Source organism: Opisthocomus hoazin, chromosome 25 (assembly GCF_030867145.1).
Source record: "Opisthocomus hoazin isolate bOpiHoa1 chromosome 25, bOpiHoa1.hap1, whole genome shotgun sequence".
Lineage (NCBI taxonomy): Eukaryota > Metazoa > Chordata > Aves > Opisthocomiformes > Opisthocomidae > Opisthocomus > Opisthocomus hoazin.
Window position 1 is genome coordinate 7,784,614 of NC_134438.1, and position 60,948 is coordinate 7,845,561.

General features: G+C 53.7%; 4 protein-coding genes across 8 annotated transcripts; 1 reads left to right on the forward strand and 3 right to left on the reverse strand.

Annotated features, from left to right (window-relative positions):
• Positions 1-1,114: 1,114 nt before the first annotated feature.
• Positions 1,115-26,365, reverse strand: NUDT3 (nudix hydrolase 3). Of its 2 annotated transcripts, XM_075443274.1 has the most exons (6): positions 25,772-26,098; positions 25,543-25,607; positions 13,303-13,413; positions 5,322-5,366; positions 4,510-4,594; positions 1,115-3,572 (listed from the first exon to the last, which is right to left on the reverse strand). In XM_075443274.1, exons 3-6 carry the CDS (start codon positions 13,354-13,356, stop codon positions 3,403-3,405), a joined length of 354 nt encoding a protein of 117 aa, XP_075299389.1. In that variant the 5' UTR covers positions 13,357-13,413; positions 25,543-25,607; positions 25,772-26,098; the 3' UTR covers positions 1,115-3,402. The 2 variants fall into 2 exon arrangements, with proteins under 2 accessions (XP_075299389.1, XP_075299388.1); XM_075443273.1 differs by lacking the exon at positions 25,543-25,607 and having other exon boundaries at positions 25,772-26,365.
• Positions 26,366-28,731: 2,366 nt separating this feature from the next.
• Positions 28,732-36,281, reverse strand: RPS10 (ribosomal protein S10). 2 transcript variants are annotated; one of them, XM_075443268.1, is made up of 6 exons: positions 36,225-36,281; positions 33,919-34,068; positions 33,281-33,452; positions 29,838-29,915; positions 29,391-29,446; positions 28,732-28,820 (listed from the first exon to the last, which is right to left on the reverse strand). In XM_075443268.1, the coding sequence occupies exons 2-6, from the start codon at positions 34,066-34,068 to the stop codon at positions 28,779-28,781; spliced, it is 498 nt and encodes a 165-aa protein (XP_075299383.1). In that variant the 5' UTR covers positions 36,225-36,281; the 3' UTR covers positions 28,732-28,778. The 2 variants fall into 2 exon arrangements, with proteins under 2 accessions (XP_075299383.1, XP_075299381.1); XM_075443266.1 differs by lacking the exon at positions 36,225-36,281 and adding an exon at positions 34,974-35,058.
• Positions 36,282-41,729: 5,448 nt separating this feature from the next.
• PACSIN1 (protein kinase C and casein kinase substrate in neurons 1) lies at positions 41,730-53,452 on the forward strand. Of its 3 annotated transcripts, none has more exons than XM_075443094.1 (10): positions 41,730-41,912; positions 48,330-48,462; positions 48,812-48,968; positions 49,093-49,328; positions 49,490-49,645; positions 49,993-50,168; positions 50,476-50,596; positions 50,680-50,804; positions 51,117-51,310; positions 51,674-53,452. In XM_075443094.1, the coding sequence occupies exons 2-10, from the start codon at positions 48,400-48,402 to the stop codon at positions 51,781-51,783; spliced, it is 1,338 nt and encodes a 445-aa protein (XP_075299209.1). In that variant the 5' UTR covers positions 41,730-41,912; positions 48,330-48,399; the 3' UTR covers positions 51,784-53,452. The 3 variants fall into 3 exon arrangements, with proteins under 3 accessions (XP_075299209.1, XP_075299206.1, XP_075299208.1); XM_075443091.1 differs by lacking the exon at positions 41,730-41,912 and adding an exon at positions 42,205-42,296; XM_075443093.1 differs by lacking the exon at positions 41,730-41,912 and adding an exon at positions 48,007-48,089.
• Positions 53,453-56,396: 2,944 nt separating this feature from the next.
• SPDEF (SAM pointed domain containing ETS transcription factor) lies at positions 56,397-59,656 on the reverse strand. The gene is made up of 5 exons (XM_075443171.1): positions 59,209-59,656; positions 57,409-57,606; positions 57,270-57,317; positions 56,673-56,813; positions 56,397-56,575 (listed from the first exon to the last, which is right to left on the reverse strand). The coding sequence occupies exons 1-5, from the start codon at positions 59,654-59,656 to the stop codon at positions 56,397-56,399; spliced, it is 1,014 nt and encodes a 337-aa protein (XP_075299286.1).
• Between the last annotated feature and the right edge of the window lie 1,292 nt (positions 59,657-60,948).

Sequence of the window (60,948 nt, forward strand, 5' to 3'; positions counted from 1 at the left end):
GCTGAGCAGCGGGTCTCATCTTCCTCTTCCTTCATCACTCCTCTTGCAACCCTGAGGTGACACGTAGGTGCACAGAGAAATCCAGTACTCCAGTGTTCCAAGGGCCAACAATTCTCCTCCTCTCCCTCGCTGCAGGCAGACTTGCTTCTTGATCTATCAGGAGTGAGATGTCCTTGTATATACCGTGAATAGACTTATGAAAAGCAGTAAGGGAAAATGTAATCTTATTACCGAAATTACTCTATCCCTAAGCAGTTGCAGAGGTCTCTGGCAGTTTTTCATGAGGCCCCAGGGTTCAGCAGTGTGCTAAGACATAATTCACAGCAGCCCCTCTGAGTCGGAGGCCGTGCATCATCAACACGCCTGGCATGAAGCCCAAACCAGACTGCAGAGAACCCAGACAACCCTCTGAAACCTGCAACTTGAGGGTGACTTGACAAATTTGCTGCAAACTTGCGGGATGTCTGAATGAAGCATTGGTATTCCTGTTTTACACCAGTGCCAAGCAAGATGAAAGCTATGCTGAAAGTCCAACTAAGTGCATTATTCTTCAACGGGAAGCTGAGACACATCGTAATGGTCGATTTAAGGGGTCAGGCTAGACACTACGTTGTTTGAGGTAAGAATCTCACTATCTCCAACATTATTTCAATATAGCACCAGTTTTAGCAACGCTGGAAGCCTGAGTCTAATCCTACGGGGTTTTTAGCAGCTGGTCACGACAGCAGCCCTACGCAGTTTAATCAAGCAGGCACTAGTCTGCACTGCGAAACCCAGAGCGCGCGCTGTCCTTAGAACAACTCTTTTGTCCCTAATAAAGGCAGTTTGATTGTCGGTCCCAAACCAATTTAACCTCATTTTGGATCAAGTCGCTTAAACTGCTAGGGCAGGCAGCCGTACCAGTTACTGGAGGAGAACCTCAGATGCTGAGGAAGACAGGAATTCATGTGGTGCAGGGAGCGATTCAGGTAGCACAGGACTAAGCCCTGCTTTGAAATCCACAACTGCTGAATAAAGGCTGTTTCTACCGCAGGAGCTATTTCCAGTTAAGAAGGCGTAATATCAGCCACTCGATGTTACTGTGTTAACAGCATCAATTCATGCCACATTAAAACACTTTCTTGGCACAATTTATTTTTCTGACCCAAACAAATAAGCCATTAGCAAGTCATTAACAATATTCTACCCTAAATTGTCAGTTTAACAGCCCTGTAAAAACATTTTTAGTTTAAAAACAAAAAGTGTGCATGCTGTTGATATTAAAACTGCAGTTACTCTTTCAGGAGTACCAGCTGTTTTGTTGCAAAGCATTTTCGACATACTAATCTGTACAGTAAAGACAAAAACTCAGTTGAAGGCAGTAGATGGCTGTGCTAGGTGCCACTCACAGCTCGGGAACAGCCGACTGTCTGAATTCCTTGTCCGCTTCCAGATACAACATTCAAGCCCTTTTGAGAGTTTGGTTCAGGCCGATCAGCACAGAGTAAGAAAGTATTGTACATTCGTCTCTAAGTTGAAGTGAACTGAACTGGTGTAATTTAGGCTCAATTCCAGATGCTCGGTTTCAAGCTACTTCTTGAATAATGCCTCTCAGCTTTTTCTTATGCGTGGTTTTTCATGTTCGCGATCACTGGCACTGCTTTTGGCCTTGCTACTCCACACGGATGAAAGCAAGGAGAACAAGTAAAGGAACAGAACAGGATCTTAAAATGAACAGCTTCTTGCCAAACCAGCAAGGATACCATTCCCCCTTGTCCCAGGCTCCATGGATATTTCTATCAGATTTTCATATTGTAAGCGCTTCTCGGGAAGAGAGAAAACTCTGGAACAGTGAGTATTTATTAGAATCTTTTTTGTTAAATAAAGAGGAGGAAAGAAAAAAAAAAAAAAAAAGAGTACTGCAGATTTAATTTCACATCTTGGCTATGCTCTGACAAAGGAGAAGTTACCGAATTCAGCAACTGCTTCTTGTCCCAAGCCAGGGATTAATTAATGCCCCTCCCAAAACTTGTACCTGTCCCAACCCACCCCCCAGCCCCAACCCTTCCCATTTTATTTCCCAACTAGACAACACTGTTGGCAAATCAAGACAGCATGAAAGTTACATCAATAAAAACAAAAACAAAAAAATAATGTGAATGAAGTGTGCCAACGCAGCAGGGGAACTACCCTAGTGAACGGCGTACTCCTCCGACTCGCAGTTCTGCTCGGGAGTCAGCTGTACCTTTCAGGGAGGGAGAGTTTAAACATTTTGAGCATGCTCCATGGTGCAATTGTGAGTGCTGCAGAACCACAGGACAAGAGACTGAACACCTGAATTTTCCCCCCAGGACTTCTTTTCAAGGACACGCATGGTTATCCAACCGAGGGTTCGTGCAGTTAACACTCAGTAAGTACAATCCGATGCTTTAGCACAAATTACAAGTATCCAGTTCAGCACAGTATAAGGCATGTGGACAAGAAGAGACATCAGCAGAACGCAGCAGGATCAGCAGAACAGCATTGGTGATCGACGCTCCAGTTTGTCAGACTTTGACCCCACTTTGAATCCCTGATTCCTACCACAGACAATGAAATTCAGTTTCTATCGTAGCGTTTCTGAGGCTATTTATTTTTGGCCAAGGGTTAAAAGACCATCTCCTTTTTGTTTCATTTTGATGTAAATGCAGAAACACTGGCGGAAGCTGTAGGAGAAGCAACGGAGCAGCAGGGATGTCTGCACGTGATCAAAACTCTGCCCTCAACTTCAAGTGTCACTGCACTAAATCGGGAGATACCGAAGGGGGAGTAAACTGGCCCAGCCACTAGCACTGTCACAGAATGTGTATTTTTTAAAAAAAAAAATAACAAAAGGCAAACAGATTAATTATGAACCCTTCTTTTCAGAAGCAGACCAGGATTAAAAAAATTCCCGCAAAATTAAAATGTTAGATTCTCCATCTAAAAAGTTTATACATATGCGCTGAAAGTGACCACCACACAGGTCTGAACAGCACCTTACAGTACAGACTAAGACTTGAGCTGATCTCACATTTGAAGTCTTTTAATTTAAAAAAAAAAAAAGTGGCTATGGCTGGGATGACACAAACGGGACAGTTCAGAACACAAGGCAGAGGCAAAGCTGGCAGCCTCGCTCACCAGGCCATGGAAGCGGTGTAACGGGAAAGGGGCACTTCATGCACAAAATGTATTTTACAAAATACATATCCAAAAAAAGCAAAAAAAAGCCAACAAAAAAAAAATCCCACCTTGCACTAAACTGCAGCACTCTTAACACTTGCTCTGCCACAGGCTGCTGCCCATGCCTTGTTTGATAGAGGAGGCATGTGAAAAAGGGGAGGGGGGAGGGAAATCCGTGTTTCAGTCTATTTTTCAAACTTTCTCTCATAGGGACGTCTTCAGTCATCTGATGTCAGACACGGAGCTCTCAGAGTATGTCGTGGTCATGACAGGAGTGCCGTTGTTTGCCAAACAACCTTGCCTCAAGGTTTCAAAATACGAGGCCTGCACTGGTTTATGATACTGCAGAACTTTTATGGCATCTTCTATCTTAAACCATTCCCTTTTCCTTCCTGTGGGTAAAAAGAAACATCAGTGGATGCAACAAAATGACGGTACCCGTTCTATGTTTAAACATTATTGCCGGTTAGCTTTCAACCATTCTCACATGCACTGATGCTGCAAGAATAATTTCACTGTGTAGCAAAGCATCAGTTCAAAAGACACTGGGAAATTTTCTCTCAGGATTCCCTGCTCTCGAGGGCCACCCACTCCCGACACCACACCGATGGCTCCTCTGTCCCCACAACAGACATCTGTTTTGGGCAGTGCATCCGCTGTCCAGACAAACCAGTCTTGCACTTACTAATTAAAAAAAAAAAACACAACCCAACACACATTTTGCTATTTCAGCAATTTCTGTTCAAGTCAGATACTCATTTTAAGACAATCCACAATGACACACACCAGCTATCACCCAATTTCCATCAATCTGCAAGTGAACCTCCATTTTTGGTGGACAGCACTCATTTCTTACTCTTTCTAGAAAACCTCTTCCACACACAGCCTGAGGAAAGCCAAGGTACAGGTGCTGCAGTGCTGTTGACAAACCTCACGCAGAACACCACATTCATTTTCCTTTGGCAATCTGATTTAAACGCTAAGATTTCAAAAGATAATGGGAAATGATTAATCTACACTGCCCACATATACTTTCTTCTAATCTTAAAATGCACAGCTCTTCGGGATCTTTGCTTGGTATCTTCAAGTGCCAGAATTCAATACAAAATTGCTGTAGAGGCAGCTGTACAGCTGAGTTGACTTCTCCTGAGCCACAGAGGTTACAAAAGCATCAATTTGACCACATTTTTTTTTTCCCAAGCAACCAAAGGACACACCACTGCAACTTTTCTCGACCACTCACAAGGATTCCAGCTCCCAGAGCAATGCTACGCTGATGTGTTCTGTGTGCATCAAACCAGTTAACGCTAGCAAGCACAAAGACCTTACCAATATTGACAGAGTCCTCCCAGTCTTCCAACACTTCCGTGACAATAAGTACGTAAACATATGTCCTGTGTTTCCTGTCCCGATTCTAGAAGGCAAAGGGAACAGAGCAACGACCAAGCTACCAAAAGGAGAAGAGGCAGGTAGGCACATGGCAACTACAAGTTGCAAACTGCCTCACTACAATGCTGCGGTGCTTTATGTGCAGCTTCTCTCATTTTATAGCTTGTTCTTGGCTATTAAAAATTGTTGCGACAGGTCTGAAAGCATTAATAGGGATTGCAGCCAAAAAGTCTAGTTCCTAATCTGTACGGCAGTATTTGGTGGATGAATATGCTTATAAACCAGTTTCTCAGCTGGAAACCACAGGAAAGATTTTTATCTGTTTCACACATCTCTGAAATGATGAAGAAAAAACTGTCAAAAGATCTGTGTCTGGTACCTGTTGACTGTCACATCTCACACCGCACACCTCACCACGTTGCAGAGGTCAGGCTGGCAACGGGTGATGGCAGGTGCTAAAAACCAAGGGCGAGCCACTGCTCCCCAGCTGGTGGGTGGCATGATTTGGCACAAGAAAGGTATGAAGGCACTGAGAATATTCACTGTTACATTGGCTTATCACCCCTGCTCTCAACTGAAGTGGAAATTGCAGATGATCAGTATCATTCATCTGCAGTGAGAAGACCAGCAAGCATTTTTATTTAAACAGGGAGTTTTAAGTTTTCCTTCAAACCAGCTATCTAGTTTATTTCACAACAAACTAGGGAGTGATTTTTACTCCAAGACAATTTTTCGCAGTGTCTGAAACTTACCTCAAAAATTCCCACTAATCTTCCTAATGTCCCTTTCACTCCAGCCTATGAAAAATTCAAAGAGAAAAAAAAACATGCTTTAACAACAGGTCAGTACATATTTCCTCATTTGTTGTGCAGGAGCAGTTCCTTTAGAACAGGAAGTAAATGCTGTAAAATTCTATTAATCTGAAAATAACATGTTCACAAGAAAAACAACACAAATGGATCACGAGCTCTAACCGTTCATGCATTCCTAGGATTTTTTCCTTCTTTTTCTACATTCAAACTATTTTAGATTCATTCTGGAGGGAAAAAAAAAATTATTTGGTGAGTTACTAATTGCATACCAAGATATGCTGAATGATCAGAATCTCCTCTAAAGGTTACTATAGTCTAAGCACGGATAAAATCTGCTTTGGGGTTTAGCAGTTTTACCTCTTTAAAGTTATAATTTAAGAAAATAACTTTGAAGTATGTATAAGACATCCACTTACACCATCAAAGCAACATGTCAGCTACCAGGTATTTCAGGGATGTCCTGCATACATTTGCAGCGAGCTAATATAAACATAAAATACTTTCAATGGTGTAATGTGGCCTCCGCAACAGGAACAAGACTATTTTTGACATAACACAAAACACAGATGTGCGTCGAAAGAAGACTTATGAATCAAGCACAGACACGAATCAAGAGAAGATCTAAGCCACAGTTTTGTCTTCTGCTTGAATACTACTGAGGATCTACCTACTTCATCTCACTCGCTGCCACTTTTTACGCATCCACTCACCACTCTGGCTCAGTCACTTTCTCAAAGCGCGACAGCTTCTCGCCTCTGCTCTCTGGGGCTTGCACCACGCACGAATGCAAAATGCCATCCCACTCTCCTGCCCTCAGACCCCCCTTTTTGCCCAATAATTTAAATATCCTTCTTTTTATGACTGTAAACGGTTGGAACTCAAGCGCTGCAGACAAGATGAGATTTTGCTCCATGACTTAGTTGGTCTGAAAAACCACACACAAGCTGGCACACAACCCAGCCACGTCTGGAAGGTAAATTCCGCCGCCGTCTCTGGCAGCTGGAACACATCCTAAACAGTTCAGCAAAACAGTGCCTCTGCTCTTGCAGACACGATACATAGATCTGATCATGTCAGGCTTTTAAAAAAAAAAAAAATGTTAGGGAGAGGGCAACTAAGTATTTAATGATAAGCCAAATTCTCTGTCCTGAGTTGCTGAGATATACCTTTTACCACTTGTTCAGCTACTAACCAGCTGCTGTACAGTCATATACTTTTAGAAAGGAAGAACTTTTATTAATTAAAATATTTTACTGGTTAAGTTCCCAGCCTACTAAACAAACGCACAGAGATACCAAACAATACAGCCAAAGCACACTCCCTGTTGCTTCTACCAACAGCTGATGGTAGAATTGCCCCAAGAGGAAATGATTTGTAGCTGCCCCTACTACAAGCATTCACAGAAATCTATAATTCGTTCTGTAACATGCTCCCTGACCTCTGCTTCTAGGAAGTAGCTTTTCCACTGAATCTTTTATATTGGTTTTGGATGCAAAACTTATTGTCTCATCAGTATTTCTGACATTCTGCTCACCCCATAGGTGGACCACTGACTACTAACCACAAGACTATTTCTGGAGTCAAATAGCAATTCCATGAAGGTCAATGTACGCATGTATGCGCACAGCAGCGTGGCTAAGACAGATAACCAGTTCCGACCTTTGCAGATGAGTGATTTTACCTCATCTGCAAAACTGCTGCTGCTAACCTGGACTAATCTCTCTCAGAAGTGAACTGGAATGCAAATACTTCAAATGCATTTCATTCAAAGACCTCCTTCGGCAGCCTCAAACGGTGAGCTTTACTTTTTTTTAAGAGACACAGCCATACCAATCAGGCAGCAATAACAGAGAGGAACACAAGGCTTCCACCTTCACAACATACATACGTACATAAATATACAACAAGGTGAAGTGTAATCAAATGTTGCAGGTAAATAACTGTCTTAAGCCAATTTTCTTCACTTATTCCTGGAGAAGGCTATTGAATTCCTGCTTTCCTTACTTACCTACAGAGGCACGGAATCAAAAGCCAGGGATGTTGCTGTGATGGTTTAGAGAACTCTCCAGCCCAACTAGAAACAAATTTATCTCCAGGCAGCTAGCCAGCCTGGAAACTAAGCATGAACACTGCACAGCCAGCCTCCCAAGCAGTTCATCCCCAGCTCTAAAACTGTGCTTGAAGTAACACAGGCAGGTGAGGAGCCCTTTCTTCTGTTCTGGTTAAACAGTGAGGCGATGGAAATAACACTCTGCCTGCAAACTAAGGTCATCCTTCTCCATTCTGCCTAGCCTTATTAACTCAAAAAGGCACAAAAAGTGATTCCAAGACAAACATGCACTATAGGAAAATCATGTTGGATTATCATTAGACAACTCAAAATTAAGTGCTAAGGTTTTCCTCATGCATGAATTTACCACATGTAGTACTAAATGATGACATAAATTAATGGTTTTTTTCAAATAAATATTGGGCTGATTTTATCAAGAGTCTTTACCAAAGACTGCAAAGCACATCAGCCATTGCGTCCTGGAGACCAATGGCATTCTCATCCTATCCTACTGGTATTGTGGATTTTAAAGACAACATACAGGACACCTAACACAGACCGACTGGATTATTCTACACCTATTCTTGATAAAGCACTTCATTCACACACAAACAGGAAAGTCATAGTCTCTGTACAATCATGTACTTCATTTAATGGAACAAACAAATGTGAAAGTGGAATTCACAGTCTCACACAAGTTTCCAACATAAAAGTTGCCCAAGACACTCGAGAAAATAATCTATAGCTGTTATCACTAACAAAGCAAGCTAGATAATGAGCAACAAAACTGCCAGGCTTCTCTTTGGGCAAGCTCCACACCTCTTGCTGTCCTATGGTCCAACCCCTCATCACCCTCCGACTCATCTTCACGGCAGGACAACGAGCATTTTCTTGGAAAGTTAAAAGCATAGTCACCGGCTCATCCAGGATTAAAGCTGGTTCTAAATCTTAATTTGCACCAGATGACTCAGGAATTTTCTCCTTGGTAGTAAATGGATTGAGAATCCTCCGCCCCCGTGGGCCACAGCCACAGCAGTCAGTGCCTGGCAGAGACAGCACAATGTATTTGGGCACATGTTCCCCCTCAAGCATCAGAAGTGCTGCACACAGAGCCCGTGCTGCACCCTCAAAATACACGCAGGTCCCAGGAGGACACTATTAAACATATATATTACGGGGTAGGAGAGCACCAGAACCAACTGTTCCATCTGCCAGTGTGAAAATAAAGCAAATCAATCCAACACCGGTATTCCCCAGGAAGAGACACACGCAGGTATAAAAAAGGACAGACAGAGCTTGTAAAGCGAGCTTCTTTTTTACTGCTCTGCAGATCCAAATCAGTTTGCAATGTCTGCGGTAGTCCTCACTGGAGGAAAAGACAGCTCTGGCAAGAGCCCATCAGTGTCACCGCAACAACCAGCTGCCCCAAACCAGCACACGACTTCAAACTGCTGCCGCACACCCAGAGGGGTGGGCTGGGCATTCAGGACAAGGAACAAAAATCTGGAGGAAATGAAGCTTTACTAGTTCTGCTGCTCATGGAACAACTTGTTTTAATAAAGAAAAATTACTGAAGACATCCAAGAACAGCAGGTTCAGGTTTCAAAGCTGAAAATAAGTTCGGGTCAGATGCAAAAAGCAGCCTGCAGCAACACCATCTGTTCCTAGGGACAGCTTTTATTTCCTTCCATCTGAGCTAAGGAAAATGTGGGTTGGAATTTCAGCTATTTTACTTTGCTCTATTAGGCTCAAAGCCTGCATCTACTACAGATTACTGCTAGGCAAGAGGACTGTGGTAAAACACCCAAATCTTTGCTCTAATACTTGCAGTACTGAAGGCAGCAAATCACACCCATGAAGACTGCTAGCTTAGACAAGTTCTAAAGACACCAATTACAGATCTGCTAGGCAAATTTTCTTGCTGTCTCTGTTGTGTCTCAGATACTTCCGTATCTTACTCATACTTCTTAATCTAATTCATCACTGCATTATAACCAACATACGCTTTTACATTTGTGAAATAGAAATGAAATACCATGACAGAGGGAAGAACACTCACCTTTATGAGGTCTGAGTACACAGGGTAACAGACAGTAGTGAACCTGCGCCACTATTTGCACTGAATATTACTACATCTAGGAAGAGTTCAACGCCATCATCTCAGTCATCCATCCATGGTCCTTGCAATAATTTAAAAAAACTCTACCTGTTTTAGTATTGAAAGATATCAATATTCATATTCTAAGGCACTAACAAAACACATGAAACAGAAACGACTATTTATAAAGCATGTTTAAGGGGGGGGAGAAGAAAAAAAAAAAGCGGTCTAGCAACCAGATCAAAGTACTACCATGATGGACACACTGATATTGGCATCAATTGCCTGTTTGATCACAGATCAAGAACAACTTATCTGGCTTTTGATTCCCATGAAGAAAGCACGACTAACACTCCCGTAATTTTATAGAACTTGACATTTACCAAGTATTTAAAGGTCAGGATATGAAAGATGCTATAAGTGCAAAACGAAATGCCTTCGGGTTTAACAGCTGAGTGTGGAGGCTTTTTTTCAAAGTCATTCTATAATAAGTATAATTTAAGACATCTATTTCTAAAACATGCTCTTCACCAGTTGCTCACACCCATAAAAACCCTTATTCCTAACACAAAATTAATTTTGGGGAGAGAATGCAAGAGTAAAACAATCCAAGAATGAAGAATCAAAAAACACACTACATTGACACGAACGACTATTTTAAAAGTGATCATTATTTTTCTAGCAGGGGAACCTTAGAACGTACCTTACACAGCTGTGTAAGGCTGACTACATAATTTTTCAACAATCTATCAGAAGTGGTTTTATTCTGAAAAGGCTGCATGCTTGTTTACTGCCACTTGGCCTAAAAACAACACCCAAGAACTCCAGTCACTTCAAATTTTATGCAGACAACAGCAAGCATGACAAGTGTTGGTACCTGTCTACTTCAATACTTCTGCCAGTAGAGATTAATACAGATAAGGACTATCGCAAATGAGGACAAGGACTTCTAACTCCAACTGGAACAGGGGGATCACAGGTTTCACTCAGAACCAACATTTCATTTTCAAAGTCTCCTAAAATTTTGAAAATCAGAAAAAGTGAAAAATCAGATTTCTTGATATGACAATCCTGCAATCACATGGATAAACTCAAACATCTGGTGAAATTAAAACAGTGAATGCAGAAGTTAAAAATCTTTTAAAAATATGCTTCCCTAAACTAAGCAAATGCATACCATGCAAAAAAGAATGAATTGAGAAAAACCAGCCTATTGTCATGTTTAAAGACCACAAGCAACTGAAAGGGTAATGAGTCCTTCCAGCTCTTCCAACTGTCTCTTATTAAAATGGAAATGGCATACCAAAGACAGTGAAAGAAAGCCCACAAGTTTCTTCCATAACTTTGAGCAGCATCTGAATCACCTTCTTTTAGAATAAAAACTAGTTTGTGTTCGTTGACACGGAGGAAACTGGATTCTCCCCCTTCCAACACCAGCAGCAGACTCTTACCTGCTCAGCTAACCTCATTTCCTTGCGGGTGACAGACACGCCTGTCCCACGAGAGGAGCAAAGACAGCCAACCTACTCAGAAATCAGCAGCAGCTACAACCTGAAAAAGTCTAGATTCACAGGAAAGGATGATCAAGGATTACCAGCTAGCACGCACGCCAGCTGCCCAACAAGCAGCCTCCTAAAATGCCTCCCCTGCCAAATGAACAGCGCAAGCTGGGAAACGGGGTGCACAGAAGTGCTTTACAGTGTTACAGCTGTAACATAACAAACACTCCCCTCCTGCACACACATTCCCCAGCAACATCTTACAGCAAACAGCTCGCTGAGCATAAGACAGTTGATGTATGTTATAATTTTGTGTGTGGATCATAAGCAGCGTACTGGAACACAAACCTATCTGAGGAAGGCCTCGCACACCTAAAAGCTTGCCTGCATTTTCCACCCGTGTCAGCTGGCCTCATCATTAGCTGCAGAAGCGCTCAAGTGCTTTTATACACGACAGGCTGTACTTCCGCAGATGGCTTTCAGGAAAGCCTTTATCGTAACAGCATTTGATATCTCCATTTCAGATTCCCAGCCGGCATTCACATCACACGCTACTAGGCATTGTGGAGGGTTGCTGTTGGGGTAATCCCGACGCTTTTGGAGCTCTGGGTGTTTACTGTTTGTCGAGCGGCATTCAAGCAGATAGGTGCTTCGCTGGGAATGACTCAACCCTGCCAGGCTGCCACAGTTTGAATTACACTCTCATTCGGCACCGGTCCACGTGAGCGAGGGAACACCAGCTGAGCGAGAGGGGATTATCTCAGCCAGCCCAAACCAGTTTCTTCACTGCAGACTGAGCCCATGCCAAGGCTTCCTTTCAGCCACCGAGCTGTCACGGAAAGAGAGCGACTCTTCCAAGGCGCTGCGCTGCCCGAGGAAGGGAGGGTCGATACAGATTTATTTTAAGGATTTGAAAGGCAAAGCCATGCATCTCCTGAATGAACCCTTGACTTCTGCATCAAATAACTTAATTATTAATAACGATGGGGTTGTAAAGCAGGAGTCTGCAGCTAAAAATATTGCTATTGTTCTGGTCAAACTCACTTTGGCTTGTAATGTGCTTGAAAGATCGCCGAGATACTAAAAAAGCAGGAGCTGTATTGCAAGCTGGAAATCAAATTTGCAAGCAGCAATCCTCAGTACTAGAGGGACCTGAAGTCATTACAAAAAAAAAACCAAAAAAACTTTGACAGTATAATCTTTCCTATCTTTCTGATAAACTGCTAGATTATAAAAACACGCAAAGAGAAACACACAACTAGGGAACTGCCACATTAGATTAGTCGAGAGGCCCAAATATTCAGCATTTCGTTAGACAGCAGCGGGTACTTCCGAATACTTCAGAGAAAAACCTCCATACACCAGACAATTAAATAAAGCAACTACTGGAGAAGCTTCCTCCCAAGTCCCATCAATTAGCTCTTGATTTCTGCTCTGCAGCACGAAGATTTATAACCCTCTTGAAAGCTTTTTTAATCCTGCCTTATATAACTGTGAACCTACTTGGTCATCCATATATAATCATTTAATCGTTTCTGAAACCAAGCCTCTCTCCAATTTCATAATATGCAGAAGTGAGTTCTAATGACATGTTCTACACATGACATAGTCAGCTCCCATTTGCTGGCTTTAAATTCCTTAAGAAGAATAAAACTGTTCTTCCAGCTTTTGAGAAAAATATGCCTTCTCCACACAAAGCATCAATCTATTTGATCCCCTTTCTGAAATGGCTTAAAGTAAAAAACAAAAAACGTGAACACATTAGGAATTATTGCTTGTAACTTTCACAACCAATTTCTCTTATTCACATAACACTCACATATCACACCAAAACACACTGAGGTTCCTATATTTGGAGCATCTTTAGTGGCTCGTAAGGTCTTACTTCTACCCTCTACTCAAATATTAGACAGCTTCACAAAAGCACAGCTGTTTTTTGAAGTTTTCTTAAGAAACTGTTCTTCACATGGAGAAAACAGAATGGAGAGTATCATTGTATGTACTGAAATTACTATAGCTTAATATTATTTATTTTCAGTTAAAGGTATCAGGCAAGGAAAAGTTCATTCAAACTGAGAACTTTAATGACATTCCTATGTTGTCTCTATTTAGGACTCTGGTTTTCCTCCCACGCATGATGTGCATATCACAGTGACCCTATATTACTCTTCACCTTAAGGGAAACCAGCAAGAGTGATAAAACCAGGTTCCCAGAGCCTTGGCTAACAACAAGCAATGAAGCTCCACGAGCTCCCGTTCTTGTCAAGCACTCACCTCTTCACAGACTTCTCGCACAGCGGCCACGTTGGGCTCCTCCTCGGGCTCCATGCCACCCCCAGGAACAATCCATCGATCAGGGTGACGACTACTGCTAACCAGCAGCACCTGCGGAGAGTAGAGTACAGCTGAGGGGCAAACTCAAGGCAACACTCCTTTTCAGAGCCCTGCTGAAGAGGAGAAGTTGTCTTAGCATCTCTCACACCTCCAAACATGACCAATCCAGCTCGAGTTCCCAAAAATACTCCACTTTTTCCAAGACGATTTCCTTAGCGCCTTTCAGGCAGCTGTGCAAACTACGTTATCAATGACACCCAGGCACTCCAACTCTACAAATTATTTCAACCATCACCTTCTCAATGCTCCAACATGTCGCAGAATAAATTACGCCCCTCCATACCAAAACAGCAACCTGCTCTTTGATACAGCATCACAATACTCTCAGTGTAAGAGTTCACTGCAGTACCCAAAGTCACTACATAGTCTGGACAGTTGGAGATACACATCATACAGCAACATCAGATGGCACAGAAGCTGCTCAGCACCTTCACCCTTTGCACAAGTAGCTTGATTTAACTTTATTGGTACCTTTGGCCTTGGTTGCCTCTGCAGTTACACCAATGACACATACAAGTCAAAGTCAAGTAACTGTCCGCTAAGATATTTACGTGCAATTGTTCTAAAAAGGATTTTCAGCTTCCCTGTCTGCCTCTTCTTTTGCAGCAGGTACCGAAGAGTTCAGCTCCAGAGCCAGCACTTAGTTACTTTGGGTTTAGACAAGGCTGTTCAATGAAATCTAAGCAAAATATAAACCTAAATTAAACCACTTTAAAACCCTATGAAAAGGTTGCATAGGCAGACTGACTTTTTTGAATCAGGAAGGTGGTTCAACCATGTTCATCCTTTTTCACAGGAGTAATTTTTCACAAGCATGCTTTGTGGCACTTTTTCTTGAAACACGTTTTACTCCAGTCTAATTCTGCTCTGCACAAGTTCAGGTTTTGTTTTGTTCTCTTCTAAAAACAAAAAAGCTAATTAACAACCTCAACTGCCTAAAAATTTTCCCATAGAACATCGAGACACTGTGCTTATTAAATCTACTTGCAATACATTCATAAGCAGAGATGGAAACTAAAACCCAAAATAATACTGTTTTTCAGCTCTCTAAACGAAGCTTTTTCATTAGAGTCATCATGCTATACTTCATCATTTCACTGGCACAAAGCTTAGAGCCAAAGCGACTTGCTCCAGAAACTTTCCAACATACCAGTCCAATTAGGTTATAGGCCAGCTGTAACAATTTTGATCAGACATTTCAAAATTCAACTGTGCAGGACACTAAAATCCCAGGCTTTACTGCATAAATGTTGATTTACCAGTAGGATATGAAGAGATTTGCACTAATTATCAAGAGGAAATCTACCTACAGAATTCAAAATTAAACTCCTGAAACAAAACCAAGCGTAAATATTTCCAGGATTTCCCAGTTCTTTTTATCTTTTGAAAATTCTCATCTGCCAAATGACCACCTTGCAAAGTGATTTGTCATTTTCCAGGGCCACACAGACCACAACAGCTCAGCACAGGGAAAAGAGGGGGGCCAAGAACACCCTTGGGTGAGGAGACAAGGGTCTGCTGTGCGGGTCCAAAGCACAGCTCTCAAACCAGGAGTCGCAAAGCTTAAAGCAGAAACTGAAGAGGGGTCACAACAACCATTTTGGCAACTGCTGGTCTAACCTTTCCTAAGTCTGGAACTAAAGTCAGTGTTCTCAAGTGTCAGCACTCCTCTAACCAGCCATTTTCTGTGGATCCTACCAATAATAATGTCTCAAAGGTTCCTCTTCTTGCTTCAGTCAGAACCCACACCTTAGTCCTGCAAGGCAGGAAGAAACATCAACAACCCCATTCAAATCCCTGAGCGCCCCCCAATCTGTCTATTGAATTAAGGCAATTGCAATGCATACCAGAAAGGAATTAAGCTGAATTACCTTAATTCTGCAGTTTCCTAATGGAGATGCTTACCACCTGAGCCGTCTTCTGGCTTAGGTTGCAGTGCAACACCATTTATTTTATAGTAACCTCCCACGGTGTTTGGCCTTCTTCAAGAAGAAGACAGAATTCCTTTCCCCGAAATATCCAATCCATATCACATGTGATCAGTAAACCAGGCCTAAACAGGGAATGTAAACTTCTTTCATCCTCAGAGCCTCCAAGGCTCGGGACAGTGGCTGGGCACCAGGGGCTGGGGCTGCAAGGCCATCACCAGCAGCCACCACTGGTTTGCCAACATCTGGCTGCTGCAGGCTCAGCACACACCACGCTCCGCCGGCCTGTGCCTCTTACCACCGTATCTTCTCCTGCTACGCTACAGGACTTTTACTTCGTCCTGACTCATTATCAGCACTGTACACAGAGGAGCTTGGACTGAAATTCCTAACTTCAGGTCAGCACGTGATTCTGAGGACAAAGTTAAAAGAAAACTAACGGACATTTCAAGCATATGTTTTCTTGCCAGGTAAGGAATTCTGCATCATCTTTGCCACTTCCGATTTCAATGCAGAGTCCCAGGTCGGGGGGGGGCGTAATTTAAAAAGCTGCAGAAACAGATCTTTGCAACTCAGCACAGCACACTTCATGGCATTGAACTCCTGCCACCTTCCACTTGGGAGAAAAAGTATCTGCTAAGAAAATCCCTGTACAAAGTCTCCTACAGGAAAGCCTGCTGGACTGCTCAGACTAAGACAATGCTTTAGCAGCGCACTAGTAGGAACTTTTAGGTGTAAACAACAGTTTTAGGCAAAGTAAATTAACTTCAGCTGCTCTGGCAGTTGAGAGTTTTCTGAATAGAATTAACATGAACAACCCTCGCTGGGAAGGAAAAACCTGTCATTCTCACACTTTTATGTAATCAGACTATTTCCTGTTTAATAAAAAGGAAATCCCATCAAGGGAGAGCAGGAAACATGCCCTACAAGGTCATTCTTTTAAAACAACTTTAAACAGGATATTGCTACCAATGAGCTCTCCCAAGACAAAGGGGCCTCCTTCAAAACCAGGGTGAGACACAGTCGTGTTTTAAAAAAAACCCACACATCTAAAAAAAGTTCTGTATCCCAATACATGCAACACATTCAAAGGGATCAAGTAAAAAGGTCAGTATAACCCAAATCCATATTTTCACAAGACCACCTCATTCAAACATTTTACAAACTGCCCCAAAGCCAGAAAAAATGAGATCTGCTCAAAAACCACGTCTCTGAAAACCATTAATACTTGGGAGGCACAGCCCGAATGCTGTTTCCAAGATAAGAAATGCATTCCCCAGCACAAACCTTTTGCCCCGGAGGGCTGGATGGCTGAACATAAAATACCCAGGGAAGCGAAGATACCAGCTGAGCAGGTTGCAGAAGAGAGGTGTAACAGTTTGTATTTCTGCTGTAACAAGGTCAGAAGTATTTTCTAAGTTTCAGAACAAACGTGATACAGCATAACATTAACTTACACGAAAAAGCCAAGACAGGGAACAGCAACTATACCTTAATTTTACAACATAACATGACAAAAATGTTATTCAATTGCTCAGTTGTATTGGAAAATACTCAGTCTAACTGAATTCTATAAAATACAGAGTAAAGGTTTGGTTTTTTTTAAAGGACCACTTGGTAGTTTCTATGACCCCAACACCTAAATTTTTTTTAACTTCTTTATCACATAAAACATTCTTTTGAACATATACTAAAGAAGATATTTTAGTCAAAATAGTCCTTACAAATCTACCAAAACCAACTTATTTTATTTTTTTAAATCAGGACAAAACACAAAGGAAGGCTGACATTTCCACTTTATTCTTGCCAGGCAACTGTGTTTAAGATGGCAACTGAGACTCTTGGCCTACTAGAGATTTTGGGGGCAGATTTCGGAGCCAAGTGTTGCAGTCTTTGTGGAAAAGCACTTGCAGGTATCACATCACACAGCCCAGTTCTGTGTTCCAGCATTTGAAAGACAATTATGTCGTTTCAAAGCAGGGAAGTGAGCAATGCAAGCCTCTCTGGCAACGCACAAGGCAGCCCTGAAGTAGCTCTCACACACTATCAATGAAATAAGAGAAAAGTTAGAAAAATAAGCAAAGTTTGAAGTCTACAGCAGGGACTCCTAAACAGTGCTACACTCTAGCCCTGGTGGTAAGCAACCTTCAAAGCAGCATGCAATCAAACTAACAAACAAACCCCAAATAAATCCAGAGCAGTCTACCAACTTTACCCCCCCCGGGAGACAGGAAACATACGGAGACATCTAAGGCTGCCTGGACCTGCCACACGCGGAGCTGGGAGCTCCATGGGAAAAGGGGAAAAGAGCTTGTCACCAGGATAAACCTGGGAGTCCCTGATACACAATGCTGACCTTAAAATAACCTCATTACATATAAATCTGTTGTGTTCACATCAGTTTTTTCTTCTCCCCCCCAAAATAGCAGTGCTCTGCAAAACAAAAGCTGGGCAACCAAAAGAAGGCAGAGAATTAATTCCCAGTTAACAGAGCAGAGATTGAGGGATTCCCAGGTTCTTTTACGTTGTGGTGGATTTAAACAACAACCACCACCACCCATAAATAAAACAGGAGCAGCTACACCGTAAGGCATACAGTTCCTAGAAAGCGGCTCCACAGCAGCACTACAGCAAAGTCGAAAAGGGCCACAGCATTATTAGAAGGTGGGCTACAACGTTATTAGAAAATGAGCTGTGAACCTTCCAGGCATCCAGCAAAAGACAGTCCTACCCCCACGCGCCAGGCTAAGGACAATCAGGCTGGCAGACGTAATGAGAAACAGCACACGAGATATTAAATATGTGGGTTTTGGCCCAGCCAGCATTCTGCTGCCAGAAGCCAATGTACAGCTACTGGCTACTGAAACAGCCTTTGCACTTTCTTTCAGGTTTTCTATCAATATTAAGCCACAAAATTATGTATTTCGCATAGGGACTAAAGCACATACCTCCCCACATTTAGACTCATTTCACACTTTAGCATTATTTATCAGAACACAGATTGCAAGAACACACCACATCTCCTCCACACGCTGTAGTGAGCCTGGTGGAGAAGATGGCTGACCTCAATGATTTTCGCCTGTACAATCTGCCTTTGTTTGAAAGTTTCAATTTAATAAGAGTCTCTGTATTCAGGAGTTCAGAGCTTAGCTAGCAACTCTCCAATGTGCCCTACGACCAGGCAGGGTATTGTAGCCGGGGCAGCTCTGTGTCCAGCATAATAAAGACCTTTTATGCTTTACTCAAAGTTAACAAATGTTCTTACAATCCCAACAGATTATTGTTACTGTACTTAATGCTTTTATATCTGATAAAACGTGGATCTCAGTTCGACCACATCACACCACCTTTAAACACTAAGAACAGCACATGCTGACAAATGGAGTCCAAGAGGAGCAGGAGGGAAAAGAGACACTGTAGTTAAAGTCATGCAAAAATTAATCGAATTTCACCAGCAGAAACACGGCCTCGATCACACTACAACAAACCACACATTTTGCCAAACTACTAACACAGGACGGTCTAAACACGCGCCAAGGCTTACAGGAGGGCTTCTCCCACCCCCTTGCTATTCAGGGCACATTACGAAGTGAGCATATTGTCGTAACAAGTCCAGCCTGTGGTCAGCAAGGCTACAGCTGGCTTTGAACATGACAATGTCTTTAGCTAAGACAAGAATACACACAACCTCAACAGCCAGCGACAGAAACCCTCTGCTGACCACAACAGCATGTCCTTGCAGGAGGATTGCTGCTCCTCAACAGCCCACATTTCCTTTGACAAGTGTTATTTCCACTCCTGCACCTTGCTCGGTGGCATAATGCAATTTAACCTACGAAGCAGTACCTAGAAACTGGAGGCAGGAAATTAATGACAGAAAGCTAAACAGGGAAGTAATTCGCACTACAGAACTTGACAAAGTAAAGCACAAGTCTTGAAAAAGGAGTAAGAGGTGAACTGGAAGCAGTTCAAGTCATTTCCAGCGCTTGGATCGCACCTACGGTACTATAACCATGGAGGAAAAAATAAAGAAAATGCTGTTGGTTCTTGGGCTGCTTCTTAGAATAACAATAATAAACCAGCACGTACTGCACTGCTACTCTGCCTTCAAAATACCAAGGGTCATATTACTGTTACTACAGGTTTCTTGTGACTTTAGAGTGAGTGCTTACTCTTACCGCAGAACACCACAATCAGGAGTCCTCTCCCGCCATCAAAATTATGGTTTAGATAACCACAAAAATTATCTGCAACATGCCTTTCACAGCAGGGACAGGACAGAGAAAACAGCCGAAACGCCTGAACCAGCAGCCGCTTGTTTCAGGAGCGAAGGGCTGATAAGGAGGCACTCCCAGTGAAAGACCCCAAACCCGATAACCTATTTCTGCCTGTCAAAACCAGTTTGTTGACCACTCGGAACTTACACAGCTCATCCAGGCAGACTCTTTCCAGAAGGAACGCTAGCTTTTAAACTGCCTTTTTTTCTTTTTCCTAAGGGGGAGGGAAAAAAAGAAGTGGAGTATTTTGGTATTTTACACAGACCAAATGACTCTGCATGGCAGCAGTTGCATGTGTATACACTTACTGTTTTGATTAACAAGTCCTATTCATAAAATAAAGCATGCAAAAACCCTACAGCCATGAAAACTCTTGAGAAGCTTTTCAAATATAAGTAGTTAATTCTACCCATAACATAAATATATGCTATTTACACAAGAAAAAGTAACCACCCAAGTCAGTACAAATTAAAACAACATTCAAACCATCTGAAGCATCTTAAAAAAAGAAAAAAAAAAAATCTACCCAGTAGGTAATTGCATCCCTCCGAATTTCATATGCTAACGTGAAATTTCCGAGAACAAAGAGTTAGTGTGCATTATCCGCTGCACAACAAAGATAGCTACAGAGACACAAATTCTGACACAAATGCGGACAAAATTTGAGAGATCCTTCACTAGTCCATGCAGTCTCTCAGCCGGACTGAAAAAGAACTACTATTTAAAGAAACTGAGTACCTGCTTCCCAGTTGCTGGATAGTACATACAGCATCTCAACACTGATATTTACTATTCGTAAGGTAGATAGAGGAGCTTCTTCATTTTGTTCTATCCAGTATTTCTGGGTGAACCCATCACAGAAGTAAACCAGGATAACTTTCCTTCTTTAAAAAAAAATAAGGATAAAATTCAAGCACATGATCATTTTCCTTAGACTGAGAAGGGAAAGAGCTTTCTTTCCAGACCTTAAGACACCATCCATGGAAAGATTAGGTGCTTTGGCAGTGGTCCCAGCTGGGTACACCCCCCAACTGCCTGTACCTGCATCCACGCTTCGGTCGCGTCTCTGAAGGGTGTTGAGATGAACCAAGCCAGGGAACCGACCATGAGGTTTTTAAAAAAAAAAAAAAAAAAAAAAAAAAAGAGAAAAGAAAGAAAAAAAAAAGAGAGGGACAGGACACACAGAGTGAGGAGAGAAAGGTAGGAAAACCAGCTACAGCCTCTGGTCAGGCAATAAACGAATGACAAAAGGGATTTCACAGAAGCGTTATGCAGAGAAAAAACAGTGGCCACCGTTACTGGGTCCTTCTCAGCAAACCTAGGGCTGGAGTACGCTCTCTCCTCTTTCCATATCCATCACTGTCACCGAGCTGCTGCAGAACAAAACTGACTCAATTCTTCAGTTTCACACCAGCTTACAGAGCTTCCAGTAAATTAAGTGAAAATTTAACAATTTTCATTCTTTTGTAGTTTGGGACCATGGATTTCCTTGTAAAATCGTTTATGAAAGCTTTCTTTATGAAAAGGCTAGAAAACACTTTTTAAGATGAAAGCTAGGTTGTGCAGAGGTTTATATTCTTGCTCTTGGAGAAAACTAGCGGAGAGGGACAGGAGAAGCACAGGCAAGAGAACTATTTCTGAACTGGCCTATACCCTACTGGAGACGTGGTAATGTGTTAGCAACAGACAGGGAGAACCTTACTTGGTTTCAACCACAACCCTTCTGTGTAGCTGAAGGGAACGTACAGAGTCAAGCCAAGCCGTCAGAACAGAGATTCTAAGACCATATTCCACGGGAAGTATGATGATCATAGGATGGCGGGCTCCCTTTATGTCCCAACAGTGAAGCACTCCAAGTGTTTTTAGCTATTATTACTTTTAGATTGAAGCAAACGCACAAAGGGTGGCCCAGGAATACAGCGCGATCATCAACACAGTCTACAGTTAAAATTCGAGAACTGTTGTATTGCATCATAGCTTGGTTTAAAACTGACCCAAGAGAAGCAAGAAGAAAAAGGTTAGTTTGCATTCAAATTACTTTCCTCAACTGAGGCTCTTGTGGGGCTACATAAACGTAGCTTTTGGTGACGGTACTGGCTTGGCGTGCTCTGAGAGCGGCAGAGCCAGGGCGCTCACCGGACGCTGTGTGAAAGTTCTGTTTTCTCATCTCAATTTAGACTTCATTCACAATTAAGAAAAGACGACCAATCTGGGATCCTAGTTTTTCCAAAGCATTTCCTTCAAAAAGTCTTTAAAAATACCAGTTGTTAATGAGCAGCTTGTCCTTTCACCAGATACAATGCAGGCGTGCTTAAACCTGTAGCGACACCAGCGTGGGACTTAAAGCCAAAGGGTTCCTTTTTATTTCTCTTAAAATATAACACAGAGATGCTGCCATTGAGCAGGATTCCATCTGCTTCGTAATAGTAAGATGTTAGTGAAACTTTCTGGAACATTTCCTCATTGAAACAGCTGGTCTACACAAAAAATATTTGTGTTATTTAAAAATAACACTATAATAGCAAAATTGAGAAGCACTGACATCACAAGCAATAAACTGAGTGGTTTCAGAGAGAACACAAGGCTTGGGATCTCTTGATGCGCACACTCTCCTTCCCCACTTTTGCAGAAGCAGCAAATATCAAGGGAGTTTACTCCATTAGAAAAGATGAAAATAGCAGAGTCCTGGCGTTCGGTTGCCAAAAGGTCCTTTGAAGTCTGCTCACACTCTCTTTGAATTAATCCTGTTGATTCCCCCCTTCCTCTTGCCCAAAGAGACATCACTCTGCGGTGGCTTACTGTTTATGAAACAACACAGATATAGATTTTCTTTTATTCCCCGCCACACAGCCCAATTAAGAAAAGTATTTTTTGCTCCATTTGAGATTCATGCTTAAATGAATTCGCCCTGTGCTGCTTTTAAAGGAGTTTGTAACAAAGACATCTTTTCAGCCAACATTTGGTCTTCCAAAAACGTTCTAGTGCTTCTTTCATGTCCAAAAGTAGTAGCTTCCAAACGCAATACAGAGAAAATGTGCAACCTCAAGCAGCATAAGGAAAAAATAAATCACTTAAAAACTAAAAAAGAAACAAAGTATTATTATGTTAAGACTCTTCATTCGTAAATTTAATGCCTAATCAGAGACACACTGTTCGAGCAATCTCCGTTGATTACTAAGATTTTAAAGAAAATTAAAATCAATGAACTGAAGAGTTAGGGGGTAAACACCTAAAAAGAAAAAAGCAGATTCCTCTTACAAAGTAAAAAATTTTTTCTTATTTGTCCTTGTTCACCAACAAAATTACTTAATTCAGCAACTAATCAGGGGTTCAAAAAGGGAGAAAACTTGGGATTTTTTTTAAATTCGTAGCGGGAAATGAAGAAGAAATGCAAGAGCTAAGATCTACTTCTTAAGTGCTTAAAAGAAACAGTAACCAGAAACAGCCAGTCCTAGTAAAAAAAAATACTTTAACACAACAAGTTTAAATTATTTTTCAAAACATGTTTGTTTTTTCTTTTCTTTTTAAACACTAAGCTTTTAATAGATCTTTAACTAACATACTTGGGTTCTTTCTCCCCTCCCTGGAGAGGTCTTTTAAATAGATCTAAATTTCCATTTAAATAGACATAATCAATAATAAAATGTCAGAAGCAGAAAACAAAGTACTATCCTCCAAGGGAAAAAGAAAAACAAGAAATCTTTCACAGGCATGTTAAACCATATAATTAAACGTGTACAGATAACACCTTTCTTGTTATCAAAAAAGCGCAAGAAGTAGTAAGATCAGACAAGTAGACTTCTTTCAAATTAAAGCTTAAATAAATGGCAACAAATGAAAATTAACCTAAGAAATACTTAGAAATCAATAAAAATCAAGGTTTCCTGCTTGCTGGTTTCAATAATCGATCGAAGCATAATTTAACTGCTTCTAGGCCCTTCGACTAAGGTCAAGAGCAGCATCTGTGACAGGAGTCCACCCTGGTGTCTCTGTGTTTAGCATGGTGTGGCTCGATAATAGCTTTCCTAACAGTGTTTGTTGACCAAGTCCACTTCACGACCGGCTCTTGCAGTAGGTATGCCATAGATGAGAACACAGGACGCAGTTTCAGGTCTGCATTAAATACATAGGTACCGTAAATAAATCCGGTGTTTGAGAGGCTGTGTGATGTCCTCAGGACGCCAATTCAAAATAAAACAAAACTGTCATTCATTGCTCCGCTGTTTCATGGCTCACTTACAAAAAAGCACACACATGCACGTACTTGAGGAAATCAATGTACATCCCACACTGCATCATCTACAAAGCAATTAGTGCTCCTTAGTGTGTCACAGACCGGGACAACACACTGCCTGGTTTTACCAAGGAGACCAGAGACAAGGCCAAACACTAACAGTGACCAAAGTTCAAGCGAGAGACTCTGGTGTGAGAACCTCTATTGCCCTGATACACAAAAAGTTTTCCAGCGCTTCACCTGCAGCCTTCGTAACTGACCTGTGGGCATGACAAGGCACTATCAGCACAGGGAGACAGCCACCTCAACTCCTGCTTTTTGAACCGGAAACAGATTTTTCTACTCTAGGTGTCATCTAGAAACTAAAGCCTGAAATTGTACCAGTTTTAATCAAATTAGATTTTTCAATCCACTGAAAGTTGTTGCAAACCACAACACAGACACATGGCTTTAAAGCCCAATCTTAAACAAACCTACCCAGCAAGACATTTCTCACAAGTTAGCACGCCTCTAGAATGAGTTTACTTTTCCTTCTTCAACCATCTTGGGTCCGTACTGTGAAACTGCCATGTTAACGAACCTTTGTGTCACCAACACCATAAGAGCTCTGGACACCAGTTCCCACCAGCCAGAAGATGTAACAGACCACTGCCGTGGGGTAAGCTGGACACTGCAAACCGAGGCATTGTAAAATAAAGACTAACAACCAGTCAAAGCCTGATTGCATCAGGTGGCTGCTAAAATTACACTTCTATCTTCAACCACGCTGTAATGAAACACAGTCAAGCATCTAACTCTTGAGAAGAATTGCCACACTTGCCTCTACAAATTGTGTAAAATCGCAGCGGGAAACTCACATCCCTTCAACCACCCATGCTGATTAGCCCCTGTATCATTACACAATACGATTACGTTCTTCTTCGTGGTTAGTTCAAAGTATAATAAATTTCCTGAAAGTCAGTGGAAAGGACCAGCTACAATGAACACTTCACCAAAACATCTTGTTTTCATTTCAGACCATTTATGCTTGAAATGTTGACACTCTTCACCATGACAGCACAGATACAAAGGGTTTGTCAAGCCTCCTTCACCATGTTAAATAATAACTGAACGTTATGCTAATTTACTTTCCTCCAGTGAACTGTCTGCATTCCCTTCCGATTTCCTGTAGCTACAAATATGATAATCAGGAGAACAAAGACTTTAGCACAGCCACTCAGGAACCAGTAAACGAAATGAAGTACGCCTGACTCCAGAAGAAGCAGAGAAAGACCTGCAGCCGAGCTTGCCCAGAGCACCCCAAGCCCACGTTAAGCAGATATTAAAAAAGAATCTTGAAAAATTGCACATCTTAGTAAAGTTTCTCTTTTTAACTTCACGGACAATACAACCACTTCGCGACACGGCTGTTCTTAAACTAACCAATCTACCTTTAATGCCCACTTCCTCCCAAGCCTCTCTGGACAGCAACTTCTGGCACTCCATCAGCCCCCTTTTATCCCAGTTTCTTTTTATAAATCCAAGGTCAGGTTTCCTCTCCCATCTCATGTGATGTGCTGGACTGAAGTTCTGCCAGCGTGGTCGGGTCCGCTCAACTGCCAAATCCCATCCCGTGCCACAACTCTCCTCACCAGACCGTTCCACCACCCCACGAGCATTTCATTTTGGGCGTTTTTCTCACGTTTAGCGGAGAGAAATAAAAGACGGGGGAGAAACACCAACTTGCCCAGCGATGCTTAATTGCACCTAGGGAAAAAAAAGAAAAAAAAAAAAAAAAAATCCCCCTGCAACCAAGTCACACCCGGGCGGTCCCGGGGCCGGCACGGGGGTCCCCGGCCTCACCCCGACCCCTGCCCCCGGGGGTGGGGGGGTGTCCGTGCCCCGGCCCGCCGCGGTCCCCCGGCCCTCACCTCCTCCTCGCTCTCGCTGCGGAAGCAGAGGCAGGCCGCCCGCTTCTTGTAGCCGTCCCCATCGTAGGTGCGCGTCTGGTTGGACTTGAGCTTCATCATCCTCCGCTCCAAGGGGGCGGCCGGGGGCGGGGGACAGGCTGGAGGCCGGCGGAGCCCGCGGCCTAGAGGGCGGGGGCGCCGGGGAAGGACCCGCCGGGGCTCCCGTGAGGGGCGGGCGGGGAAGGACGGGGGGGACGGAGGGGGGCCGCCTCCCCGCGACAGTCTCTTTCTCGGTCTCGCTCTGTCTCCCGCAGGCCGGGAGCCGCCCGCTACGCGCTGCCGCCTTTCGCCCGCCTCATCCCTCCCTTCACTTCCAGCCGCTCCGCCGCCGCTGCCACAGCTCGGGCCACCGACGACGACGACGACCGCGACGCCATCTTGGAGCACGCTACGCAAACGGCGTAGAGCCGCCCGACAGGGGAGGCGGCGGCCGCCCCGTGCCGCTTCACGGCGCGCCCGCCACGCAGACGGCGCAGTCCGGCTTCCAGAATCGCTCCCCCCCCCGCCGCGCCGACGGCGCCACCACGCCTCCGCCTCACCGCGAACCCTCTGCACCAGCGGCGCGGCGCAGGCCGCCTTCGAGAATACGGCGGCTGTTCGTAAGCCGCCAGGCGGCTGCGTGCTGGGGCGCCTTGGCAGTTACGCAAAAAGCGCCGGGGCAGAGCCGGCCCCCGCCGCGCACATGGCTCCGCTTTGACAGCGGCTCTACGCAAAGCGCGCAGACGCCGGGCAGGGAAGAATGCCCATTTTGCGCAAGGCGGGGGGGGGGAGGCCTTACGCCAGTGGCGGAGCGCGGTTGCGGGGGTCCTATTGTACCCCGCGGGCGGGAGCGGAACAAGGCGGGGGCACGGCGGGGCAGGCCCTGCACCCCGGGGCGGGGGGGTCCTCTGCAAGGCGGGTGGCCTCGGCCCGGGGGGCACCAGCACCGAGCCACTCAGGGGGTGCACTTGCAGCCCCCCCCCCACTGCTGCAGACGCTCCTTGCTTCCCACGGGCCTCTCGTGGGCGTTTTTAGGCTTCAGCCTCAGGGCAGGAGTCCACCGGGCAGCCTGCGAGCCCCAAAACTGCACCCCACGAGGGGCCAATGCCAGCATCGCCCCCCTGCAAAGACCCCGGCACGCAGGGCTGGGTGCGTTTGCACAGCAGCCGCAGCAGACAGGTGCCACCGTACACCCCAGCCCCGATTTCGGGTGCTCCCCGGGAGGAAAACCCCGGCACAGGGTTGAGCGCTTCTCTGAGCAGCATTTGCCCAGCACTGGCTTGGCTCCAGCAGCCTGGTCTCCACTCCACAACAGGAGACAGCTGAAAACAGAGAGTGCGGCAAGAGGCCGTTAACATCTTCAGACCCCAGACAGGGGTGGAATAAAAGCTCGTTGCAGGGTGTGGGTCCTACTAGAGAGCATCCAGCAAGGAGACAGCGCTAGCAGCCATGCCTCTCGCAGCCCCTCCAGCAGCTCAGGTTGCTGAATGCTAAAAAGCTTTGCGAGGACGAGATCCATTCTCTGCCCCACAGAGCTCCCAGCCCAGGCTGGGAGGACTGGTGGGTCAGGAGACGAGGATGAGATTAAAGATGTGTGGGTAACACTTGCCTGGTGGAAGAGTCTATTTGGACCGAGGTTCTTCACCCCAAAACAAAAGCAATTTTTACTCGCTTGTTTGCATCTCCCCTGTAAATCTTCCCTTGAATGAGTCAAATGTTCTTTCAGAAGAAAATACTTAGCGTTTCATACCAACTGCCCCACGCTGAAATACTCCAAGTGATTTGCAATAGTTGCCTCATTTTGCACGAAGCTAAACGTTTTGCTGAACACAACACTGCTTCCCAAACAGAACGACTGCTATAAATGCACAGTAGCAAGTGTAAAGCTTACTGCTGCATTACAGGATAAAATAAGCAGAAACTTGAACAAAAAGCCCCAGTAGACCTGGACAGCCCAGGAGCTCATTAGTAAAGCTGGAAAAAAAGAGCTTCTTTAATGCACATTCCCTTTAAAAACTGGGCTGTAAAGTGCCTGCTGCCTAATCCAGTCACCAGCATTCAGCAGGTCAGTCTGGATTAGGCTGAGCTACATCGTAACCTCCAAACTTCAACCAAGGCAGAGGGATCAGTTCAGAGATGTGAAACACCAAGTCCCTCCCCACAGCGCTAACTCCCTCAGAAATAAATAAAACTAATCTCACGCCCACCACTTCCCTCACCCCAAACTCGGACTGGAACGAACTCCTGTCCCCCTCCCTGGGCCAGCGTCCGGAACTTCTGTGGTATTAAGGCTGCCCTGAACCAGATACCCTTTACCAGGGTACAGAAACCCATTTCCAATTAGCATCATCCCGTTATTAGTTGGCGGGTGACATCTACTGGCAGGCTGCACACTGCAGGGGACCCCGGCTGCGCCCCCCCCCCCCGCCAGCCCCAGCTCCGCTCAGCCCCCGACAGCAGGCGCTGCCACAGACACCCCAAGTTTCTTAGGCCACAGTTAATGAACCCAGTAATTGCAGAACCAGGACAGAGGAAATGCTCACCTGCCTGCACTGGTTGCATCCGATTCACAGAGGGCCTCAGGCCAACACAGCTGAACTTGCTGAATTTTCTGCCTGCAAAACAGAATTGTCTCTCAGCCCAGCTTTATTGCATTACTGGAAATTACTAGAAATGAGTGGGCCAGGGCAGAAAAACTGTCTGCAGCGCGTCTGTGCTGCCATGAACCAATGCTCCTCATTCCTCCATAAGAATCACCTCTACGCACTCGCAAAACCCTACACCAGTAACCACCAAACCTACGAAACTCCTTCCTATAACCTGCTCTCTAATCACAAGTTATTTGACAACTGTTGTCATGCGTGCCAAAGATTCAAGTCACCTCTCTGCTACGTGAGCTCTAGATTTATGCATTTAAATAAGACACAGTGATGCAACCCAGGTGGCATTTTCACCTATTTTATTATACACAAAACATGAGCAGGCAGTTCTACTGAGGAGGCTGACCACGTCCACGACCAAATCCACCTCTCTGCAACAGAAAAGGAAGAGCGTTAGAAGTCACCGTATTAAGCAAGTGACAGCAGCAATGACACAGCAGCAAGAACCACCAACACAATAAAAGAGCTAGCTGTCTGTCCGCTACTTCACATTACTTCAATAAGCATCCACTGCTCCAAACACAGCCTAACTCTGCTGTTTGAGACTAGCTACCTAACACAGGTTAACCAGATGAGCGATACCAAGAACAAAATAAACCCATCCTAGCCAGCTCTGTGGATCACATCTAGAACTCTTCAATTTCTGAAGTATAACATCATGAATTTCATCCAGAGCGCTCAGCTTGCTTCTCAAACGTGTCACTGGCTTCCCGTCACAGCAGCGAGGCCATCACGCAGCTTCCCCCCAGCAGGAACGCAGCAAGCGAGCTGGGCGTAAAGGGCAGTGGTTCCCAGTCTCTCTTACACAACCAGAGCCAACACCTGACCCCAGCTGGCACACCTGAGGAGCACCACCCTGAAGAGCATGCAGCTAGGACCTATCCAGTTTCTCTTAATCAAAGCCCCAATAAAGGAAGCAAATCTCAAACACAAATACTCACAAACTGGAATTCAGTGGCTGCTCCAGCACCAGCCTCAGCCTTCTTGTCAGCGCCAGCTGAAGGGAGAGATGAGTGAGTTACAAACCAAAGAATACACCTCCCAAGCACCGCGCTCCTGCTTGGAATCAAAGGTTGACAATCAGAGATGACTAAAACTGAGGCAAAATACAGCAAAGTAAAATAGCTATTATTGAGACTGCTAGAGAGTTACTGAACACACCCCCAAGAAAATCCCACATTCCAGCCCAACAAAATTTCAGAGGATCACACTCATAAGCAGACACAGATAAGCTCTGGTGCGTAAATGCCTAAGCTTCACCAAGAGTCTAGTTTTCCCCTTGTCTTCTTGAAAGGAGGCCCATACTGAAGACAATTCTCCCAACAAGGTAAGTTGCACAAAGAGCAAGGTCGGCCTGATGTTCACACAGCAACATGTGGGACACTCACGTGGAACGGCACTGCGTCTGTACGTATCTCTGTCGGCTTCTCCCCGAGTAAGACGCGCCGGGCGTTCACCTTCCAGGCCTGAAAGTGAAAACTGCAACTTCAAATACACTGCTTATCCAGGACACAAACAACTCATTTCATGGGTGACACACCTCAAGGTGGAAAAAAGCCCTCCAGTTAAGCATTAGATCTACCAGCAGAGCGGCATCTTGGCCAGCTCAGTGTATATAAACATAAACAGAAGTGACATGATAAGGAAGACTTCAATTTAAGAGTGAAATCTGCTAAAGTGCACCAGCTTGTGCTTGGGTTGAAGTTAAATAATGTGAAAAACAGATTTACAGCATCATCAACAGTCTTCTGGCCTTTAAACAATAGCCAAAAATGAATGATACTATAAAATCAGAAATACAGGGAATCTGCCACGGCCAGCCAGCTTGTTCATAGCTAAGTCACAAACCGTATGACATCCCGATCCCAACCTAAAATACAGCTACACTATCAGTATCACAAATCCTCCACAATGGAATAGATTAATAAAACTAAGAGCAGATTATCTCTGTAACATCAGATTAATATCAGACAGAACACTTGCAGGAAAGAAACAGATGTGGTGGAACTGCCGGCCTCTGCGCCACTCTCGCAGGGTTCACGCCGCGCATCAAAGATGACATTTGCTCCCACAGCACCAGGGCAAGGCCTTCATGTTCAGGCAGTACGACATGTGTAAGGGCCGCTGCTGCCTGGCGCACCACAGTCTCCAGCATGCTGCAAGAAACACGAATCATGCCCCACTTCTACAGGCTTGATTTATGCCATGGGCACTAATTTTCCCATACAAAAACCCAGTTCTTACAATAGATGCTTTTATTACAAAGAGAAACACTACCCGCTGATGTGCGAACAGATCAACTTATCCTACAAGCGCCTCTGCGTCCTTCCTTTCTGTCAGGTTCAACCATTATAGCACATTCCCTAGCCAATGGATGTTTTGTTTTTTAAATTTCAGATCTGTCCATCCTTCATTTCTACAGTTCAATTACATCTGTAACAAACACAACTTCTAAATATCAGATACACAGTGGTCTAAAACCTGCTTTAGACTGACTGTTCCAGCTTTTGTACCAAGCCCTACTTGAGGGAGTCAGTAGCGCTGCGTGGAAACACCAGAAAAGGCCCCCAAACCCCAAGAGGCCAAGCAGGAGCCATAAGCTTGGATCCTGCACCACCATCCTCACACACCTCTGCAACTCCCGCCCTGCTGCAGCCTTCGGCAGGTAATCCAGAGGACCCGCACAGACACGGACGATGCGCGCAGCCGCACCAGCTGACCCAGCCAAGGTACGGACTGAATGAGGTCACCAGCACTGCACTGCAAAGGGCTGCGACGCTGCAAAGTGAAGCTTCCCCACTGCAGAAACCCTGAGCAAATCTTAGCCAGGCACTGTAAGCCCTCCTGTTAGAGACACAGTTTCTTTAATACGCTGCATAAACACAGCATCTGAAGAATAAATTTGGTAACACCCAAAGCCACCCAGAGATCAAAGAAACCATCATCTTCCTACTCTCATTGCAATTCTTTCCTTTGAAGCCAATGATGCCACAGTTTTGTTAAGCTAAAAAACAAGCTGCGGGAGCTGGAGGCGCACTCCTCAGCACCCCACGCTCACAGCCTCCGTCCCCAGCGCAGTGTCCAGTACCTGGGGACGGGATACGATAGAGCTCAGCAGCAGCAAGAGCAGACTCCTGCCACACAGCAGAAAGGGCTTTGTCATGCAGGACTGCCCTTCCACAGAGGGAGTACTGTGTTAAGGGCAGGATAACAACCTACATTACTCTTGGTAAACACAAGGGGCAACTCCATGCAAGGCAGACAGACCCACCGCCTCCTGCCTTGAGAGAGAAGAAACATTTCTTGCCCCCAGAGACCTGGCAATGCTGTTATGCCCACCATAGCTGCAGCAGTTTTCTCTCTCCTAAGTTTCCAGAAGTTTTTATCTCCCCAAAGATCTTCTGGGCAATTTTACAATCTATGTTCTGCACTGTGGTGCTTCTTCTCAACTATTGGACAAGAAACCAGGAAAACCAAGCAGAAGGGATTTTGCAGAGCATTTTGAAAAGCATACAAGCAATGCAACCATCCTTTCCATTCTGAATTATTAGCTTGGAGCACAGTAATCTTTTCAGAACTGAACTGAGGGGCATGGTGGCTTCAGCACATTCACCTCAAGTTTCTATACACTGCACTACTATATGACATTGCTCAGCACAAAGGGTATCAACCTGGTTCACAAGCCATTCATAGGCCAGTACCAAGCATCCGCAGGGAAAAATTGTAGCTTCTGCCCTGTGTGGACAAAACAGGCAGGTTTGCAACCCAAATTTTAGTATTTAATATTGCTATTTGCAGCCAGAGAAGAATACCCCCTGGAAATGCTTTTCAGCCTTCTGCAGGTGGGTCTGCAACACATTTTGTAGGGAGGCAGCTGCAGGCAGTCTGACAAGTCTGCATCAGCAACACATCTGTGCATGATCGGCAGCTCCTTCACTTTTGCACACATAAAACCCACCAAGAAAAAAATCAGAACTACAAGCCAAATATATCACATGTATTTGTTACAGATCTTCTAATCTGACTTGCCTAACAGCTCGTTAAGTGTACATGATAAAGCCAGAACACGGGGTGTCCAACTTGGCCGCAGGTACCACCGCTGAACCCCCACATGAAGCACACCCAGCACCCAGGCTTAGCTTTCGCTTTCAGTCATTGCATGCTGCACCCGTGCGCTACGCCTGAATTCATGTTTGTTCCCTATCTTCACAACCCCAGCCACGGCCACTCAACTTTTACACAACAGCCTCCCAGGTGGCTCTTCTAAGGATAACTCAGCCAGAGGGAGGTTCTCTCTAACTGCTGGACGAGACCAGCACTGCACACACTCCTTTCCTGAGGGAGAACCATGGTGACTGCTGCAGACTCTTCCCAAAAAGACACACATAGTTTCCAAAAAGCCACAGCAGCCAGAGCTACCCTGTCTTGGACCTCAGCCATGTCTGGGCACCAGCTGGTACCTGGATCCACAGCCTGCGGTGTCAGCACACCTGCTCCCAGTGATTCCAGTCAATTGCGCTACCACAGAAGGCCAAGTCCCACACTCAGAGGGCTTCTCCCAGTCAGCCTCACAGCTTCTTTTAGCCCTCTCCAGCTTCTCAGTAGACCACTGGCCATCAGAACAATGCCACATACAAAAGCAATAAAACTTACACATGCCTCTTTGATCTATTAATATTTATACATCCAAAAAAATCACAGCAACTCACATCAGTCTGCGTGGAAGCCAACATTCCGCTAGCTCTCCACCACACCTGAGCGTCCAACACCCTTTACCTCGTTCCCTGCTCCCTCCTGCTGACACAGCAGCCACCTCTAAACCGCTGCTTACCTTTGGGCCGTGGTCTGCCAGTCTCCGGGCGGCTCCGGCGCAAGGTGGCGGGGACGATCTCAGGGGGGAGGTGAAGGTAATCACGCAGGTACTGGATGCCCTCGTTGGTCAGGTACCAGTAGAAATGCCTCCACGCAAACTGCTCTTTCACATAACCACGGGATTTCAGAGACTAGAGAGAGAATTCTTCATTACTTGATGTCTGAGCCTTATCATCACTCAACATCTCCGATCAATACCCTCACCAGATGGTTTTGTGAACACAAGAGCTTATCAGGGGTATGTAGGGAATAAAAGCTGGAAACAATGTCACACACACAGAACAAAATTACAGCATCATTCCCATTCTGTGAGAAAATACGAGGCCACCACAGAGGTATCACAGCTTCAAAAACGGAGCTAGAGATGTGGATCCACGAAAGAATAAACCAACAGTCTGCAGGGAACAAAAAATCAAAGAGGAAATAGCAAAAATCAGGAAAAATAGGAAAATAACTGTAATAAGAAAGAAACAGCAAATGCAAGACAATGGCTAATGATGTTTATTCGCTAATGGCTGACGCTGTTTGCTCACAGGCACGCAACCACCTTGCGTGCCCAGATCCCAGCGGGCTGGCACCCAGCCCTCGCTGCCGTACCTGCATGGCTTTCATGACGTGGAGGTTGGGCACGTTCTTGTCGACAAGCTCAGGGTGCTTCGGCATGTGGACATCTTTCTTGGCCACCATCACTCCCTCCTTAAAAAGGAGTTCGTAGATGGCAATTCGGTTCTTCTTGGGCATCAACATCTAAGCAAACATAGGCCGTACACAGTAAATACTATCGATTTAAAATAAATACATTCAAGAGCCTACCAGAAGTAGTAAAATAACAACAATGCTGGTTTATATGAAAAGCCTCGCACTTAAACAGCACTCCCCAGACCACTGTCTCCTGCAAGAACACTGTGAACAACTTCCCAACACCTGAGCTGCTGGGCATCCCCTCCCCTTGTCTTCCTGCAAAGGAAAACAGAGCAGCCCAAACTTTTGCTCTTTAACTCACACCACTACGTTAAAGGCCACCAACTATCTGACGCTGGCCAAAACAAAGAGACGAGGGCTGACGCAGCCGGGGCAGACGCAGCTCGGGGCCAGGCGACTTTCGGCTCCACCGCCGGTGCCGGAGGCCTGCGGACGCTTGTGCTCTTGTTAATTCACATTTAACTGGGGAGGTGAGGAAGGGGACACTCGGCGTCGGGCGATGCTTCCTGGGGCCCGCGGAGCTCGGCGCAGGGAGGTGCTGAGCCGCTGGGCACCCTCACCAGCCGCGGCCCGGTGCCGGCCCTGAGCAGGGCTGAGCCCCCACGGGAGCCTCTCGAGGCGGGAAGACCCCGGTGCCACCGCTGGGAACTCAACGGGGCCCCCGCCGCGCCCCGGCCCTGCAGCCGAGGACGTGAGCTCGGAGCAGCCGCCCCAGCCCAAGACCCTCCAGCCCCGAAGCCTGGCCCCCCCGGTAACGAGACCTCTCCGCGGCCTAGTGCCCCCCACTCCCTCCCGCCCCGCAAACTCGGGCCTAGGTCCTCCCTATCCCGGAAATCCCCCCCGCGGGGGGCCTGGCCGAGGCTCCCCATCGCTGCCAAGCAGCGGCCCCACGACGCTGCCCCGCGATGGCGCCGATGCGAGGCCGATACGGGCCCAGAGCGCGGCCTCACCGTGGCTGCGGCGGCAGGCCCAAGAACGGAAAGGAAGGCGCACGCGCCGCGCCGCCGCTTCCGGCCTCCCAAAGGTCCCCTCGGCGGTGCGGGTGGCCGCGGCGCTGCCTGACCAGGACGCGCAGGCCCCCACCAGCCCGGCCGCGGGGGTGCCCGCTGCGGTGCCTGATTGGAAGCGTCACCGCCTCGGGCGGTGGCTCCGCGGGGTCAGCAGTGCCCCCGGCCCCGGGGACCCCCTCCGCGTCCCGCTCCCGGCCGCCACTACACACATCCCCCTCAGCGGCCCCACTCGTGACATCCCTTCCATGTCCCCCACTCGTGTCACCTCCCCCGCGTCCCCACCCCGGCGTGGCTCCGGCGACCGACACCAGCGCTGCCCCCACCCCCCCCCATTTTGGAGGGGAAGCGGCCCTGCGAGCGGGCGGCGAGCCCGGGCCTGTGCCCACACCGGGACACGAGTGGGGTCCCCCCACGCCCCGAGCGATGCCCGGGCTGTCCCCAGCCGTGGGACACTTTCTGACCCCACCGGGGGGGTGACCAGGGCGAAGAACCCCCCCCCAGCTCCCCCAGACATGTCCTCCCCCTCCCCCGGGGCAGCTGCCCCACGCTGGGTACCAGCAGCCATGTCATGGGTGGGGGGTCTCGCTGCGTGTCACGGGTGGGGGGGGTCTCTCTGCATGGCTGTGAGCACCGGAGCATGGTGGGGTCCCCGGGGTTACCATGCCCGGTGCTGGGTGACACCATCCCGGCCGTCACCCTCCCTGTCCCCCCGCAGCACCCACTGAAGCCAGACCCCGCCCCTGGGCTCACACACCCGAGCAAGGGGCTCGGGGCTCGCGGGAGGCACCCAAAGAGCCTTTTGTGCCCCAAAATGCCCGGCCAGGAGCCGCGTCCTGCCTGCAGCCCCCCCAGCCAGGTCCTTGGGCAGGGGGGGACGTGGTGGCCCTGCGTGGGGTGCAATGGGGGGACCAGGGCTGTCCCCCACCCCAGTCCGGGGCTGCTCCTGCCCCTTTGGAGGTTTGAACCCCCCAGGAGCTGGCTCCCGCGGCCCCCCGCAACCCCCCCGGACCCTGGGGGGCTTTGCCACATGGCACCCCCTGATCCTCTCCCGGACGAGAGGCTGCAAGCGAACGCTTGCGGGGAAGAGCGGGAAGGGACGGAAGCGGCTGGGGACCCCCCCGCCACCGCCACCGGCTGGGCCCCGCACGGCTCCCGCCTTATTCCCAGCCGTCACCGCAGCCCTGTTGTCACCTTGTGCGGCCAAGGCGTCGTTCCGCCGGGACACCGATTGGTCGGCTAAAAACGCTTCCCTAATCTCCGCGATGATCTTTACCCCCCCCCCGCCCCGCCACCTCCTCCCCATCTGCCGTGCCCTTCCCGCCCATGTGCCGAGCCAGCCCCGGCCAGAGGCACCCAGCCCCGCTCCGCCGCCGTCCCCCCGACCCAAAGGTACCTCGCGGTTCCCGGCGGATTCGGGGCTGAGCCGGCTCCCGGCGAGGCGGGAGGTTGGCGTCGGCGGGTCGGCCGGGGCTGGCTGCGGCGAGGGTCGCCGGCACGCGGTGGGTGACGGTGGCGGCGTCCGCGGGTGGCGGATGGGGTGCCGGGGCTCGGTAACCGTGACGGTGCCGTCACCCCGATCCCTGCGGTGGTCCCCGGTTTGAACTGGGTGGCCCCTGCCCTGTGCTGGGGGTTGCTTGCTGGGAAACGAAACCCGCTGCGGCAGAGCGGCTCCCTGACCCATTTTAAGCCATTTCCGACTTCTGCTGGATTGTGCCAAGCGGGGCTCGCCGCCTGCCTCGGGTTTCACCCCCAGATTTCGGGTTCACCCGTTTTTCTTGGCGTTTCTGGCAGGGTGGGAAGGTGCCGCAGGTCCCTGCCCGGCGCCCGCACGTCCCGGGAGGGGCTGGGGTGTGGTGTGAAGCGGCGGCGAGGGGCAGGGGTCGGGTGGGGGTCTGGACAGGGGTCTGGCAGGGGTCTGGGGTGGGGGTCTGGGCAGGGCTCTGGGCATGGGGCTGGCATGGAGCTGGGCAGGGATCTGGCAGGGGTCTGGGCAGGGATCTGGCAGAGGTCTGGCATGGGGCTGGGCAGGGTTGTGGCGGGGGGTTGGCAGGGGGCTGGCAGGGGTCTGGGTGGGGGGCTGGCAGGGGACACATCTTCAGGGGGGTCCTGAAAAGTGGCACCGTGGGGCTGGTGGGATGCAGCAAGCGCCAGCCCTCACACAGCCCCGCTCTGTGCGCTGTGCCTATCCCCCCCATAGCACATCCAGGGCTCCCAGAGGGCGGTCCCGGGGTGTGGGGGGGCTGCTGGCCCCACACACTGACCGGGGGCCAGGGCTGCCCCAGGGCCAGGCTCGCCATGCCAGGCTGGGGGCTGCCACATCACCTGCACCTGCTCTAGGTGCGGAGTCCCACCAGCCCTCCTGGATGCATAAGGGGGGTCTGGGACCCCAGCTGGGACAGCCTGTGGTGGGGGGGCTGACAGCAGCCGTACTCGTCCCCCCTCAGCTCCCTGGGACGCGTTTGGCATCGCCTCACCCAGTGCCAAACACCAGCTCCTGCTCCAGTCCAGCGGTTGGGGGGGTTCAGCCTGCGCCCACAGCCCCTGGCCAGCTCCCGGGGGCTCCGGGGCCGAGCTGGCGGCAGAGCCCCCCCCAGAGCTCCCCAACCCGCGGAGAGCTGAGGCTCTGCGAGACTTGGCCTGAGACTGGGGGCTGCTGGAGGGGGGTCTGCCTTCTCAGCTGTGGGCAGGGGCCAACACTTCCCCCCTCAACCCTCCCAGCCCACATTTGCCCCCAGGGTGTGAGCTCTGGAGGCACATGGGGCAATAAAGCTGGGATTTTGGGAAGCGAGAGTGAGCAGCGGGGTCCCTGCGGGTGCCCAGGGCTGGGGGGGACTCGTGCCTGTCCATTTCGGGCTGTCCGGGCAGCCTGGAGCTGCCTGGTGCCATCCCAGGGCTTCGCTACCGTCTTCCCACCTCGTTTGTTCCTCTCTGGGGGAACAGGGATGGAGATGGGGGGAGGAACCCCCCTCCCCATCCCGCAGGGCAGCCCCCGGGAGAAACGCATCCCTCGCCCTGCGGAGCGGGAGAGCTGCCCTCGCCCTCCTCCGCCCGCAGCCCTGCTTTGCGGCTCTCACGCCCGCCATGGAAATGGCAAAGCCAGCGCTTCGCTAAACGGATTAAAGCTTCCCCGGCAGCCTCTCGGGCTGCTCCCGCTTCCCTCGCCCCCCGCGCCGCCTTCCCCAGGCAAACCCCATCCCGAAGCCAAACACTGGGGCAAGGCGATGACCGCAGGGCAGCTGGCCCGGCCGGGGGGCTGCACCGCCGGCCCCGAACGAGGACTCGGTGCCAGACCGCAGCTCCCACCGCGCCTGACCCAGGAACCCCGGCTGGAGCCCTGCGGGTCCTTCCCACCTCCTGGGATTTTTCTTTCCCTTCTCCAGAGCCCAAAGCGGAGCGGGGAATTTATCAGCCACCGGCTTGGCCGTTGCTGGCGGTGCTGACCCTGCCCCGGGGTCTGCACTGATCCGTGACCCCCCCGGCCGGTGTTGGCCCCCTCGTCTCCCACCACTCCCCAGGGTGCGCGGCCGCCGAAGGGGCTGCAGCAGGGTGGGAGCGAGGGAGGGAAGGCCGGGAGGCTGGCGGGCATCGGTTAGCGACGTGCACAGGGGCAGGGCGAGCAAGGGCAGGGGACACCGGCGCCGGCAAAGCGTGTCTGCAGCAGGGCCGCATCCTGCAGCGAGCCAAGGTTTGGCTCTGTGGGGGATGCCCCTTGCTGGAAATCCTGTGTCCCCAGCGCTGCTGGTCCCCGTGGCCGTGCCAGGAGGCAGAGATAGAGCTGGGATGGAGCTGGGGTGGCACTGGAGTGGAGCTGGGATGGAGCTGGGATGGCGCTGGGATGACGCTGGGATGGAGCTGGGTTGGAGCTGGGATGGAGCTGGGATGGAGCTGGGGTGGCACTGGAGTGGAGCTGGGATGGAGCTGGGATGGAGCTGGGTTGGAGCTGGGATGGAGCTGGGGTGGCACTGGGATGGAGCTGGGATGGTGCTGGGGTGGAGCTGCGATGGAACTGGAGTGGAGCTGGGCTCCTCCGGCACAGCTCGGCAGGAGGAGGAGACCTTGGCACGTGGCTCTGCCCAGGGACAGACTTTGGCCCCGCATGGCGGCCAGCCCGGCTGGTGTTTGTGCACCACCTCAAAGGCAAACACAGGACCCCGCCATGCTGCTGCGGATGAGTCTTGGAGCAGGAGGGGCCGCATCCAGCCGGCAGCTTCCCGGAGGGGCCAAGCTGGCATCCGCCACAGCAGAGGGGGAAGGAGGCAGCGAGACCCCAGCACCGCTGTCGCCGTGGCCGTGGGCAATACGTGTGGGCTGCTCCCAGGCACCTGCCTGCGCCGAGCGCTGCGCGGTTTCCCGGGAAAAATGGAGCCTTTATGTCCCGGCCCCGGCCCCTTCCCGGGAGGGCTCAGAGGATGCCCCCCGGGCCGGTTACGAGCGGACAAGGAGGGGATTGTTATGGTGGGAGCTGGGGTCCTGGCAGCACCTGCCCCACGCCGGGACCCTCCACAATGGCTGCCTTTCTGCGTAATTGCTGCAGAGCAACTAATTATCCTCCGCTGCTAATTAGTGATGCGAAATAGCCCTGCGCTTGCGTTCTCCCAGCAAGCCCAGGAGGGCTCCTGGGACCGGCAGCATCCGTAGCGGGGGCACAGCCTGGGCGTGGGGCGAGGACGGGGGCACTGGCCCCACTGGGCCCCACAAGCCCCAGCTCATGCTCCTCCCTGCGCCCGGCATCGAGTGGGAAGGGGCAGCGGGAGGCCAGGGGTGGGCTTGGGATGAGTGGGGTGCCGCACCCCGCTCTGCCCTCGTCCCCACGCAGCCTTCCCAGCCGGGGGCTCTCCCATTGCTCCCAGCGCCAACCGGCTTGGCAGAGCACCACGAGCGGGGGCTTTGCTGGGATTTAGGAAATGCGGTTTCCTCTCCTCGCGAGGGAGGCGGATGGGAGCAGGCCACACTTGGAAATCCCCCCCTTCTTCATGCAAAGGCTGGCAGCCACGGCCAGGTGACGGGCAGAGCGGCTGATCGCTGGTGGCATTTCTCTGCCCTCCTGCCCGCGCCGGCTCGCTGCGCAGGCAGGCTGCTGGCAGCCGCGAGAGCACGGTGTGGGCTAATTTGCTCTGCTTCTCTGTTTGCCGTGGTGCTCAAAGAGCCGTAATTTCAGAGCGGCGAGCGGCCCGATAAATCAAGGCTTATTTCCTGCCAATATTGGCCGCTGCTTCCCACAAGGAAACTCATTTTACAGGAGGGGAAATGACTTACCGCGGGAAATACTGAGCAGTGGGATGTCAAGAGCCAGGGAAAAGTTTGTTGCGGCCGAGTAATTGGTGAAGGAACTGGCTGACGCTCACCGTGGGAGCCTCGTGCTGTGGAGGCAGGGCTCCTGCCTCCCTCCTGAGCAGCCCGAGCTGCTGGGGAAGGAGACGTGGGTCAGTGCTACCTGCTTGGACCACGTCTGCCACAAAGCTGGTGGCAATGGGCTGTCAGCACTGGGAAACTCCCCCCAAGTCATTGAGGTCCCCCCTTGTCAACCTCCTGGAGAGTGTTTGTCACCCAATGCTTAATGCCATTTGCTCCTCGGCATCACGGATGCTGCCAGGGCAGAAGGCAGCTGGGACAGCCAGGCCTGCAGCAACCCTGCGCTGAGAACTGCCAACTCATTGCTGACGAGGATGATGCCCGGTTAACCGGCATCCTCCAGTTCCTCGCCCTGAAACGCCAATGGGCAAAGATCCCCTGGCACGGGCAAAGATCCCCCAGCACCCACAGGAACCACAGTCCATCCCCGCTCCCGTGTTGGGACCGGGGAGCATCTGATCGCTCGGGTCTCGCATGCTGCTGCCAGCTGCAGCCGGGCACGAAATATTTCGGGGGCCTTTCCGTCCGGCCGTGAGGTGGGAAGACACACTCGGATGGCACGAAGCTGGAAGGAGCCGGAAGGCAGGCAGGATGGAGAGCCCCACCGAGCTTCATTAAGCAGACGAAGGCGCTCGTTAGGGGAAAGCTGAGCCGGCGTTGGAGGCCGGCAGAGCCTCCTGGGACCGGGTCGCATTCTCCGGGCAACTTGATCTCGGCGGCAGCAGCCTGGCAGCCTCGTTACTGCAGCTTCTGCGGGCATCTTCAGTTACTTGGCTGGGAGCGCTCGTCTCCTGCTGGCTTTTAATTTCCCTGACATCGCCTGCGAGCTGGGGGAAATGCAGGCGCGGGGCATTCGGGCAGCTGAGAGGGGGAGAGCCCATCGCTGACCCCAACCCTCTTGGCTCCCCGACAGCCCCGGTCGTGGGGCAGGAGGGCTCCAGCCTCCTGCTCCCCCTGGGACGCTGCGAGAAGCCCCGGTGACCCCAGGCACAAGCCTCAGGGCTCAGGAGGAGGCAGATGGCAGTGGGGAGGGAGCTGCCTGGCTCCCCAGCCTCCAAGAAGGCTTAGTGGGGTGCAGCCCCTGTCACCCCCTTCCCCAGCCCCGCATTCCCCAGCCAGGGTGGGAAGGATTGTTTCTGTTTCTCACGCCGGCCTGTTCCCAGCTGGCACATTTGGCAAGGAGGCGGCACCGGCTGCTGCTCCAAAGGCAATTTGGGGTGTTTGTTTCTGCAAAAGCGGCGTCTCAGCCCTAAAACCCTCCCTGCAGCCCCTTCCCGGGGCCCGTGGATGTGGCAGAGGGCCTGAGGGAGGAGAAGAGGGGGCACGTTGCTCTGCCCCATCCCGTCCAGGAGGGACGAGGACCCCAAGGAGCAGCAGGAAAAGGAACCCCGGAGTATCCTCACCCCGCTCCCCAAAGACCCTCCCAGCAGCACAGCCTAAGGGGGAAGGAGCCCGTTGGCACCCCACCACCTGCCCCATCGCCGTGCCCCAGGCCACAGCACCCCCTTAGCGGGGCAGCCCTGTCTGGTGGGTGCCTGGGGACCCTGCCCTGGGCGAGGGTCTCAGCGTGGCTGTGGTGGGGGACAGCAGCGGGGGGCTGCGGGGGCTGGCAGGGACGCAGCACCCGGGGGCAGCAGGCCAAGGCGGCGGTGGCGGTGGGGTGTCCATCCACTCTCCCCCCACACACCCCCCCCCCCCGGGATGATTTTCGCAACCTTTGCAGGCAGCGGCTCCTCCATCCCCCGGTTGCCACGGCAACGGGCGGCTGCAGGCAGGGCGCGCTCCCGCTGCCGTGCGCGCCGCCGCTGCCCGGCTGGAGCGGAGCGGAGCGCAGGGCAGCGCGCCCGTCCCGCCGTGCCCGCGCAGCCCCCCGGGCCCCCCCACCCCGACCCACCCCCCCGCCCGGCCCAGGTAAGTGCCAGCGGGGCTTTGCCGTGGGCAGCGTGGGAAGGGGCGGCTGATGCGCGGGGTCCCCCGTGGGGATGGGGCTGCGGGTGGCCTTTGCGCGGGTGGGGATGGGGGGGGGGGGGGGGGGAGGGGATGCCTGGGGCCATTGCGGGGGTGAGGGGAGGCTGGTGGGGGGGATGCTGTGCGAGGAGCAGGCAGTACGGCGTGGGTTTGCACCCCCGCGGCAGGACATGGTGTCCCCTGATCCCTTCCGCAAGCCAGGGAGGTTGGGGTGGACATGACCGTACCTCCCACTGTGTGTCCGAGGGGGTGCGGGGGCAAGGAACCCCCCCTCTGCGACGCTGCTGCACTCCCGGCTTTGTGCCTCAGTTTCCCCAGCTGCAAATGGCGCGGGGGGACTTGCACTCTCCATGTCGTTGCTGTTCACCTGCCCAAGTGCGTGCCTCACCCCGTCACTGGAGCCCCTCCTTTGGCTGTTGTCACCCCAGCTTCCCCCTTGCTCTCCCCCCCCGTCCCCCTGCTTTCCCACCCCCTCGCTGAGCCCCCTCCGGCACCAAGTCTCCTTCCCCCACCCCAGACAGCTCAAATCACGCTGTCCCCCCGCATCGCCCTGCTCCCGGCAGCCCCGTTCACCTCCCGTCACCGCCAACCCTGTGTCCGTCCTGCCAAGGTACCGGGGACGGGACCCCCCTGGTGCCAGCGCGTGACACTGGGTTCCCCGCTCCCCTCCCCGCTGCGGGAGCAGGCGACGGCACCGCCGTATCCTCCACCGCCATCATTCGCTACTCCTCCGTTTAATTGCAAAATTCATATTTTGGATTTCTGCCTGAACCCAGCTCCTGGGACCACAAAAATCCCCGCTCGAGCATCCTTGTTTACAGCGGCAAGCTCCGGCGGCCGGCCGAGGAAAGCCGCGGGGCTGGGGGCAAATGGAAACCCCCTGAGCTGGGGGGCTCAGCCCCGTCTCCCATCCCCAGGCCCCGGCACATGCGTGGGGTTGCCCATCCTGCTCCCGCGCCCGCCGTGGTGCCTGTCCGCGTTCCGGGCACGTCCGCCGGACCCAAGCTGGGCCGCAAGCTCCCCCGGAGAGAAACGCTTGCGAAGGCCACGGGTATTGCCAGAAATCTTTGCATCAGGCTTGGAAAATCCCCGGCGGACATGGCTGGGTGTCCTGCGCGCCGAGCAGGGCGACTTCGGGGAGCACAGGGGGAAGGCGGAGGCTGCTGCAGAGCGCACGCAGAATGCGAAGCCGTTTGCCGCCAGGGCTCGGAGCAAAACGCGTCTCCCCCGGCTGCTGCAAGCCGGCGGCACCCACGGCGCGTGGCCCCCGCCCTGGCCAGCGAGGTCTGCGCGTGGGACACGTGGCTCCCAGTAACGGCCCCGGATCACTGAACCTCCTCTGCAAACGCTGCGGTTTTGGGGAGCCTCCAAGCCCTGGCCTGGCCGGGTCCAGCGAGTCCCTGTTGCAGCCGGCCCCCCGCAATCCTCAGAGCCCCCCGCTTGATGCAGACGACTTTAATGGGATCAAGGCGGCTGTCGCAGGCGCATCCTGCAAAAAATCCATTGGAGAAGTGGCTCCCAGAAGAAGTTCCCCACCGTCACCCGCATGCCACCCCCAGGGACCTGCTGTCCTGGCAGCCACCTCGTGCACTGCTCCAGCGACCGCCTGCACCGGGTCCAAGCCAGCCCCGCGGCGCTGCCCTGGCCCAAGTCCCTCAGAGCAGCCCCCGGCGTCCAGGGAACACCCGGCCCCTCCCATCCGGCCACAGTCCGGCTCTTTGCCCCCAGCATCCCAACTCTACTGGTGCAGCCCAGGGGGTGCAGGATGGGGCCCCGGCACAAGCTGTTGGCAGCCCGCTGGCGTGGAGCCGGCGGCTGGGGAAGGGCCCAGGCTCACCTCCCGCCTGGCCTTGGGCTCCGTTCGGGAGCGAGCGGGGAGGACGCGTGTTGAGAGCCCCAGCTCCGCTCCTGCCTCCTCGCCCAGCGCCTGGTGCAGAGCCGTTGCCAGCGTGAATCAGCAGCGCCCGCTTAACCGTTTCCTCGCAGGGTCCGCGTCGGCTCCGGAGAGGGGGGGAACGGTTCAGCCACGCTGCAGCCAAACCCCTCTGCACCCCCCTCGCTCCCCAGGCTGCCACCCTCGCCAGCCCCATGGAGCATTTCCCTGCCCCGGCGCCACGGATTGCCCGGATCAGCCGTGTGCCGGTGGGAGACCTGCAGCCCCCCGGCTGGGTCCAAGCCGAGCAGCAAACCAGCCTCCTGCAAAGCGCGCCGGCATCGCCGGCTTTGCCCGAGGAGCTGCCATCATGCCAGGGCATCTCAGCCCCCCAGACTTTGCCACCAGTGCCCACGCTGGATGTGGTGCTGAGGTCGGTGGAGCGGCACGGCAGCCTTGGAGCCGGCGCGGCGCGGTGGGCGACGCTGCTGCCGGGCTCCGCGGAGGGTTTGCGGACGGTCGGGCTCTGCTCATGGAGCTGCCCTGGGATTCCTCAGCCATTTCTAGCCCGTTTGTCTTTGCCGCGAGAGTTTTTCATGTGGCGACAGCAGTGGCATGTCGCGGTGGCATTTGGTGCTGCACCCCCCGACAGAGCCTCAGCCCACCCCTCGCCGAGATCAGGGAGAGCAAATGACCTTCCCCACGGCCAAAAACCTGAACCCCAGCCCGACTCCCTCCCCCTAACCCCCCGCGCTCCTCCTCGGCCTCGGGCGCTTACGAAAGGAGCCAACACACAGCGACTATTTCACATTGCAGCCCCGTGCATGGTTTGATTTGACAGCCCGGGTCCATCCTGGCGCTTAATTGCAACAAAACTGGCTCAGACCGTTGGGTCTTTTCCAATAGCTGAGCTTCAGCTCTGCTGCCCGAGAGCCCCCGGGTGACTGCAAGGCAACAGCGTGCAGCAAATTACCGACCTGTCCCCAGCTCACGCGCTCCGGCAAACGAGGGCTCCCAGTGCCCTCGGCTCGGGCGGCACCAGCGGGGCTGGGCTGCGGCTCCGTGTCGGGACGCTGCGGTTGCAGGAGGGGTTTGCACCGGGGAAATGCCGTGCGTTGCGTCGGTTTGTGCTCGGGATTGGTGTCGGGGACCTCCCCATTTGCTCCGATTCCAGCTGCCAGCATGGCTTTCCCCTTCCCTGGATGCCTTCACCAAGAATTCGTTGCCGCTGGAGAACCTTCTGCCTCTGGGCAGGATGGGGACAGGGATGGGGACAGGGACACCAGCTTGCCCTGAGCTCCAGTCCTCTCCTTGCCGTGCCTTGGCCACCATCCCGCCATGGCAAAGGGCTCTCTGCAGCCGGAGGACCCGCGCCGGGATGCTCCGCAGCCCCTCCTGGCCCTGCTGAGCAGTCCCCATCGCCTGCAGCAGAGGTGCTGGGGCCTGGGCAGCCAAAAGACCCGGAGGCAGAGCAACCTGCCACCCGGACACAGCCTCTCCGGGGCTGGCGCTGGCACCCAGCACCTTGCCAGGGACCCCGGAGCTCGGGATGGGGGCACCCCCACCCGACAGCGCACCCCGAGGCCGCCACACCGGGGTTTGCATGTTTAATGGCAGTGTTACAGCAAAGGCAAAGAGAGTGGGGAGAGCGAGGGGCCTGTCTGGCCCCCGCCGGGGGACCCAGCTCGTCCCTCTCGCCCTTCCCGGGCCCTGGGGAGCTGCGGGAGGGATGCAGGCAGCCGGCACGGATGCTGGAGCAGCGCTGGCCTGAAGCTCCGCAGCCCCTCTGTGCCCCGCGTGCCCGGGCTTTTCTGCCAGAGGTGGGGGACAGCAAAGCCGGGGTGTCCCTGCCTGCGTGGGCACAGGGCGCTGCGGGCGAGGGGCTGCGGGCTGGCTTGGGAGAACGGGCATCTGCCCGTGCCCGCAGCGTCGGCAGCGCCAGCCCTCTGCATTGCAGCAGCCTCCTGCCTGCGGAGGGTCGGCGGCCGCGTCCCCGGCCCCCATGGAGGGCAGAGACCCCCCATGCAATGCCGGTGGTGACAGCAGCTGCCCGGCAGGTGAGACAAGCTGCGGCAGTGCTCAGCGCCGAGCGGGCTGATGGGGAGAGAGATGCACGGGGGGCGGCTGCTGCGGGAGCAACCCAAGGGCACGCGGGGGCAGGAGCTGGGACAAACTTCACCGTCACGCGATGCCAAGCGCTCTGCGGCTTCGTGGAAACGTGGGGCTGGGGACGGGGGCGAAGCGAAGTCGCCTTGGCCCAGGGTGCCTGAGCAGCAGCGCGTGGCTGGGGCTGGCAGGTCGCCACGCCACGGCTCGGCCGCCAGCACCGCGGGCACCGGGCATCACCGCCGGCCACCTTGATGCGAAGCGATGGGCTGCGCTGGCGGCTGGGGCGGGGGGCACACGCGTGGGCGTGTGAGGATGGTCGTGTGAGGGGGGGGTGCATGGCAGGAGAGTGGCAACGAGGCAGCGGTGTTAGCTGGGAAGTGATGCAGAGCCAAAAATAACCCCCGGGCTGCGGCTCAGACCAGGGAACGGCGAGGAGCGGGAGCTGCGGCAGCCACGTCCCGCAGTGCCCCGCGGCCTCAGCTGCTGGCGGCGTGGTGGGGGCGGTGGGGCTGGCTCGTGTGCCCGTGGGTGCCCCCCTCCCCGGGGTCCCTGCTCTGATCTTGGGCAGCGCTGAGGCTGGCACCCCAAGGATGCCCTTGGCCTCTGCAGCAGAATGAAGAGCCGGAGCCCCGAGGCACAAGCGCAGACCCCGGCACCATGCCCGGGGCTTGCGGTGGGGACAGCCACCTGTGGCACGCTGCGGGGTCCCTGGGGGCTGTGCCACCGGGCGCTCTGCAGCCCGTGGGTATTCGGGTCTGGTGCTGTCACGGGTGGGGATGGCAGCGGTTGTGCCGTGGGTGCCAGGCAGGCGTGGGCGCCGTATGCTGCCTGCGGCGGGGGGACAGTGCTGGCTGCGCTGTGTGCTGCCGCGGTCCCCCATCCATCTGCGTCTCGGCGGCGGAGCGAGGGACGGTCACGCGTTTATTTTTAACCGACTGGGAGGGCGGCGGGGATTGGTGCCTCCCTGGTTATATCACTAAATCCCTGCCAGGCCCTGTTAGTTCCAGCACAGCGAGCCCTGCGCTGAGCTCCAGTAACCGTTTCGGCCCCCCTGTCCTCCCGGGGCCGTGCCCTGCTGCCGTCCTGCCCCGGCTCACAGGCTCCTCGGGGCCAGCTGTGCACACAGCTGGAGCGTGCAGGCACTCACCGACTGTTCCCAATGCCTGGGCACCGGGGCAGCAGGACCCCCCAGCCCTGCCCTCCCACCCCATCGCCCTCTCCCAGGTGCAGGGTGGGATGAGGGCAGCCAGATCTCCCGCCGCCTGCTCCACCTCCCCAGGAGAAGGGATGGTGCAGGGGCACCATGGCCACATCCCACTCCCGCAGCCCTTTGGGGACAGGGCAGGAAGAAACTGGGGCAGTTCATGGCCACTTTGTCCCCATGCTGTGAGGGACAGGCCCAGCACTTCCCCGCGGGAGCACTGAGGGGAGCCAGGGCAGGATGGGGAGGATGAGGATGCTCATGGCCACCGTGGTCCCCCCCTCTGTCCCCACGTGATGCCACCCACCAGCCCCCATCCCCAGCCGCAGCTCTTGGCAAAGCGGCAAAGGGTTAAGCCATGCAGCGGGGCCACGTGACGCTCCGGGGATGCCGTTTTCTGAAGATCAGGACGGATTAGGGTGGAATATTGGGACGAGAATTTCTTCGGGTGGCGCATCCCCCCCCTCCCAACCCCCCCGCAGCCCTGCCACGGCCTCTCGCCCCACGCCACGGCTCCCCGGGGACACGCGGTGCTGAGCCAGGCCACCAGCCGGTGAGCTCCCCACCGTGCTGCTCCCCGCTGTTCTCCCTCCCAGCTCAGCTGGCTTTGGGGGGGCTTCAATGGCACCTTGGGGTGGTGGGGGCACGAGAGGGGTCTGTGTGTCCCCAGCTGGAACGGGCACCGTCCCCATCCTTGTCCCAAGCTGGATGTTTGTCCCATGGTGCTGCAGGCAGGCGGGATGGGGGTCCCCTGCTCGCCCCCCGCCATGAATCCCCCCTCTTCTCCTCTCAGTGCATGAGGCTGGTGCTTGCCCGAGAGCCACCCAGCGCCCGCACTGACGCCCGAGGCAGCGCCGGGAGCCATGTCGGGGTCCTACGACGAGTCGGCAGCGGCTGCAGAGGAAACAACCGACAGCTTCTGGGAGGTGAGTCCTGGCCGCCCTCTCCTCCTGGGGGGGCCCGACAGCTCTCACTGCATCCCAAGGTGGCCCCCAGGCTGCCATCCCCTCCCACAGCAAGCCCTGCCCGCAGGCATCCCTGCCGTGGTAGCTCAGGTGTCCCAGCTGGAGGTCTCAACCTCGGCTGTCCCCGAGGGGTGCCGAGTGATGGAGGGGACCAAAAGGAGCTGGGTTTGAGGAGTCCCAAAGCAAAAGCTCCATCCCTGCACTCCCAAAGTGCCCAATGCTCCCCCTGTCCCCACCCTGGGCCAACTGGGGCTGAGCCAGGCAGCCCAGCCACAGCTCCCATGCCTGCCTGTCCCTGTCCCCGTCCCAGGTGGGGAACTACAAGCGCACGGTGAAGCGAATTGACGACGGGCACCGGCTCTGCAATGACCTCATGAACTGTGTGCATGAGCGGGCCAAGATCGAGAAGTCCTACGCCCAGCAGCTCACCGACTGGTCCAAGCGGTGGAGGCAGCTCATCGAGAAAGGTACCATGGCTTCCCATGAGTCCTGGGTCCCGTGGGTCCCTCTGCGCCGTCACAGCTTCACCTGGTAGAGGTGGAGAGGGTAAGGGCTGTGGAGTGACAATTAGCTGTCCTCTCTGTCGCCCAGGTCCCCAGTACGGCAGCCTGGAGAGGGCGTGGGGTGCCATCATGACGGAGGCGGACAAGGTGAGCGAGCTGCACCAGGATGTGAAGAACAGCCTGCTGAATGATGACTTCGAGAAGGTCAAGAACTGGCAGAAGGATGCCTACCACAAGCAGATCATGGGAGGCTTCAAGGAGGCCAAGGAGGCTGAGGACGGCTTCCGGAAAGCCCAGAAGCCCTGGGCCAAGAAGCTCAAGGAGGTGAGAGGAGAAGCGCAGCATGTCCTGAGGCACCACACCATCTTCCAGCTCCAAGTGCTCCGTCCAGGCTGGGAGGGCAGGGTGACACATGCCTACAGGCAGAGGGATGGGCGGGGGGCTGTGACTGCTGCTCTGATGTCCCTTCTCTCTCCTCCCCACAGCTGGAGACAGCCAAGAAAGCCTACCACCTGGCCTGCAAGGAGGAGAAGCTGGCGATGACCCGGGAAGCCAACAGCAAGGCAGAGCAGTCCAACACCCCAGAGCAGCAGAAGAAGCTCCAGGACAAAGTGGAAAAGTGCAAGCAAGATGTGCAAAAGGTGCGAGCCACCACCCTGCTCTGGGCTCATGAGGCGTTGGGTGAGGAAAACCAGTGGAAATGGCCACCACCCTTTGCCCATTTCATTCCCATTTTCCCATCCCTACGCTGCTGTAGAAGGGTGAGGACTTGCAGGCAGTGCTCAGGGAAGCATGACCGGGTCAGAGACTTACCCCTCTTACTGGGGCAAAAGCTCTCCAGCAACCAGACTGCTTTCACCCCACAGAGGCTCTTGGCTTAATCTGGGCTCCCCAGCGTGGTGGCCCTCAAGCCAGACCCTCTCAGCACCCAGAAAGGGCCTCTGAGGTGCTCATGCTATAACCAAGTTACCCTCCTGCACCTTTGCAGACTCAGGAGAAGTACGAGAAGGTGCTGGATGAGCTGAACAAGTGCACCCCGCAGTACATCGAGAGCATGGAGCAGGTCTTTGAGCAGTGCCAGCAGTTCGAGGAGAAGAGGCTCAACTTCCTCAAGGAAGTGCTGCTGGACATCAAGAGGCACTTGAACCTGGCTGAGAGCAGCAGGTAGGTTCCTCCCTCGTGGGCCAGGCAGAAAGTGCCCACACAAGGTCTCCTTGTACTGCCTAGAAGGCAAACCAAGCCCTGGAGGGACCAGGTGCTTCCAGGCCAACCCCTTCCCTGCGATACAAGGGAGAGGGGTTCTGGCCAACGCGATGGTCACCAAGAGGTACCAGAGTGGCAGGAGGGCTGTGCCAGAGCCTGGTGCCCCCCAGTACCTCGTAGGAGGTGACGCAACCTGGGCATGTCCCCATCCCACCCCACCGGCGTCCACTCCCACCCGCAGCACCCCAACCCATGCCTCTCCCTGCAGCTACGCTAACGTCTACCGGGAGCTGGAGCAGACCATCCGCCTCTCGGACGCACAGGAGGATCTCCGGTGGTTCCGCAGCTCCAGTGGCCCCGGGATGCCCATGAACTGGCCCCAGTTTGAGGTGAGGCTGGGCACCCCAGCTGGAGTGCTGGCAGCCCTGTGGGGTGGCTGGGTGCTCAGGGACCAGTTGCTTTGTACTTGCAGGAGTGGAACCCGGACCTGACGCACACGATAACACGGAAGGAGAAGCAGAAGAAGGGCGAGGGGGTGACCCTGACCAACACCAGCAGCATGGGCGAGACGGGGGCACCAGCGGGCGAGCGTGGAAGGTGAGGGCCAGCGGGGAGGGGAGATGCCATGGGAAAGGCATGGCATTTGCCTGTGTAAATATTGCCAGTTCTGTGGGAACACCCAAGAGGACATGGGATGTCCTCAGAGACAGCCACCACTCTTCTCAGTCCTCCCTCCATGTCTTGCTGGATGTGCCATTAGATGGGGGTCCTGCTCCCTGCAGCTCCTGCTCCCCTGTAACCTTGGGAAAGCTGCAGTATCCTCCCTGATGTTGGTGGCACATGGTGCCCGCCCACCCCACCGTCCCCCCACCTGCTCTGACGGCCCCTCCATCTCCTTTCCCACCCCAGCATTAGCAGCCATGACCGTGGGCAGACCTACAGTGCGGAGTGGTCCGACGATGAAGGCAGCAACTCCTTCAACACCAGCGAGGCCAACGGCGGCACCAACCCCTTCGACGAGGAGTCGTCAGGGAAGGGCGTGCGGGTGCGGGCTCTGTACGACTATGACGGGCAGGAGCAGGACGAGCTCAGCTTCAAAGCAGGTATGGTCCATCATCATTGCCAGGTCAACCGGGGCTCAGCTGCTGGAGCTGCAGTTCCCACACTGCTCTGCTGTTTGGTATAAAACCCCTCAAATATTTTCTGGGTTAACCCAACCCTTTAAAATGTTGAACTAGCAGAAAGGGGAAGGCACAAGTTGAGCCCAAATCCAGGTGGGACCGGACAGGTAGTGGGATGGGATGCATGAGGTCTCATGGGTCACCTCTTGCCTTTTTACTCAACAAACCTGTGTGCTCAGGCTCAGTCTCAGAAATCCCCAGCAGCTTCATCCAGGGGAGAAATGAGGGGACAGAAGAAGCTCCAACACCTACAACGAGCTGTCTCCTTTCCACCTTCCTCTCCAGGTGATGAACTAACCAAACTCGGTGAAGAAGACGAGCAAGGATGGTGCAAAGGGCGCTTGGACAACGGGCAGCTAGGTCTCTACCCCGCCAACTACGTGGAGGCAATCTAAGTCTTGTGGTGTGCTCCTCGTTGCCGTCAGCAGATAAATCCACCCTCCGTTGTCTCCATCTCTCCACCAGCCAACCAGCCATTTTGCCGTCTGGTCCTTCACTCCACAGTTAGAGATTCAGACATATTTTCCGACCAAGCTTTTATTTTTTTAAGAGTTGTCTCCGAAGAGTATTTTGCATAGTCGCTTTCTTCTTCTTCTAAGATAACGTGAAGCGAAAGATGACGTTGTCTGTTCGTCTACGTTAGTTGATTTTTTTCCAAGCGAAAAGCCGATACCTCAAGATCTTAAAGCCCAACCAGTGAGAGCTCCTGATTGGTTGGTTTTTAAAGATACTGAAATCATGAGCCGCCTTCTGATTGGCTGGAACTGTTCCAAAATGCACGGCGCTGAAGCTCCTGGGACCAATCAAATTCACCCCCAAAAAAATGGGAGGGGATGGAGTTTGGCTCCATATTTTTGGTGTTTCCATGTCCTTCTCCGCGGTTCATCCTCCCTCCCCAAAGCAAGTAACGAACGTCCCCTCCCACCTCTCAGCCCCCTGGCCCCAGCTGCGGGCAGGTCCCTGCTCATGGGCAGGTCTGGTGGCAGATGGAGATGCCCAGGTGAGGTGGGACCAGCCGTGCCATGGAGGTTGGTGGCATCTCCTCAGCTTCCTCCTCCTCCTCCTCGCGTCTGGGCTGCCCACGTCCCTGGAGTGGGTGGAAGCTCTCGAGCCAATGCCCCACGTCTGCTGCAGGGAGCAGCATCACCCTTCACAAGGACAGTTACCCAGATCCAGGGCGAGATGGCCCTAAAATGCTCTTTGGAGAAGGACCCGCTGCGGCCCAGTGCCGCTGGAAGCACCTTCACGCCCAGGCTGGGATAACGGGGACTGGCTTGGATGCTGCTGGGGACGATCCCCATCCACCCTCTTCCTGACAGAAGGGCAAGGATGGGGGATAAGCAACGTCCAGCCTTGCACGGTGCTGGCAGGAGCTGCAGCCAGCCGGAGGATGAGGAGGGCTCGGTGCAGGCAGCAGACCCCAGCCCAGCAGCTGCCTGGCGAAGATGGCCGAAAGCAAGACGCGCCAAAGCAGGGCAATGGCCGCAGGCTTTGCCGTTTGCTTTTCCCCAAGGGGCTCTACGCCTCCTGCTCTTGGGCTCTGCAACCACCACAGCATGGATGGGACCCCCTCAGCACCCACGAGCACCGTCACCCAGCATGGTCACCCCAACCCCTCTGCCCCGGGCACATTTACCCTCCTGAGCTCTTCCCTAGACATCATCTTGCATTTTTTTTTTCCATACCGTCACCCTCAGCAGCATCAACGCCATCATCTTCCTGCACGCTCCTCCCGCTCCTCTCCTGCCCCCTCCATGGGTTCCTGAGTTTTTTGGCCCCAGGGATCGAGTGTTCTTGCGGAGGCAGGAGATGCACCATGTGCTGGGCAAGAGCCGCCCGGCCCCGTGTCCCCTGCCAGGTATGCAAATGGGAAAAAAACCCACAAAAAAAAGTCAAAAAACCCAACCAACCACCTGTCTCAGCAATGCACCCCGGTTTTTTGTACATTGATTGTGTAATTTAAGAAGTATATATATAATATATATATCTATATCTCGTGATTGTATTACCGTGGATACAACAGCAAAAAGCAGCAAGAGAAAATAACCGAGCTCTGTAAGTGTCCTCCGGGTCTGGGTCCTCGTTTGGCTCCGTGCGCCGGTCTCGCCCCCCGTGGAGGCGGCTGTGGGGGTTACGGACGCCCCTGCCTGGGGCGGGCGCTCGAGCCCCCCGCACCCCGGGGAGCCACAGTCGCAGCCGCTGCACCCCCAGGTAGGGATGCCCCAACCCTGAGGGTTTGGGGTGCGGTGGGATGGGGGGGCTCGGATGCATTACTGGGGGGGAAAAGGGGGCTGTGGGAGGGGGGGAGCAGCCACTGCCTTTGGGGACCCCCATGCCAATGCTCCAGGCAAAGCCTTGCGAAGCCCACGGGGGGGATTCAAGACAAAGCAGTTTTGGGGGCCATTCCTGGCATCAGCAGAAGCAGCAGCCCCTGACCCAGCGCTCCCTCCTGCCCTGGGTGGGGGGAGACAGGAGACCCCCCGCATGGTGAGTGGATGCTGGCCGAGGGGACAGAGCCTTCAGGGCTGGCTACGAGCCTCAACACCTTGGGAAAACCAAGCTGGAGGTCACCCACCCCTCTCCCCTCCCCAAGAGCCGGGGCAGCCGCAGGACAGGGCAGTGGTGGAGGGAGCAGGACCTGCCAGGGTGTGGGGGGCTCTTGCTGGGGTGAGGGTGGAGAAAAGGGATTTATTTCCCCCTATTTAAGGGCTGGAGCTGCAAGAGGTTTGGGGGAAAGCCCGGCTGTGAGCCACACGGCGCTGGCTGCCTGTCTCAGCGCAGTGGGTGACTGCTGGGTCAGGTCCCCGCGTCCCTGGGGACACTGTGGCCCCGCCGGCAGCAGCTTTCCTCGCCATTTAACCCCCTTCTTGCCCACCTTCGCTGCAGGGATGTGCAAACCCCCCGCACCTTCGCCCACCCCACCAAAGGACCCGCGAGAGGGATGCGAGATTTGGGGCACCAGCACCCCCAGCCCATCCTCCCGGTGCTCCCCACAGCGGCTGAGACATCAGTCTCACACGGGAAGTCACAAGACACATTTTGCAATTATTTTTTTTCCCATTTCTATTTTTTTTCCCCCTTTTCCAGAGGCCAAGGCAGTTTTTCCTCCTTCTCCTGCTCCTCTCTCCAGCCACGCTCTATCCCTCCAGCCAGGATGCTCGCCAGGCTGGCCGGAGCGCGTCCTCTCCTCTGCCGTGTAAACAGTACAAAACAGGCAGAACAAAAATAAACAGGCAGGAACCGTCACAGGCAGCTATTTTAAGTTAAAAACAAAAGACCAACAACCAGGTGGTTTTTTCTTTTAAGCTCCCGCTAAGCATCCCGTGGGTACCCAGGCTGCCTGTCTACCCTCGTCATTTGAACCTAAACCACAACTTGCCGCCAGCCAAAACCAAAAAGCAAATAAACAAATAAAAAAATTACAATATAAAAGATCAACATTGCCAGGTAACTTAGACTCTCATGAAATGTGCAGTTTAACCAGTCCCCGGTTTTCCATCCCACTCTGGGCTCGGCGGGTTGCATTTCAGATTTACCGTCCAGAGGGAAACGGCAAAGCCGCCATCTCCCTTTTCCCAAACTCAGCAATCGGGCAATCCAAATAAAATCCAAATCAAGGGAAGAGCCCTGTGCCAGGGCCAAGGACCTGGGGGTTTCGGGGGGCTCTGGGTGTCCCCATGTCCAAGGATGGGGGACCCAGCTTGAGGGACCCCTTATGCCTGCAGGGATGCCCCAGCATGCACGGCCCCCCCATTTTACAGCTGCTCCCTTTGCAAAACACCCATTTTCAGCCCCAAATCCCTGTGGAGGGGAGAAGCCGAGCACGCCCCGGAGCAGAAAGCGCAGGGGGGATGCGCCCGTCCCGAGGGGATGCCCATGGTCCCCAGGGCACAGTCACCGTGCACCCAGTTCCCACGGCCGGCAGCATCCCTGGGTGCCGTGGTGCTGCCGGTGCCAGGCTGTGCTTGCACGGGTCAGGTCAGCATGGGCCCAGCCAACGGCAGCTGTGGGTGCCATTGTCCCTGCGGGTGCCATTGTCCCCGCGGGTGCCATTGTCCCTGCTCATGCCCGCGCTTTGTCCTCCCCAAACAATGGCCGGGGCGAAGCCACCAGCAGCCAGCACCTGGGAGGGAGGAGAGGAGGGAGGGACGAGCCAAGCTGCCATCCCCCCTCCCCCGAAATTCAGGCAGCCCCTTTCTTTGCAGCTGAGGGTTGAGATGTACAGGGCAGAGCCCGCCGCCACCGAACAGGGCTGAGGGCCAGGAGCTGCTTGGTGGGGTGCACCCAGTGCGCGGGGTCCCTCCTGATGGGCACCCCGGGCAGCCAGTCCCACAGCTGGGCCGGTGGTGGCATGGGGACAGGATCTGGCTGGAGGGGAGCGTGACCCCGACGGTGCCATGTCCCCCACAAAGCAGCCCTGGGGCACGATTCCATGGGGATGCTGAGGTCTCCTGCTGGGACGTGCCTTTGGCCCCTGTGTTCTGACGATGCCCCAGGGCTGCAGGGTGAGAGAACCACGTGCCAGGGTGGTAAGAGCCCTGGGGGCAGGACTCCTGCGACCCCCAGCTCCTCCTCTGCGTGACTCCAGCCGCTCTCCCACCTTTGATCCCCCCTGAAGGGCACCAAGGTTGTGGGGAGCCCCGTGACAGCCACAGATTCATCTGCCTTTATCTCACCCCGACCAACCCCACATCTCCGCCGCCAGCCCCAAACTCTGTGCCCACCCTCCCCCGGGAGCGCTCCCGGGAGACGAGGGCTCTGCCGGCTCCATGCCCCGCACCGGGGTGGGTGGTGGTCCCTCAGCTGGGGGCTCATCCCTCCCCTCTGAGGCTGGGGGGCGAGGGGGGTCCCACGGTCCCTTGTCAGCAGGTCCTGGGGGGGGGGGTGAGCCTCTCGGCACCCCAACCGCGGTCCTTAGTGCTGGAAGCTGGTTTCTGCGGCTGGGAGGCAGAGGGAGGCAGCGAAGGTCCCGCGTTCCCCAGGGCTCAGCCTGTCCCGCCGCCGCCGCTCAGACCGGGTGGACGAACTGGTAGACGAGGCGCTGGGAGATGTCGGGTTTCCGGATGATGCCTTTCTTGTAATACTGCCGGATGGAGCGGCTCAGCTTGTCGTAGTTCATGGCCGGGCGGTTCTTCCGGATGCCCCACAGACGGGCCACTTGCGCCGAGTCCTCGATCTTGAAGATGCCTGGCAGAGGAGCGGGGCACGGGGGGGGGTTACAGCCTCGCCTGCCCCCCAGCACCCGCCCCGGGGCTGCCGGAGCACACCCCCCCCCCCATCCCACCTTTCTCCTTGTTGAGCCAGCGGATGAAGCGCCCGTAGTTGTGGGGTTTCAGCAGCAGCTCTTTGAGGAACTGCCAGAGGTGGATGGGTTGGCCGGCGCAGGATGAGTCCACCTCGCTGTCCGCCCAGCTGGCATCACCTCCTGCCGCGGGAAGGGACGGGTGAGACGGCGGGGAGAGGGACCTCGCTGCTTTGCACCACCCCAGGGACCCGCACGAGTCCTCGGCTGGGAAATCCCAGCTCGATGCCGGCGCTCTCTGGAGACAGTCCGGGCACCGGGTCTGGCAGCACCGCTTCCTCCTCCCCATCTCAGAGCCAGGAAAACCGCTCGGTCCTGCCCCTGCACAGCCCCGCAGGGGTGCACGGGGTGCGGGCCGGGGCCGGCAAGGGTCTCATGGCCATTTGGCCCTTTGCTACCCCTTGCAGACAGCCCAGGGGCTGCTCCAGGGCAGTGGGAGGGCAACCACATGGATGCTGCTGCAGCAGCCACTCCAGCGCGCCAGATAATTGCAATTAAGCAGGGAGTGAACTCTCAGATACCCCGGACCTGTCTGAGGCAGAGGCAAGCGCAGTGGAGCTGAGCCCGTGCGGAACTCACCGCAGTATCTCACGTCTCCCGGGGCGGCTTTTTCCTTCATCCAGGCGGCTGGAAGGGAGGAGCGGGTGGTCAGAGGGGCACCTCCTGCTGCACAGCGTCACCCACCCTCCCCAGCTCCCTCCCGGTCCCCGGCACCTACCAGACTTCCAGACATCGAGGTGGGCGTGCAGGATGTCGCCGCAGGCGGGCGAGCGCTGGCAGAACTGCTCCTCGGACATGGCACACAGGTCCTTTCCTGACAGCTCCTGGAAAGACTTCCCGATCTGCGGCAGCCGGTACTGGTGCTCCGTCCACAGGATCCACTTCTGCACGTTGCCGGGGCTCCAGTCCGCGGGGTCTGCGGGCAGAGGGTGAGCGCGGCAGAGCCCGGGGAAACTCAGCTCACCCCACAGCAGCCCCGGGAGAGCATCCCCTCCTGCCCCGCTACAGCATCACCCACCAGGATGGGAGCACCCCGCTCCCAGCTTGCCCTGGCACCCCGGGGACAGGACCGCCGCCTTGCCACCTCCTTCACTTCAGGATGCTTCATCCAGGCTTTTGGAGCCCCACTTGCTCCCCGCGCCATCCCAGGTGGCACCAAACGCTTCAAGGGAGCAGCTGTCAACCTATGCACCTCCAACACTGCTCGTGTCGTGGCGGCGATGCCCTGAGGAGAACATCCCGGCGATGGCCCACGGCAGTGACACCCCCGGTCCTGGGCCGTCCTGCTCCCCTCGCACCCAACCCCACGCCCAGCTCCGGTAACGCCAGCTGGCTCCAGGCGGTCCCCAAGCTGTCCCCAACCCCACATGCTCATCCGCCCACTCCTGATGTCCCAGGGAAAAACAGGACAGAGAAAAGGATAACGAAAGGATAACTGAGCCAGCAGCGTGCCCTGGCTGCCAAGAAAGCTCATGGGATCCTGGGGTGCATCAAGAGGAGTGTGGCCAGCAGGTCGAGGGAGGTTCTCCTTCCCCTCTACACTGCCCTAGTGAGGCCCCATCTGCAGTGCTGTGTCCAGTTCTGGGCTCCCCAGTTCAAGAAAGATGAGGAGCTACTGGAGAGAGTCCAGCGGAGGGCTACGAGGATGATGAGGGGACTGGAGCATCTCTCCTACGAGGAAAGGCTGAGGGAGCTGGGCTTGTTCAGCCTGGAGAAGAGAAGGCTGAGAGGGGACCTTAGAAATGCCTCTGAATATCTGCAGGGTGGGTGTCAGGAGGACGGGGCCAGACTCTTTCCAGTGGTGCCCAGCGACAGGACAAGGGGCAACGGGCACAAACTGAAGCAGAGGAAGCTCCAGCTGAAGATGAGGAAGAACTTCTTCCCTCGGAGGGTGACGGAGCCCTGGCCCAGGCTGCCCAGGGAGGCTGTGGAGTCTCCTTCTCTGGAGATATTCCAGCCCCGCCTGGCCGCGGTGCTGTGCAGCCTGCTCTGGGTGACCCTGCTTGGGCAGGGGGTTGGGCTGGGTGACCCACAGAGGTCCCTGCCAACCCCTGCCATGGTGGGATTCTGGGATTCTGTGAAAGTCCCGCTGTTGGCTCTTTGCGCGCAAGGCAGCTCGCAGCTCACTAACGGTGCCCAGGGAGGGGAAGGGACCCCCGGCTCCGGGGAGGGGACGGGCTCAGCATCGGGTCGCCGTGTTCCTGCACCTCCCTGGCTCTGTGGCACCGGCTGGGTCATGCTGACACCCCACACCCAGCGCGGGGCTCTGCGAAAAGCTCTGCCGACCCCCACCTCAGCTCAACTCCAAGCCAGTGAGGGCAGGGGGGTGTTTTGCTGGGTTAGCGAACAGCTCTGCGCGGGAGCGATGCCCGGAGGAGCCAGGCAGCAGCTGCGCTCCCCCAAACCCCAGAATCTGGTTGCAACCCCCCCCAAGCTGCAGTCCCCGCACCGGCATGTCCCTCCCTCGCTGCATCCCGCGGTGGGACAGACCCCCGGGTAGGGCTGGGGGGGCACCCACCTGCGGCGATGTTGAGGAGCTTGCAGGCCGTCTCGATGTCCTTCAGCACTTCGCCCACCACCATGCTCTGCACCTGCTCCAGCGAGTGCTCCTCCAGGTGCAGGCTGGCCTGCAGGTCCCCCTCGGCCCCCAGCCCCAAGCCCTGGCTGTCGATGATGGGACATTGCTCCGGCTCCTTCTGTGCCTCCCCCCGTCCCCCCTGGGCGCCGCTTGGGGACGGTTCCCCCGTGCCCTTGGTGGCCCAGGCGATGTCCTCCGAGTAGAGCATGTCGAAGTAGTGCAGGCAGAAAGCGGGCAGGGGTTGCTCAGGGGTGGCGGGGGGGCTCGGGCTGTCGGAGCAGCCCCAGCTCCGGGGGTCGGGGTCCCGAGGAGGGGGCAGCAGGGCGGCGTCCGGCCGGGCGAGGCGGCTGGGGGGCAGAGGGCTCAGCCCCGGGCTGGCGCTGCCCATCCCTCCGCTCAGCGCCGGCTCCAAACCTGCCGGGAGAGGAGGAGAGGAGAAGGGGAGAGGCTCATCCCGGCACCGGTTCCTGCCTTCCCGCCCAGCGGCCAGGCACAAAGGGAGGAACTAAGCCTGTTAGCGGGGAAAAAACCTCCAAAGAGACCCACGGCACCCTGCGAGCCCCCGGATGAATGCGGGCTCGGGGTCAGCCGTGGAGGATGTCCTGATGTTGGGAGGACCAGCCGCAGCAGCCAGCGGGGAGAAGGAGCCCGGGGAGCGAGCAGGTCTCCCAACCACCACACGCTTTTAGGGTCTTCCCCTGAGTTGCACGCGGGGTTGGCCGCGGTTCCGTCAGCAGTCGAGGCTGAGCAGCCTTGCAGGAGGCAGCGGGGCATGCCGGAGGGGCTCCGAGGCATCTATGTGGGCATCAAGGGCTGCGGGATGCCTAAACCACACAGGTTTAGGGAAATATCACCTGCTGCTTTCACCCGAGGGTGCCCCAGCAGCAACGGCACCCAAAGCCGGCTCTCCGGGGCCAGGGACCAAGCCCAGCACCGCGACACCTGGCTCTTGGCCACTGCTGCCAATCCCCAGATGAGAACCTTCCTTTTACCCTCTTGCAAGAAAAACTACCCAAAATCAGCCCGTCCCCATTTGTCTCTGGTACACGGGGAGTCCTGAAGGCCGCCGAGAAGAGGACGAGCCTGCTGAATTTCCTTGGCAACACCAGGGAACGGCCCCATCCGAGGAGAAACCTCCCCAAGAGCCATCCCAAGGTGTTGGGAAGAGGAAGCCCCTGCCAGGGGAGAGGCTGGCGATGGGCATGGCCGGGGCACCGCCGAGCTCCTTGCCTGCCTCTGGGCATTGCTTTTTACAAGAATGCAAGAAAAACCAAAAAACCCAGCCCAAACTGGTGATTTAAAAGCAGAAAAAGTAGCAGTTTTTGCAACGGAGTTTGCAATATAAAAGGAGCGTGCAAAGCCTGACCCAGCCCTAAGGAAACCAGGCAGCCCCCAACGGGGAATGGGGACAGCGGCCAGGGAAAGGGGGTCCCTGTTTGCTCTAAATCCCAGCTGGGGGGGGGGGGAAAGGTTTAAAAGAGTGAAGGGGAAAAGGCACCGCCGGGTTCCTCCGGGCAGAGCGGCTGCTCGGCGTGGGAGGGACGCTGGGGCCGAGCGCCCAGGCCGGCACGCTGCCGTCCCGCAGCTCTGCCGTGCCAATTCCGCTCGGCTGCGCGCTGCTCGGCCCAGCTCTGCTCCCGGGGCGATAATTAAACATCATTAACAGCCACGTCCCGCAGC

Bases quoted from the DNA above. Each gene is read 5' to 3' on its own strand.
- NUDT3 (XM_075443273.1), bottom strand. From the start codon at position 25,870: ATGATGAAGCTCAAGTCCAACCAGACGCGCACCTACGATGGGGACGGC. The intron at 13,414-25,771 runs GTGAGGGCCGGG...TACTCTCCGCAG, and splicing joins GCAGCGAGAGCGAGGAGGAG to GTGCTGCTGGTTAGCAGTAG. The intron at 5,367-13,302 runs GTGAGTGCTTGA...AATTTTTCATAG, and splicing joins TGCGAGAAGTCTGTGAAGAG to GCTGGAGTGAAAGGGACATT.
- RPS10 (XM_075443268.1), bottom strand. From the start codon at position 34,068: ATGTTGATGCCCAAGAAGAACCGAATTGCCATCTACGAACTCCTTTTT. The intron at 33,453-33,918 runs GTACGGCAGCGA...TTCTCTCTCTAG, and splicing joins ACGTCATGAAAGCCATGCAG to TCTCTGAAATCCCGTGGTTA. The intron at 29,447-29,837 runs GTGAGTGTCCCA...CTCTCCCTTCAG, and splicing joins CAGACGCAGTGCCGTTCCAC to CTGGCGCTGACAAGAAGGCT.
- PACSIN1 (XM_075443094.1), top strand. From the start codon at position 48,400: ATGTCGGGGTCCTACGACGAGTCGGCAGCGGCTGCAGAGGAAACAACC. The intron at 50,169-50,475 runs GTAGGTTCCTCC...CTCTCCCTGCAG, and splicing joins AACCTGGCTGAGAGCAGCAG to CTACGCTAACGTCTACCGGG. The intron at 50,805-51,116 runs GTGAGGGCCAGC...TTCCCACCCCAG, and splicing joins CCAGCGGGCGAGCGTGGAAG to CATTAGCAGCCATGACCGTG.
- SPDEF (XM_075443171.1), bottom strand. From the start codon at position 59,656: ATGGGCAGCGCCAGCCCGGGGCTGAGCCCTCTGCCCCCCAGCCGCCTC. The intron at 57,607-59,208 runs GTGGGTGCCCCC...CTCTGCCCGCAG, and splicing joins GCTCCTCAACATCGCCGCAG to ACCCCGCGGACTGGAGCCCC. The intron at 56,814-57,269 runs GTGAGTTCCGCA...TTCCCGCGGCAG, and splicing joins GGGAGACGTGAGATACTGCG to GAGGTGATGCCAGCTGGGCG.